The sequence below is a fragment of the Procambarus clarkii genome, chromosome 65 (genome assembly GCF_040958095.1).
Source record: "Procambarus clarkii isolate CNS0578487 chromosome 65, FALCON_Pclarkii_2.0, whole genome shotgun sequence".
NCBI lineage: Eukaryota > Metazoa > Arthropoda > Malacostraca > Decapoda > Cambaridae > Procambarus > Procambarus clarkii.
In genome coordinates this window covers 20922124-20994212 of record NC_091214.1, presented here as the reverse complement: position 1 = coordinate 20994212, position 72089 = coordinate 20922124, and the positions used below count along the sequence as shown (strand labels likewise).

The window sequence follows — 72089 nt, the reverse complement described above, 5'->3', positions numbered from 1 at the left end:
GTATTGTGGTGGTGAGAATAGCGTTACGGTGTATTGTGGTGGTATAGGTGGTGGTATTGGTATAAATGATGGTGTGCGGAGGTTGTATGGTGCTGTTGAATGATGAGGTATTGTGTAATGCTGTGTGGTGCTGTGTGGTGTTTAGTAGTGTGGTATTGTATGGTGCTGTGTGGTGATAATTTAGGTTAGATAAAATGCAAGTATCACAGGCAGTTTGAGAGACCATGGGGACTATGTGAGAAGATTATATCAGGCTGCGGAACACATAGACAGTTATCAAAAGAAAAAACATTATAAGTGTAGTCGTGCCCAACCAACATTCCTAAAACCTGGAGCGAGCGGGAAATTTTGACCACTCTAACATACATAAATACATACATACTTACATACATAAGCGCACGAAAAGAAATCCACTTATGTATACAGTTTACATTTTAATGGGTTTTAATTTTTTCTTTACTCTGTAAGGAAAATGCCTTTTTGCTTGCCGAAAAAGCATATGTATATTATATAAACCCACCGAGGCTTTGCAATCACAGCTCTGATGCTTTGTTGCACGCGAGGTGGAGGTGCTGTGTTCTGTTTAACAGGTTACCCACAGCGTGCCTGCCTGCCTGCCACAAGGAGCAATGCAAAAAGGCACTTTTTTGCATATTATCGACTTTATCATTAACAATGGGGCCCCCAAGAACAGGTCAGGGGAGGGGGGCGTTTGTCTGCTGGGCCTGAGTCTGATGCTCATGTAGAAACTGGAAGCCTCGTAGTACTTGTGAGAATCGTGTGTAAAGAGAGAGAGTGCACCTGTATTGGAAGCCTAGTAGTAATTGTGGAAGCCAAGTAGTACTTTTGTGGAAGCTTAGTAGTGTTTGAATGAGGGTGAAGGAAAGACCCAATATATGTGTAAATATATTAAAAAACAAATTTTCGGATGTAACCAACATCCATTCCCAAGGTACCGTATACAGTTCTCAAATTCTATTCAGTATCTTGAGCAAGGATGTAGGCTACCACTGAAAAATTTGGTTTTTAACTTTCACATATATTCGATTCTTCCCTTCACCTCTACTATGAACATTATCAACACGCTAGAAAATATGCAATAGTTCAATCAATGAGAAAGCAACCTAGACTGTTGGCCCGACAGCTCGTTCCTAGAGCACCACTCTCCTGTCTGACGAGTCCTCCCCGGCCGTGGAGCTGTGGCTGTCATTGCCAATTTAAAGCTGGAGATTCAGAGGGAGATATTCGACCCAGCAGTAGCGTGAGGCTAGCGGTATTATCCACGCTCCGTTACGTAACGTGTTACTGTGGCCTTTAGGACAAAAACACACACACACCGCAATTAGGCTTTTAATATTTGTTTCATATGCTTTAATGTTTTAGTGTCATACTATATAAATTTTGGTTCATCAGTTTAATGAGCAAAACTTTGTTGCTAAGATTTTACATTTAAAATAGAGGACGACTGTAGGGATCGGGGGCCAGATTCACGAAAGCACTTACGAACGTGTACATCTTTCCTCAATCTTTGACGGCTTTGGTTACATTTATTAAACAGTTTACAAGCATGAAAACTTGCCAATCAACTGTTGTTATTGTTATAAACAGCCTCCTGGTGCTTCGGAGCTCATTAACTGTTAAATAATTGGAAACAAAGCCGTCAAAGATTGAGAAAAGATGTACACGTTCGTAAGTGCTTTCGTGAATCTGGCACCTGGAGACCAGCACGAGCTTCCCAACATTTCTTGTGGCACGTGTAACTAACGATCCGAACAGGCCCTTGATGTGACGGATTACGACCCCTGGCGCACATTTGTGTGTTGACGAGGGACTGGTGTAGGGAGTGGATCAATACACACACCCATAGGTCGATGAGACTAACGCTAGGGCAATATTTCCATCAAAGGATTCCACTCGACCAAGCCCGTTGACGGCCAGTGGACGGCCAGTGGACGGCCAGTGGACGTTACCAACTGACGCCAGCGATCAATAAATATCAAAGTAACAGTGGTGAAGAGTATAAGATTAATTTTTTGTATATGTAGAGATGGGATTTAGAGGGAGAGGCTGAAGGGTGTGGGGAGATTAATCTCACCACCTTGCAAAGCTGAAGGTGGTGAGATTACGAGTTTGAAATGGTGAGGTGAATGATGGTGCGATGAGATGAGACGAAACGGAGAGTGGATAAGATTAGTTAGAAAATTCTACAGCCTACCTATTCCCTGTTGGACACAAACCTTACACCTGTATACTCTCCGCGGCAAGGTTCTACACCCACACATAACGTGATGGTGGGCATGTTAAGCGAGGTCAGAGAAGGGTCAAGAGTGCACCTATAGTATCGGTGTGTGGCCGCCAGGTGGTCACCTGACCCCTGGCTCCTTCACTTGGTGGTCAATACTGCAGTAACCCTTAGACGTAGATCACCGAGGGCTGTCACACATATTTCACCATTTCATGCAAAATAATTCAGCCAAAAATCTAAATATTTTGTGTTAAATCTAGGTATTAAACAATCTAATGACACCACACTAGGCTGATATCAAATAAATACCACCAATAAGCGACTCAAAGCGTGTTTTTAAAGGCCCATGTCAGACTAAGTACGATGAATTATTATGGAATTTTTGTGTTATGAGTGTAATTATCTACTACAGTCCATAATCTGAGACAGCAAAACACGCGGTAGCCCCGGAAGTGGTGAGAGGAGACTGGGGGGAGAGGCCCACCCTCGCTGGTCTTAAAGCTGACCTCTCCTCCCGTCTCCATGTCTAAACCACCCACTAAATACTGTTTCAAGCGCGGGTTGGACAAGTATATGAGTGGGATTGGGTGGTTATAGATAGGAGCTGCCTCGTATGGGCCAATAGGCCTTCTGCAGTTACCTTTGTTCTTATGTTCTTATACCCTCCACTCAACAAAAATACACATACGTGTCACTCAGAGCGGTAAGATAGCCTGTAATGCTTGTACTACAAGTCAACACGATTAATGAATTAATCATTAATAAATGCTTCATTAATTAATGAAGCAGAGATGTATTACAACCAGCAAAACAGAGGACAGCAACGAGAGGATAGACTGGGTAAGAAATGAACTTCGAACAGGACGATGGAGACTCGAATTGGACAAGATACAAGGCAATAACAAAGAATAATGGGAATTAGTACAATAGAAAAAAAATAGTTGAAACAAAACATGAAGCCGTACAGAGGCAGAGGGAGGAAGGAAGGGATTAAGGAAGACATGTACTCACATGTCGCCTAATACATATTGATTTCTTCTTTGTGTAGCCTATTATTACCTGGGTTAGTAGTTTGATACTTGCTCTCGGATACATATATTGCGTACACCGCTGTGTAGCAAGGCTTGCTTCTATTGTTACGTCTCATATCATTAGTACTATTATTTTACAATTATTATTATTTAGAAAATCAGTAGGAGCCGTAAGGATGATTCGAACCCGCTCTCACTTCGTTCTCCCAAGCTAGCGCCCTAGACCACCACGCCACATGGTAAAAGCAATGCGACCTGGGATTCCACTGAACCCTCTAGGATTCCTCAGGCTTGGGTAGCTCAGTGGAATCCCAGGTCGCGTTGCTTTTACCATGTAGCTACAGTGCTCGCTTGGGAGTACCAAGTGAGCGGATTCGAATCCTCCTCATTTCATCAATGATGCAATCACGTTAATGTGATTTCACTGTATTATTATTATTACTATTATTATTATTATTATGTGCTTATTGTGATAATATTACGAAGTTATGATACAATAATTGTTACTAATGGTGGTGGATCTACAAGTCAATCTTTTCATGCTGCCGCTATTTGTCGAACTACATATACGTTCTCACACACACACACACACATACACACGTTCGCGTGCGTGTTGCAGCTGAACAAGTTGAGTACAATGTGTCACGTGTGTCCACTTCCCTGCACCTAATTATAACCCTGCTCCTGTTCGCCGGTCCGTCAGTGCCTGCTGCTTCAATCTGAAACTTGGCTCCCGGGCACCTTAGGCTTAACACGACTGGCTTCGTATAGTCCGGCCTAAGACATAAGACAGACATTGCAGTCAAATTAGCGTGTAACAAGTTTGAAGTTGAATTAGATCTAGGTATCCCCTATCTCTGCTGTCAAAACTGTATTGGTCCAAACATTCAGATCTGATAGGAAAGAACTTACTGACTCCCAACGACCTGAAAGTACTAGTATAAAAAGCTATGATTTGTTCAGATCTGAAACCTACATCTATGGACAGTACAAAACGTCCACTAGACTGTGCGACACAGTGGTTGCAAGGATCAGGTTGGGTTACCGTTACCTGTGGCAGGTGGCTGCAGGTGACGGGTCTCCCAATCCTGAACACTCCAGTTGCAAACTCTGTGAGCAGGAACTACGGCATGATCTCCCGCACTACATCACTGAATGCCCAGTTATTAGACCTTTCAGACCAGTTGGCATGAGGTACCTGGAGCTTTGCAATTACTTTATTCACTCTCGTATTCTTGAAGATATCCTCACAGTATACCCAAAATTTGCCAGTGCAGGCTATTAAACACATGGCTCTGTATGACTAACCATCCTGCGAGATGGGGACTTGTATTACCACTGCTACCTTATTCAATCTTGTGGTGTTGATATCCTCAAAATGCATCCGGAGTCTGCCAGTGCAGACCGCTTATCACATGCCTCTGTATGACTAACCATCCTGTGTGATGGGGATTTTTTAGCATCACCTAGTTAGCTTTTTTGACACACTGTACTCCACCTCATATAGTCTAGGGTAGCTGCACTAATGCAGATGTACCTAATATGTTAATAAAAAAAAATCCGGCCTAAGTATGCTAATTAAAAAAATAAACGTCTGGGATCTAAAGTTTGGCAATGCATGCTACGGATCGCATGCTCCAGTATGCCTAACCTACAAGATGGGGATAGTTCGGCATCACATAGCCTAGCGCTGACACAAATATGTAGCCCTTCGCACACTATGTCTAAGGATGGTTGTATAAATGTGGCTATACCTTCGTTAATGTGGGAAAGGAAAGCTTGGGTCTGGACTTGAGGTGACTCTCAGGCTCACCGTCTTTCTTTCTGATCGACCAGGTTGTTGGTCCTTACAAGAGAAATGACTCCGCCGTCATTTAATGCCTTTAGATAACTTAAGATGCGTTGCTCACTTCCATCTCACCACCTAAGAGGCATACATACCTTCGAACGTACACTGAAGTCACAGTTTTCCTTGACTCGCGGCATACTATCAACAAAACAAATATAATTAATATTAAATGGTGTTTAGTTGTGTGATTGAAAGTGCAATGAGCAAAGAACTGTTTTTTTGTAGTAATGGCATAGGAGGACTAACCGCGCTGGCAGCTGTCATCAATTGATTTGATATTTGTGTTTTGAATATTATAGCAGTCTCTGGCAGTCGTGAACCTTGCTGTGTGGTTGCAGACGTTGTTCTCTGCAACCACACAGCAACGTTCAAGAACAAGAACATTAAACACGGTTCAAGTACAGCTTTATATAATAGTTTATGCATATAACCCCCATATTGCGTTTTCTAATGGGGCGATGCTATCCACCTCTGCGGGGTACGATAATATTACTAAGGACGGGGCATATGTGAGCGACAGTTTGACCTCATTCCTGCCAGTCGTCTTACAGCTTAGAGTCAGACGCCAAGGTAAGAAATGCTTTCTTCGAATCATTTAGTGAAATCGTTTCCTTGTTTATAAGGACCGGAGACCTAGCAGGTTGGGACGAGACGTCTCGACAAGCGTGGCTCACAAAATACAACATAACTCTTGACGAATATATTAAACTGAACTTGATCAAAATAAAATTACTAAATTAATAATGACCGTATATAGAACTATTGCTAAGACAGATGCACCACAATGGCAGTTCAGGCCAGCAAGCTGAGGGAGCGGAGTTATCAGTAGCTTCCCAGGCTTCGTTCTTACGTTAAAACTCTCCATGCAACACATCCTCTTACTAATTACGTCCGCTTTTCGATCGTATGCGCACTAAGGCTAAAAATCGTCGTACTAAAAAATGGAAGCGGCTCACGAAAGTGACGTACTGTTCCGTTTTCTGTTTTGGCTTCTGTGTACACATTAGTTAGATGACCTAACCTAACACACGAACTAGACTGTGTTGGGTTGGTGACTCATGTATGTTTACACTCATCACAAATAATCGTTCAGTACCACGTGCTCATGCATGTTTACACACATCACAAACAATCATTCAGATATGTATGTACATACCAATTAAACGGACTACACTATGTAACGGTAAGAAAGACGGTGGAATAGGAATACTGAATGTGTACCACAAGTCATTGGCTATCTTATGTGTTACCTTTAGAAAGGAGATAATGCAAGGGAATAGTGTAAATGCGCTAGGACATTATTTTTGTAAAATACGTGTTAGCAACTTGATACATATGCCAGAGTATACTGACCTTGCCTTTATTTCACCTCACTTTTATTCCTGTGCAATTGATGTTCTCAGATGGATTGGTAATATTGAAGGTTTTTTTTTAATGATAAAGAGTAAACAAGTGTATAATGTTATACTACCACATATAGTTCCTAGAGTAGAGGAGGCATATCCACAATTTAACTGGCCAGTAATATGGACAAACCTTCATGTTAAATTTATTGCCCCAAAACAACGTGAATTATTGTATCGCTATATTCATGCCGCACCCTACTAATGATAGGTTGTTGATGTTGGGCATTAAGGACACCAATGTACTGAAATTAAGAATAATATGCATATATTTTATTTCTGTAAGCAGAAAGTTGTTCTTGTAAACTGGATTACAGACACTCTTAAAACTTTATGTGGACCAAGCATTAGAGTGGAGTTAATGAGGTTTTTAATGTTTCATATTGACATAAAATGCAAGAAAATTAAAAATACAATAATTATGCTACTTTCTGATTACATTTGGTGTGTGGATAGGCAGCCAGGAGGGTTACTCAGTAGACAAAATATTGAAATTCTTGCGAGACAGGATCAAGTTTGGGGTTGACGGCTCATGCTCGGTAATGATATGGAAAATTGGTTTACTGAGAGTTATATAGTATATAAATGCAGTATTTTCCTTTGTAAATCGATGTAAATATGATTTTTATATTGTATATTATTTAATAAAAAATAAAATAAAAGTACCACGTGCTCAAGTATGTTTACACTCATCATAACCATTCGACATATTACTCATCATTCTGTGTGATAAACATATTTCCTTCTGTACACAGGCAATATTACACGAAACGTACACACAAATATTTTTATAACGTACAAATACATAGACATTAGTAATAATAGGCTACACACAGCCATTAGTAATAATAGATAGGCTACACACATGACATTAGTAATAATAGAAGGCTATACACAGACAGTTAATAATAGATAGGCTACACACAGACATTAGTAATAATAGAGGCTATACACAGACAGTTAGTAATAATAGAAGCTACACACACATACATTAGTAATAACTAGAGAGCTACACACAGACATTAGTAATAATAGAAGCTACACACACATACGTTAGTAATAACAGAGAGGCTACACACAGACATTCGGACAAATCATCAAAAGTTTACAAATCTTGGTGCAAAATTCTTTCTCTTCTCTCTCTCTCTTTCCCCAAAATATAACCAATCATTCCGTGGTTTGTTTCGGTAAATGCTTGAAACTCTGGCCAGCTAATGTGAGTTTGATGGTATTTATTGGTCAGCCTCGTGGGAATAAATTTCAGAAACATGGCAATCAGTTTGTGTGGGCAAGCTTTGAAGCTTGGGTTCTGGAGACTCGGCATGCTGCTAAAGCTAGGTCTGTAGGATTATTATGCAGCCAATCGCCGCTAGTAGCTTAAACAGCCTAGTCACTCTAGAGGTTGTAAACAAACGGATATTGCTGTGATACTGTTGTGAATTGTGTCTCTCTCTGGGGTGTGGGGAAGGTCGGGTTGATGGTGTGGCACGCGAGGCAGTGGACACGTGAGAGTCCCGGAACACATGAAACTTTCGCCTGCTAACACTGTCCCCAAAATGAGTTGCGTGTCACTAATGTTCTTCAGTAATACTTCTGCCTTGCTCAATTTGGCTTCCCGAGCCAGAAAATGCATATGTATTCAATTCTATGTAGCACGTCTAGCATGCGTTTAGCACCTGGTATGTATAGAACGCCTGGCAAAAGGAGAGTATGTAGAATACATAAAATACATGTCATACATAGAACGCTATACATACGGAGACATCTGGTATACATAGAATGCCTGACATACGTACACGTCAGGCATACATAGACATCTGGAAATACATAGAATGCTTGGCATACCATTGCCGCTAAAATCAACTCGGAAAGAATTCATGCTTAACATGACCTAAAAAAAAGTGAATAACACGTAATATGAACCAGAAACATTGCAGCAGACATGATGAAAGAAGTTAATAACTAAAAGGCTTTACAAGTTCTCACATTGGTGAACCAGGCAATTACAAGCACCCAGTCGAAATGAAGACCTCAGACTGGCACGGCTCAGAGCTCCATCCTATAACTGGCTAGAGTTGATGATCCAGTAACAATAATCCTGTCGTGTATAGCGCTCTATAGTGGCCGGGTGAGAGTTGAACACCTGTTGCACACGAGGGTTCAGTATCTACTGTGTGAACACCTGTTGCATCCTGCACACCGTACCCGGTATAGCCAAACCCTTAAGTGCCAAATGTTACCTACAGAGGTACATGTACGTGAGCATTTGCTAGTGTATATGGGAGCACTCAAGCCCTGGAAACTCCCTCCAAGACTAACCGACTTACCGGGGGGTCGAACTCAAGCGTTTCCCGCTCTTAGGTCGCGGCGCACGGGTGGCCTGCAGGGTGCGTAATCTCCTCCAGTATATCACGGTCCACAGGTACGACGTGCGTCTGGGGTGACCCAGGACACTAGTTCGATCCCGTCATCCTGCCCCAAAGATTTTGTCTTACATATTTCACATCATTGTGAAGCGTTATTGTTGCTTAACATGTATTAAAAAGGTATCATATGACCCATTTCCCTTAACCAGCGGTGTGTTTTGGTCAACTTTTGCCCTTGGACGCCCTCTCGAGGCCGAGGTAAACACAGGCGTCGTTACTTGAGCTTAAACGCCAAGGGGGAACTATTTCCAGGTCTGAAATGGTAACCAGATGGAAAACAATCTGCTCACAGCTGTCCCGCGGAGCCACAAACTGCGGCCAAGAGCACATTCTCAACTAATTCACCCTTGAATTGCCTCTTTTTATTTCCCAGAGATGGCCTCACAGGACGAGAAATCTTCCGAAATGTGCAGAATAGCAGCGGAGGCCAAGTCTCCGGCACACAGGATTGTGGCGGGAACTGTCACACTGGCCCCCCCACGTCAAGTGCTGTGGTAGGGAGTGAGGCTTGAACTGTCGTAATAAAGCCGTTGTATGTTTCATGAAAGGATACAAACGTCATACATTCGCTATACATAAAAAAGATCAGACATTGGCGTATCACTAGGCACTCATACTTTACTTTTTTTCACTCAAGAAAAAAGAAGCTGAGAATGAGTGCGTGGTGGTGCAGAGCGGAACAACTTGTCAGTCGAGGAAGCTGAGGCACTTCCAGCTGGATATTAATGTGTTAGTCACAAAGAGATGACTTGTTGGCAAGTGTTTTAAACTCTGGTGAAATCAGATCTAATTGGAATTGAAATTGAAATAAGTTTATTGAGGTAAAATACACACAAAGGGATGAGGTAGCTCAAGCTATTCTCACCCCGTTCAGTTCATCGTGTTAATACATACATAGACACACACATCACAAGCAATAAACGTATTACCGAACATTCTGAGAGATAAACATATACATTTCCTATCAGATCTATGTTGCGGCGTGTTCACTGATCGTGATCGGAGCTTGCTCGTCACTCACCTTATGTAAACTGCCAAAGGCTCTGCAATTTTCTATAACTTTAGGTTTTATTTACAATTATGGTAGTTAACCCTCAAATTTTACCTATTTTCTTGATTTTCAGATTTAAATTATGTTATAATTCATATAGTATATATAAATTTATAATTCATATAGTATATATTAATTTATAATTCATATAATTCATAGAAGGGGTACCACCTCTGGTGCAAGTGTAGGGACCCATAGCCTCGGAGAAAAAATAAAGAGTACTCAGAGAAGACCTTGTGGCATATATATTTGATATTTTATATATGAAATTTTAGCATGTGGCACGATATTTTCTATACTTTGGAGGCATAAACAATTATAAAATAACACTAACCACCCAGGAAAAAAAAATTGTACACTCTGCTATCACTAAGGCTACACTCCTAATTATTAATAAAACTGACACTGCACTTCTAAATTACAACTGCCATTAATTTTACTCTCGCTACTAGTAGTAGTGTTCTACTAATAGTACCAACAACAGTAGAATTATTACCGCCTCTCAACTGTCAATCAACTAGTGTACAGATTCCTGAGCCTACTGGGCTGTCTGTGTGTGCCTGTGTGTTTGTGTTTGTGTTTGTGTGTGTGTGTGTGTGTGTGTGTGTGTGTGTGTGTGTGTGAGAGAGAGAGAGAGAGAGAGAGAGAGAGAGAGAGAGAGAGAGAGAGAGAGAGAGAGAGAGAGAGAGAGAGAGAGAGAGAGAGAGAGAGAGAGAGAGAGAGAGAGAGAGAGACCGACCGACCGACCGACCGACCGACCACACCTCACACCCGCCTAGTAGGAGCCACGCCCACCCGTGTCACATGCCCATTATAGCCTATCCTGCCACGCCCACCACAGACCGTTGGGCCACACGTAGTCAGTTCAGCGTGGCGGAATCCTTGCTAATCAGGTGATTGATTACCAATGCTAAACACGGATGCTTTGAATATTCGCATCCCTTGTTTTTGTGCCCGGAGCTCCGTGTTATTTAAAAACTAGTTTCCTTTATTTCCATTTTATCTTTCACTGTTACCGCTCCGTATGGAGAGGCTTCACCTGAGTATGAAAGGCTAGACATGCGTAAGCAAGTCTTAACGTGCGTATGCAAGGCTTAAGATACGCATGTAAAGTCTGCTTAACGTGTATGTGTGTGTATATAAGCTCGGTGAGCGATGTCTCACCAATCTCAATTGGAGTCTCAACATTCAGAGTAGTCATTACTTGGGGTAGACAGGTGAAGCAGCGTCCACTCGCCTCATCTTCAGACCATTTAAGAGGATTGTTGCAGAAACGTGTTGGTCATATGTGGTGGGCGAGGCTGAGGTGGGTGGAGTGAGTAACTGGTCGGGTCGTCCCAGGTGGCCACACTGACTCACTCCTCTTTGTCTGTCTTTGGTCACGCTACTCTCCACTCTTCGCCTATTCATCATTACAAACATTGCTCAATTGCTCATTGCTCAATGCTCAGCATTGGCGTCGGGATCAAACATGCAGCTATAGTCTCAAGTTATATATATATATGTTGATCGTGTGGGTGTATATCGTCAATTAAGGGCTGGTGGTTCGTGTGTAGATCGGGGCTTGTTAGGGTAGTGTGGGATGCCCGGTGGTTTATCGATGGGGCGTGATTAAGAGGGATGGGGATGAGTAAAGTATTTACCAATTAAGTGTCCACGGGTGAGTGAGGTCTTCGGCAGTGACGAACCTCAGCGCCATCTATGTTCCGTGTACGGAGTTGAGTAAGGTTTACCCCGCCCGTTAATAATGTTTTGAATTATTGTAGTCCTGTGTCGTGGGAGGCCAGAGGTGATACAGAAAGTACCAGTGAATGGTAACAGAGGGCAGAGAGACAGTGATATGGTCGACCGATGAACGCCACTGCTGAAGCAGGCTAACAGAGGTGCAAGTACAACCTGTCCTACAAAGAACGTCGCATTTCGATCGAATGCATTACATAAGGCCAAAAATTGCCGTAAGGAAATGTTAGCGGCTCGCGAAAGTGTCATTCTCTCCCGTTTTCTGTTTTGGGTCCTCTGATAAGTTAGGGGAAAACGCTTTAAATTGGCCGTTTTCTTAACGTTGGGAAATCTTAGGAGGATGGCCTGGCTAGTAAGCACTGGAAGACTCCACCATAGGAGCGTGGGTTTTATTCCTATATAATGGAAATATTGTCAATTTTCGCCCCCCACCACCCTGACTAGGCCGCCCCCACCACCCTGACCAAGCCGCCCCCACCACCCTGACCAAGCCGCCCCCACCACCCTGACCAAGCCGCCCCCACCACCCTGACCAAGCCGCCCACCACCACCCTGACCAAGCCGCCCCCACCACCCTGACCAAGCCGCCCCCACCACCCTGACCAAGCCGCCCACCACCACCCTGACCAAGCCGCCCACCACCACCCTGACCAAGCCGCCCCCACCACTCTGACCAAGCCGCCCCCACCACCCTGACCAAGCCGCCCACCACCACCCTGACCAAGCCGCCCCCACCACCCTGACCAAGCCGCCCCCACCACCCTGACCAAGCCGCCCACCACCACCCTGACCAAGCCGCCCACCACCACCCTGACCAAGCCGCCCCCACCACTCTGACCAAGCCGCCCCCACCACCCTGACCAAGCCGCCCCCACCACCCTGACCAAGTTAAAACTGACCCCGGAGACCTGACCTCTCACCAGCTACTGACCGGATGATACCCAACCTGTGTAGCTTGTGCTCTACCACTGTTGAAGGTCGTGACTCCTACTAATATGGATCAAACTTAAATATGACGTCCAGATGATCATGAGAACATGTTAACTTATTTTAGAATTCCGGTATAGACTTAAGTAGGGTTATTTGATAACTCAAAATAGCTTTTATAGTTCTTGTAAATATTGGGTAAAATTAAATATAAAAATCCGAACGGACGGAATAATAATGGAGGAGGAGCTGTATTTATGTAGACTAAAAGGCAACATTTATATTGAGAAAATTGATATGCAAATTTGCCTAATCGAGAGAACTCTGTATGGTGATTCTAAAGTTAAGTCACGGTAAATGTTAGTGTGTCAACACCGACTGATTGATGATTGATGAAGATTAAGCCACCCAAGAGGTGGCATGGGCATGAATAGCCCGTAAGTCAACCCCGGCATCAACACTGTTTCTACCACTTACGGGCTATTCATGCCCGTGCCACCTCTTGGGTGGCTTAACCCTCATCAATCATCAATCAACACTGTTTATGGGACCGCTCCTGTGCCAGGTAAGTCCACTACGGGCTCACCATAGCCCGCGCTACTTGCCCCGCTCCTGTGCCAGGTAAGTCCACTACGGGCTCACCATAGCCCGCGCTACTTGCCCCGCTCCTGTGCCAGGTAAGTCCACTACGGGCTCACCATAGCCCGTGCTACTTGCGCCGCTCCTGTGCCAGGTAAGCCCACTACGGGCTCACCATAGCCCGCCCTACTTGCCCCGCTCCTGTGCCAGGTAAGTTACGGGCTCACCATAGCCCGAGCTACTTGCCCCGCTCCTGTGCCAGGTAAGTTACGGGCTCACCATAGCCCGAGCTACTTGCCCCGCTCCTGTGCCAGGTAAGTTACGGGCTCACCATAGCCCGCGCTACTTGCCCCGCTCCTGTGCCAGGTAAGTTACGGGCTCACCATAGCCCGTGCTACTTGGAACTTGTTCTTCAAGTAGCCACCGTCTTGAACAAGTCTTCAGTAACTTGTGTTACTGAAGACGTGTCTCAGTGTAAGTTTATTAGTGTCTTCGGAGATGGACACTAATAAAGATGTAAGATGGATAATAAAGATGGAGATGTTTTAGCTAGAATATTGCATTCAAAATTAGGATATTGAGAGTGGTTTCTGGAGAGATATTGATAAACTGAATTGGTCTAATTAATTAATTAATATTTGGTCTAATTAACGAGCATAAGACGAATAGAGATGCAACTGTTTCGAGCAACCTATAAAACAAGTCTGAAACCATTTGGCTAACAACCGTTATGAACTACTTTTGTAAACAATTGTTATGAATCACTTGGTAAACAATCGTTAGGAACCATTTTGTAAACTGTTATGAATTGGAAAGTAATTATTACGGACCTCGTAGCAAACAAATGCTTGAAAGTGCTACTTAATGCCTCGAATCATCTAGCAAACAAATGATTAGATTACTCTACCAAACAACTGCTAGGAGTACCCTAGCAGCCTACCAAACAACTGCTAGGAACACCCTAGCAGCCTACCAAACAACTGCTAGGAACACCCTAGCAGTCTACCAAACAACTGCTAGGAGTACCCTAGCAGTCTACCAAACAACTGCTAGGAACACCCTAGCAGCCTACCAAACAACTGCTAGGAACACCCTAGCAGTCTACCAAACAACTGCTAGGAGTACCCTAGCAGTCTACCAAACAACTGCTAGGAACACCCTAGCACCCTACCAAACAACTGCTAGGAACACCCTAGCAGTCTACCAAACAACTGCTAGGAGTACCCTAGCAGTCTACCAAACAACTGCTAGGAACACCCTAGCACCCTACCAAACAACTGCTAGGAACACCCTAGCAGTCTACCAAACAACTGCTAGGAGTACCCTAGCAGTCTACCAAACAACTGCTAGGAACACCCTAGCAGCCTACCAAACAACTGCTAGGAACACCCTAGCAGCCTACCAAACAACTGCTAGGAGTACCCTAGCAGCCTACCAAACAACTGCTAGGAACACCCTAGCAGCCTACCAAACAACTGCTAGGAGTACCCTAGCAGCCTACCAAACAACTGCTAGGAGTACCCTAGCAGCCTACCAAACAACTGCTAGGAACACCCTAGCAGTCTACCAAACAACTGCTAGGAACACCCTAGCAGTCTACCAAACAACTGCTAGGAACACCCTAGCAGTCTACCAAACAACTGCTAGGAACACCCTAGCAGTCTACCAAACAACTGCTAGGAGTACCCTAGCAGCCTACCAAACAACTGCTAGGAACACCCTAGCAGTCTACCAAACAACTGCTAGGAACACCCTAGCAGTCTACCAAACAACTGCTAGGAACACCCTAGCAGCCTACCAAACAACTGCTAGGAACACCCTAGCAGCCTACCAAACAACTGCTAGGAGTACCCTAGCAGCCTACCAAACAACTGCTAGGAACACCCTAGCAGCCTACCAAACAACTGCTAGGAGTACCCTAGCAGCCTACCAAACAACTGCTAGGAACACCCTAGCAGCCTACCAAACAACTGCTAGGAGTACCCTAGCAGCCTACCAAACAACTGCTAGGAACACCCTAGCAGTCTACCAAACAACTGCTAGGAACACCCTAGCAGTCTACCAAACAACTGCTAGGAACACCCTAGCAGTCTACCAAATAACTGCTAGGAGTACCCTAGCAGCCTACCAAACAACTGCTAGGAACACCCTAGCAGCCTACCAAACAACTGCTAGGAACACCCTAGCAGCCTACCAAACAATTGCTAGGAGTACCCTAGCAGCCTACCAAACAACTGCTAGGAACACCCTAGCAGCCTACCAAACAACTGCTAGGAGTACCCTAGCAGTCTACCAAACAACTGCTAGGAACACCCTAGCAGTCTACCAAACAACTGCTAGGAGTACCCTAGCAGCCTACCAAACAACTGCTAGGAACACCCTAGCAGCCTACCAAACAACTGCTAGGAACACCCTAGCAGCCTACCAAACAACTGCTAGGAGTACCCTAGCAGCCTACCAAACAACTGCTAGGAACACCCTAGCAGCCTACCAAACAACTGCTAGGAGTACCCTAGCAGCCTACCAAACAACTGCTAGGAGTACCCTAGCAGCCTACCAAACAACTGCTAGGAACACCCTAGCAGTCTACCAAACAACTGCTAGGAACACCCTAGCAGTCTACCAAACAACTGCTAGGAGTACCCTAGCAGCCTACCAAACAACTGCTAGGAACACCCTAGCAGCCTACCAAACAACTGCTAGGAACACCCTAGCAGCCTACCAAACAACTGCTAGGAACACCCTAGCAGCCTACCAAACAACTGCTAGGAGTACCCTAGCAGCCTACCAAACAACTGCTAGGAACACCCTAGCAGCCTACCAAACAACTGCTAGGAGTACCCTAGCAGCCTACCAAACAACTGCTAGGAACACCCTAGCAGTCTACCAAACAACTGCTAGGAACACCCTAGCAGTCTACCAAACAACTGCTAGGAGTACCCTAGCAGCCTACCAAACAACTGCTAGGAACACCCTAGCAGTCTACCAAACAACTGCTAGGAACACCCTAGCAGTCTACCAAACAACTGCTAGGAGTACCCTAGCAGCCTACCAAACAACTGCTAGGAACACCCTAGCAGCCTACCAAACAACTGCTAGGAGTACCCTAGCAGCCTACCAAACAACTGCTAGGAACACCCTAGCAGTCTACCAAACAACTGCTAGGAACACCCTAGCAGTCTACCAAACAACTGCTAGGAGTACCCTAGCAGCCTACCAAACAACTGCTAGGAACACCCTAGCAGTCTACCAAACAACTGCTAGGAACACCCTAGCAGTCTACCAAACAACTGCTAGGAGTACCCTAGCAGCCTACCAAACAACTGCTAGGAGTACCCTAGCAGTCTACCAAACAACTGCTAGGAGTACCCTAGCAGCCTACCAAACAACTGCTAGGAACACCCTAGCAGCCTACCAAACAACTGCTAGGAACACCCTAGCAGCCTACCAAACAACTGCTAGGAACACCCTAGCTGCCAACCAAACAACTGCTAGGAGTACCCTAGCAGTCTACCAAACAACTGCTAGGAACACCCTAGCAGCCTACCAAACAACTGCTAGGAACACCCTAGCAGCCTACCAAACAACTGCTAGGAACACCCTAGCAGCCTACCAAACAACTGCTAGGAACACCCTAGCAGTCTACCAAACAACTGCTAGGAACACCCTAGCAGCCTACCAAACAACTGCTAGGAGTACCCTAGCAGCCTACCAAACAACTGCTAGGAACACCCTAGCAGCCTACCAAACAACTGCTAGGAACACCCTAGCAGCCTACCAAACAACTGCTAGGAACACCCTAGCAGCCTACCAAACAACTGCTAGGAACACCCTAGCAGCCTACCAAACAACTGCTAGGAACACCCTAGCAGCCTACCAAACAACTGCTAGGAGTACCCTAGCAGCCTACCAAACAACTGCTAGGAACACCCTAGCAGCCTACCAAACAACTGCTAGGAACACCCTAGCAGCCTACCAAACAACTGCTAGGAACACCCTAGCAGCCTACCAAACAACTGCTAGGAACACCCTAGCAGTCTAGTGGATAATGCATCTCCATTATAAACCTAACAAGCACATATACACGATAAATGGCGACAAGTTCAGTGGTGCCAAGCACATGTCTTAGAGTAGATTGCTTGATAAATAGTTCCTTGGGAGCCATAACAACCGAGGCAAAGGTGCCGTCTTGACACATTAAACGCCTAACCCTTTGGGCAAGGTTTGCACACCTCGGCTCGACTCCCAAGCAAGAAGAGCCACACTATAAAAGACAACTGGAATCCTCTTCGTCTATCTTCTATCCTTTTCCCAGAAGGTGAGCTTCACAATTTAGACTCTGGAATGCCCTCCGGGATCCAGGAACCTGCATTCCCTCCAGCCAACAAGATTCAATGTTGACCAGACCACACACTAGAATGTGAAGGGACGCGACGTTTCGGTCCGTCCTGGACCATTCTCACAATCGACATGAGAATGGTCCAGGACGGACCGAAACGTCGTCGTCCCTTCACCTTCTAGTGTGTGGTCTGGTCAACATACTTTAGCCACGTTATCGTGACTCGTCGCCTGCAACAAGATTCAATTAACGAAATAGTACACTAAGCCACTAGTTACAGCACTTTCTTAAAAGTAGGAGTAGAAATACCTCCAAGTTACACCCCCTTTTGGGATGTATTTTCTGATCTCAATAAGCTTGACCAACAAGGAGTACTGTACACAAATCTAAAGTTTCTAATAGTGGTTAATATATGTGAATTTCATTGGCGATATATCTAATATACCAGGTAGACATGGCTTGGAGCAGGATGGTGGGCTGACCTGGCATGCTGGCTAGTTAAATGATCCTTACAATATATTATAGGCAGTCGAGGAAAATGATATATTAAGAGTGCTGCCAAATAAAGAGACATCAGTATATGACACAGAAATGCAGCAGGTCAGGGGAGAAGTGACCGCATGGAAATTAGATTTAGTATAACATGGAGAAGTTGAGTGAGAGAAACGTGTGTCAGAGTCCAGATTCTGGCTAGACTGATTACAGAGGATTAAGACGGGACTTGATGACTGGCAGCCTTGAACACAGAAGATGGATGGTCCTCGCAACATTCCTGATTTCAGCACCAGTTGCTCCAACGGTATGCAGGCGATCGACTTGAGAATGGTCCAGGACGGACCGAAACGTCGTCGTCCCTTCACATTCTAGTGTGTGTGGTCTGGTCCAACGGTACATTACATCGCAGATGAATTGTTCACACCTTTACGATGTTCCTAACGCGAAAAATAAAGATGAAGGAAACTGCAGAAAAAAATGTGAAGAAGCTCCGATTTATACCCAACCAAACTCATTTACATATGAGGTAACCTTCGCTTGAAACAACCCAGTGATCAAGTGTTCTCGTTTCTCTTCCTCCGGGCTCTATGCATCACTCTCATTTTCTTGACTCGCAAATTTTTATTTTGTAGTCTTTGTCTCGTCTTGGTTAATCTTTACATTTCATCAACTGTGTCTGTTCTCAAGCTAAAATAAATTTCTTTCATCTCAAACCTATTTGCAACACTGGTACCACTGTGCTCTGCCTTCCCTTCATATCTGAACTTTACAAAATCTCACTAATACCCTTCGTCCTCTTGACATAAAGCTCACCTTTCGATAAACTATCACACTTCGTGGTAATCTGGTTCACACTGCTCCTCCTGCTTCTAATGCTGCTGGTGTCTACTCTATTTCCAGTTCGTCTTGTCCTCTCCAATACTTTGGTGTAACTGGCCGTACACTGAATGACAGACTTGAGGAACACAAAAGAAGTTGACCAGACCACACACTAGAAGGTGAAGGGACGACGACGTTTCGGTCCGTCCTGGACCATTCTCAAGTCGATTGCAATACAATCGACTTGAGAATGGTCCATGGACGGACCGAAACGTCGTCGTCGTCCCTTCACCTTCTACTTGTGTGGTCTGGTCAACATACTTTAGCCACGTTATTGTGACTCATCGCCTGCACAAAAGAAGTGTTAAGTCTGTAGACACAATCAATGCTCTCTTCTGTCATATTAGGGACTCTTAATCATCCTGTAGATTTGTACTCTAAAATAATCTGTCCTGCCTCTACACAGACGCCGTCTTGTTGTCTCAGCTCCGAGACACAACCTACCCAACATGAACCTGAGTCCTGGCTTTGTTGGTGTTGACTCTTCCCTTTCACAGAACATACTCAATTGATCCAACCTTTCTAACAAACTGGATCTGATTTAGCTTTGGCCTCCTCTAGGTTCCTTTTCCTGTCTCTTTCCTTGATATTTTCTCTTTGCTATGTGGCTTCTTGCCGGTATATTTTTGCTTTCTATTTATTTAACTGTATATATTATATATTTATATGAATGAACATGAAACTATAGTTTTTTGAGTACTGAAGCTGAGTACGAATTCGAGACTATTGACAATCGTCACAATAGTGAAAATAGTACTGTCTAAACAGTGTACTAACTTAACTCTTCTACATTCCTACTTCCTACTTCTCTACCTCTTTCCTTCTCCCATTTTCTCTCGTTCTAAAACCTTCTCTTTCTCCTAACCACTCTCCCTCCCTTCCTTCCACCTCCCTCTCTCACCAATAAAAGTTTTCTCGTTTTTCTCCCAATTCTGCTTCGTTACAACAGGGGGGGGGAAGAGTTGCAATATAAGAAGAGAGCCTTTGCACATACACCTTGAAGCTGATAATAGTAACGAGGCTTTAAAAAAGACAGTATATATATATGAATGAAAACTCACACCCCAGAAGTGACTCGAACCCATACTCCCAGGAGCAACGCAACTGGTAACTACAGGGCGCCTTAATCCACTTGACCATCATGACCAGTTTTCATTCGCATATAGTCCTGGGGACCATTCAGGCTTGTTCGCAGTATATATATATATAAGAATTATCAGATTATGCCATCAACCACTGTCAGTAGTTCCTGTTGCCTCGTATATAAATAGATAATTGCTGGGAGTTGCTCTAAGTCATCCGTTGGGGCGTGTGTCTGCGCGTAGAGTAGAACTTCAGCTCTTGGCTCACATCTTTCCAGTCACCGGTCATCTAATGCAATATAAAACATAAATTTCACATATCTGGGCGAGTCTGTGTGCTCACCTAATTGCTCACCTAATTGTGCTTGCCGGGGTTGAGCTTTGGCTCTTTGGTCCCGCCTCTCATCCGTCAATCAACTGGTGTACAGATTCCTGAGCCTACTGGGCTCTACCATATCTACATTTGAAACTGTGTATGGAGTCAGCCTCCACCACATCACTTCCTAGTGCATTCCATTTACTAACTACTCTGACACTGAAAAAGTTCTTTCTAATGTCTCTGTGGCTCATTTGGGCACTCAGCTTCCACCTGTGTCCCCTTGTGTGTGTGTGTGTGTGTGTGTGTGTGTGTGTGTGTGTGTGTGTGTGTGTGTGTGTGTGTGTGTGTGTGTGTGTGTGTGTGTGTAGTTAACTACTCTGGCAACTACCAATCATTCCCCAGGCAGCAGCCTTTAGAAACTGACTCCCAGGTACCAATTTACTGCTTAGTACCTATTTCTTGTTTCAGTTTTCCTTCCTGGTTCAATATGTTCATGTACATGTTTCATACATATGTACTGATGTGGGTTACGTTCCTGCTGCCCACCGTTCAGGGCGCCGGTGGTAAGGAGCGGCTCCCTGAACGTTGCCTGTCAACACGTATTGACAGCAACGTTGTCTGCTGTCAACACGTTTGACAGCAATGTTGTCTGCTGTCAACACGTTATCCTGGAGAGAAGCGCAGATATGCATTCCCACACGGTCTGTGGCTCACCGTGCATTAACATAATCGCCTGCTCATGCACGCACACACACACACTCACGCACGCACACACATTATATATATTATGACTGGGAGCTACATAAATAACAGTGGACAACGCTCGGGAGTCGTAGTCCGAATGACCCGGGTTCGATTCCAGGCGGAGAAGGAACAAATAGGCAGAGTTTCTTTGCCCCTCTGATGCTCCTGTTCACCTAGCAGTAAATAGGTACCTGGGACTTAGACAGCTGCTTAGGGCTGCTTCCTGGGGTGTGTGTGAGCATATGTAAGAGAAATATATGTAGTAGACATAATAGAAGAAAAACAAATTGGTTAGAAAGATGGGATCCAAGAGCTAATAGCTCGATTCTACAGATACAAATAGTCAAACACACAGGAAGACTTCCTTCACAACTACAGTAGTCGAACCCTTACTGGAAGGGTCCATCTTGAACGGCGTTTTTGAACCGTTTTGCCTTTGTGGAACCATTGAAATAATTTGACGTCTTAAGAAATCCTGCTCAAAATATTATCTCATATATATATATATATATATATATATATATATATATATATATATATATATATATATATATATATATTTAAAACCTAGAAGGGGTACCACCTCTGGTGCAAGTGTAGGGACCCATAGCCTCGGAGAAGAAAATAAAGAGTACTCAGAGAAGACCTTGTGGATCCTCACTGAACACTTTGATATTTTCTTCTCCTACCACCCCTATTCTTTTGGTATGTGTGTATATTTATCTAACTTTATTTGAAAATGTCATTACACAAAAAAGTTACAATATTGATTACATGCAGGGTACAAGGCTGCTTGTCACAAGTTGTACAGCTCTTCCAGCTCCTCAGATGGCGGGCAGGAACCATGGATGTAGTGAGCATTTCCTCTCTGGATTGCCATATATATACATATATATTATATATACATATATATATATATATATATATATATATATATATATATATATATATATATATATATATATATATATATATATATATATATATATATATATATATATATATATATATATATATATATATATATATATATATATATATATATATATATAGGGGGGTACCACCACTGGTGCAATTATAGGGACCCACAGCCTCAGAGAAGGGAACACAGAGCATTCAGAGAAAAACTTGCCATTTAACTCTGAATACGTATTAGTGTTCCCTTCTCCATATATTTATTAATAAAAAAAAATAGTAACTTCTAGCAGTAATCGTGCTGGAGGGTTCGACCCGGGATCTTGGCGCTAGAGGCGAGGTTGCACCACTGCCCCAGGTACCCCTTTAACCCTTAAGGGGGTTCCTTACTCCTCCCTCACAAAAGGGGAAAAAACAGAATTCACTCAGCCTTTGCCAGTGTTATTCTTGTTTCAATATAAGACTGGGATTGCTTTTATGCAAAGTCAGAATATTCATAAAACATAAGAGAACATGGGATATAAGTCTCCCGCCTCGACGTCGCGTAGTTCACTGAATCGTCCAATCCGTTGAAATCGGAACGTAGTAGTAGTGAACATTAATGCATCGTAACATTGACGTTTTCTATGCGTCGGTCTTATGTTAGGTGGGTTGGTTAGGTGCACACGTTTCTGGTTAGGCTAAACCGTTGCATTTTGAACGGTGAAACAGATCAAGAAAACGGGACACGGTGGCTATACTTATTAGATACAAAATAACAGGCAGCCATGTTAACTAATTTATGTTAATCCGGTGGGTCTTGAATTTTTCAAATGTCATTTTATTTTTCAAATGTCATTCATCCCTGAGTCAGTACAATACTGACTCCCGGGTTGGATAATTATTGGACTCCAGAGTCATTTGGTCATTCAGGTTAAGCGCCATTAGGTAAAGCCAGTAACTGGATGGGTGACAGCACCATCAACATTGTACTAGGCTTTGGGATGGGGGGGGGGGGGAGACTCGATGAGTGTAACAGGTTTCTGGTCCTGACAACGTTCACTCCCAACTGGGCGCAACGTTCACTCCCAACTGGGCGCAACGTTCACTCCCGACTGGGCGCAACGTTCACTCCCAACTGGGCGCAACGTTCACTTCCGACTGGGCGCAACGTTCACTCCCAACTGGGCGCAACGTTCACTCCCGACTGGGCGCAACGTTCACTCCCAACTGGGCGCAACGTTCACTTCCGACTGGGCGCAACGTTCACTCCCAACTGGGCGCAACGTTCACTCCCGACTGGGCGCAACGTTCACTCCCAACTGGGCGCAACGTTCACTTCCGACTGGGCGCAACGTTCACTCCCGACTGGGCACAACGTTCACTCCCGACTAGGCGCAACGTTCACTCCCGACTGGGCGCAACATCCACTTCCTTACCTCGTTCGATTGATTGATTGATAAAGATTAAGCCACCCAAGAGGTGGCACGGGCATGAATAGCCCGTAATTACCTCGTTCACTGTCTTTCCAGCTATCCTAGAATGTTGAGGAAGTGGTAAGAGAGAATAAGCAGGTGTGTGGAGGGAGAGGTGGAGAGAGAGAAGAAGCAAGTGTTGTAGCCATCAGTAAATGGTATACTCATGGTATACCATGGTATACTCATGGTATACCATGGTATACTCCAGCTGAGTGGGACCCAAAGGGAGCAACACCGGTGATGCCATAAGCACCGTGATCAATGCAACTGTGGGTGATGGCATTTGTTGCAACCTACTCTCGCACAAGACAGCACATATATGACTTATTACTTATAGTCGATATTTGGCATATTAATAAGTATATTATATATAAGTATATATTATATAAGTATATATAAGTATATATTATATATAAGCATAATATTGTGGTATATTTCAAGTTATATTTTGTTTTCAATGTACAAACTCTTCCTGAAGATTAGCTATACAACAATTTTAATACTTGGAATTTATTTTTCAGTTTTATTAAACAATAGAGATTTTATACAAAATTTTGACAATATCCTGAGTTACTTTACAATTTATTTAAATATTTTAATTTTGTTTTATTATTTTTATAAAACTGTAATATCAATATTAGTATTGGTTAAGTACTAATTGTAATTAAGAAGCAATAAGATGCTTATCTTAACATACTAAGAAGGTTAGGTTAGCTCGGTGTTTTCTCTTCAGCTTTTCAGGGTAAACTCAAATATTCACAATTAGTATGTTACATATGCACTTATTAATAAGTCAAATATTTGACTATAAGCAAGTGCGAGAACGGGAATACCAATACATTAAAAAAAATCAACAATTTCTTTTTTTTTAACCACCCCATCCTCGCCTCACTCATGTTTTAACTCACACTTGCTATGTATGAGGGTGCGACACTCACCATGAGCCTGTGACGCACCCTGTAAGTGTGACGTTCCGTTTAATAGTGTAACGCTCCCTTTTGACGTCACAACTAGGCTTGGGCTCTTGCTTTTGACGTCACAACTGGGCTCGGGCTCTTGCTTTTGACGTCACAACTGGGCTCGGGCTCTTGGTTTTGACGTCACTCCTAGGCTCGGGCTCTTGCTTTTGACGTCACAACTGGGCTCGGACTCTTGCTTTTGACGTCACCCCTAGGGAGAGAGGCATCACTTGTGACGTAGGGGGAGTGTGGACAGAGAAGGTCTGAAGACAACGAGGTAAACATTGGGTCCAGCCGCTAAATCAATAGCGGGCTTCATGAGGGGGCGGGGTATTTAGGGCCGAGGTCCTGCACGCCAGCGCCAGTGGCTGTCTCCCTCCCGGGGACGACGGACGGACGGACGCCCTGGCCACGCTCGTCTCCCTGACCTGTGGTGAGGCCCATATGTTCCAGTCATCTCTGATCCGGTGTCACTGCTAGGTGAATTACACTGTGTCAATTTCCGGAACACACACACTACTGGGTGGCTTAATCTTCGTCAATCAATCAATTTGAAATCAGTCCAGCTCTGTCTTTGAGGATGTTAACAGGAGTTAAGGAAACGCATCTCTTAGCGTCAAGCCAAATAAAAACTGAAGATGAACTTTGGAGATTTAATTTTTCAACTTCCTTCTCAAGTGTAGAAAAAAATGTAAGGAAAACAGAGAAGATTCGTGCTAGAATCATTAATCTCACTCTTTCGGTCACATTCAACAAATATATATATATATATATATATATATATATATATATATATATATATATATATATATATATATATATATATATATATATATATATCGCCTTATTCTTCACACTTTACGCCTTACTCTTCTCTCCTTTACGCCTTATTCATGAGCTATTTGTCTACACCTGACCCACCTATTGGTATAAATCCAATATGCCCTGTATTGTCCCATCACTTGAGAATGAACCGTGTAGGTTCGAAACGTTGTGTAATTTTATAATAAGTGTAATACATTCTACAGTTATTTATTTATATTTCTTCACCACGAACGAAGATGACTTGGAGAACTCCTCTTCCAATTAAACCAAGATGCAAGAGCACTAGTCAGAGGGATAGAAGCCCTAAACACGAAAATAATCAATACAGAATATGTAGAATATGTAGTCATATTCAATAAAACACATATTATATATATATATATATATATATATAAAGTATAGTGATAACAGAAGCAGTTTTATGGGCCAGTTAATTGGAAACAAGTCACTTGATCTTGGGGACTTATGCATGTGTTATAATATCCTTCATTTATTACCCTTTATCCACATACCTTGCGTTGGTTTCGTGGTAATATCTAAAACAATAGACATTAAAAAAATCTAATTTTTTTTTTCAAAATAAATCTGACATTAAAAAAATCAGATTTATTTTGAAAATACTATAATTGCCCCCTTAAACATTTATTCACTATTAGAAATGAGAACTGGATCCAGTCGAAACAAACCAAGGATAACATTTACCGATATAGGGACACTGATGAAATTAGACTAACTTAATTTTTACTCAACCCGCTGGAACGATCGTCATAGTGCCACTGTAACTCAAGCGACAGTGCCACAGTAACACGACAGGCACAGTGGATAGTAACCCCCCCCCACCCGTCTTCCTTTCCAATAATACTGTCTCAGAGACAGGCTTCCCTTTACCTTTTAGAAGATTGGTCTGATGACCTTCTCCTGTGCCAGGTCTTGGTCCTTCTATTATTATGACACTGGAGGGAGGGAGGAAGAGAGAGAGAGAGAGAGAGAGAGAGAGAGAGAGAGAGAGAGAGAGAGAGAGAGAGAGAGAGAGAGAGAGAGAGAGAGAGAGAGAGAGAGAGAGAGAGAGGGAGGGAGAGGGAGAGAGAGGGAGAGAGGGAGAGAGGGAGAGAGAGAGAGAGAGAGAGAGAGAGAGAGAGAGAGAGAGAGAGAGAGAGAGAGAGAGAGAGAGAGAGAGAGAGAGAGAGAGAGAGAAATTACAGACAGAGAGAGAGAGAAAAGGGAGATAGTTGGAGTAGGTAAAAGTAGGAGGTCTGAAACTCCATTTTTTTTTCCAGACATGGCAAGAGCACCATGCAAGACGACTCCTCTCAAGTATTGACCCGTCTCGGATGGAAGTGCCGGCACTTCAAAGCCTCCAGCGCCGCGAGAAAGGTGTCAACGACCTTACTATTATGTACAAGATCAATGTTCTGAAGGATCCTTCTCACTTGGTCTTTGTGTACAATCAGAAGACGGCATCTACAACACAAGACGCTCAATGTCTTGCGGCCTCGATCTGGCTGCATCATTCTCAAAGACATCACTTATTCAGGGATCATTCATTCCTCCACTCGCATTCGGAACCTTTTTTTCTTAACATGTAGCTTTTTATTTTAAGAAATTAAGTCAACTGACCACATAAAAGGCGCTGACTTCAACGTCACGCTGTACCTAATATAACAGTAATGGGATATTAAATAAAGTTAATAATAGAAAATGTAATGTCTGGCTTTGTTTCGACTCAGGAAGGAAGGAAAGAAGCTGCACCAAGAACAAAACAAGATGGAATACAGGTAACTCAGTCTCGCGTGTCAGAATGTGAAGAACTCGAGTGAGTCACCTGTTATCAGGGCGTTAGCGCTACCGAAGTTTGCATAACAGGTGACAGTCTGTGTGTAGGCGCGCACACGCAGGGCCACACCCACACGCCCCTCCTACACCTCAAATACACACACACACACACATGATCCTTGTGAATGAAATGTTATTGCTCAGGTGACAAGAGGTCTCTGGGAGCAACGTTGGTGGGTGAAGAGAGCTTTGGGTATTCTCGGCGCCATCTCTATTAACTAACTTAATTCTGACGAGAGAGACCATTAGGCTACTGGGTCGTGAGAGAGTTTTTGTGTCTACTTGTCTCTCGACTGCTCTTTACCAACTACAAGCTCGTAGAACATCATACTTTTCTCCCTCGCGTTGCTATTGTCATTGGCGTTATCTTGAGATGGTTTCGGGGCTTAGCGTCCCCGCGGCCCGGTCCTCGACCAGGCCGCCTTTATGTTACATATCCCCAGGAAGCAGCCAGTAGCAGCTGTCTAACTCACAGGTACCTATTTACTGCTAGATAACAGGGGCATCAGAGTGAAAGAAACTCTGCCCATTTGTTTCCGCTTCCACCGGGTATCGAACCCGGAACCTCAGGACGACGAATCCGAAGCGCTGTCCACTCAGCTGTCAGGCGTCCTCAAGTTTCTCCCAAAATCCTATTCCAAATTAATAATACTTCTCAAAAAATAATTTAAGTTCAAGATTTAGTTTCTAGATTATCTCCAATTGTCTACAGTTTTATAACCCATCATCACAACTAATACGTCTCAGTTTGTACATACAGGGCCTCAACGTACGAAATACAGGATACTATAAAAAGTAGCGGCTCTCTCTCTCTCTCTCTCACACACACACACACACACACATTACGGGCTATTCATGCCCGTGCCACCTCTTGGGTGGCTTAATCTTTATCATCTCACACACACACACTTTCTATGCGTAGCTTGGTTATGAAATGGGATGCCTTAGGTTCGTTCATTTTAGTACCCCCATATGTTGTTGCAAATCAAGAGAACGGGCTGTAGCAACACACACATATTTCCCTATCTTGGGAAGACAATCGGGTAACCTAGTTCACCAACTGCTGAATATCAACGTCGATTGGTTGAGAGTCAATAGGCTATTATCCTACATTCGGATAAGATGCTCTACCCATTTCAAGCTCGTCCAACGCGAACGCCATCCGCCCAACCCGTCCTCTTAAAAATAACGTCACTTTTGGCTCGTATGCGCGATATGGCTAAATTTGGACGTAATTTGAAATGAAATCGACTCACAAAAGTGACGTTCTGTTCCGCCAGTGGCGAAGACAAGCTCCCAAACTGGGACACTCGCTCGTCGGTCATCGCCCAATGGGTATCTTGTCCTGCATCTAGTCTAAGTCTTAAGTCTGGATCCTAACCACTTGAGATAATAATGGGCAAAGGTCTCTCTTCCCCCCTCACTTCACCAGTCCTCGGCACCCACACCACGTCTGTCACGTCCTGTGTTAGGCTTTTGCTTTTTAATTTTATAGTAAACTTTAAAGCTAGTTTTTACAATATTAAATTGTTCTTTCATATTTTGATATCAATATAAAGTTGTATTGCCCCCTCCCCAAATATTTAGTGAGAAAAAAAAGACATTCTATACGATTTCGAAACAAATCAGTTAACGAAATAAATTTCCGAATAAAGACTAACAAAAATAATTGCAGACAAAAATAGAAACTCCCCCCAGGCCTACACTATGAAAACAAACTTGATTACTTTGACTCAACACAAGAAGAATCAAAAGCATAACATGTAAGATTCGATACTATCACCTGAGAGAAGTCATGGCTAGCCTCGCATATACAGCCTAGCCCAGCGCGGAGGCAGCAGTAGCAAGCCCTACAGGCGCGGCAGGTTCACCCCCTCTGTTATTGTTCATTATGTATGATGTATGAGTCAAGAGGAGAGTGGTGTTCTTACTACCCTTTCCAGGGCGGGGGGGAAGAAGTCTCCACACCCTTCTTCCATCTCCAGTGTTTGTTGCCTCAGACATTCGGATTAGGTAACGTAGGGTTTAACTTTATTAATAAAATACCAATGTCGAAAACCATCATATCCTAATTATTTCTGACCGACAGGAATAAAGGAGTGATTATATGTCTCTGAACAAAATACTCGATTGAGAGAACTAGTGAAAACGAAACGAAATTCTCCAGTTTCTCCATTCTCAAATTCTCCAGTCAGGAGAATGAACGCGGGCTTCAAGGGTTCTCTCGTGATCATTACCAGTGGTTCAGTCTGTGAAGATTGTCCTCACTGAGGGTCGACAGTCATTGCATTAGCGAGCACAAGAGGTACACAACCGCTTCAGACTCGATAAAGATGCGACAGTCAAAAGCACCTTACCCTCTGCATGCCAGGAAAGCCACTTCTCCCCCATTCCCCCCAAATGAGCTTTACGAGCCGTGTGTTGCATTTAGGGGATCTAAGTTGCTTTAATTAGGGGTTGTGGGCGTGGTGGAGAGGGGAGGCGCCGCCCACCACCTTCCTTGAAAACACAAAACATTTTGACCCTTAACTTCATACCGAGTCAGACCTGCTATCAGAAAATCAATACCGCCACGCGGAAATTAATATAAAATATTCACGCTCTGAACAAATGCAACTGCACTTTTAGTGAATGTTTCGTTAGTGTTTTACATCGTCTGCATATATATATATAACTGAAAACTCCACACCCCAGACGGATTCGAACCCAGATAGGCAGGAGCGCTATGCACCTTGGCGTACCTGCTACCTTAACCATTAAATGTACCTTAAATATATATGACATGTTAAATGTTTAACTGCGTTTCGCTAAAAATGTTTAATGATGCAATTTTCAGCATACTGTTTAGTGTACGTATACATTGATTACTGGTTATGAGTGTCTTCTGGAAGCATAGATTATGACCACATTTATAATTGAATTATCAACGCTTTAGTGTTAGTAGTGAGACCATGCAACATGGGTAGACAATTCTTCAAATAATTAATATTTCGAGCCAACCAACTAATGAATTAGAGTAATGGATGTCTAGTTCAAGCCAACCTGAGAGCATTGTGGCCAGCAATGTAATTTACCTGTCAACTTGTGCATGTGTGAACGCGTGTGCATATATGTGTAATTACCAAAGTAATTACTCAAATGTAGTTACAGAATGAGAGCTACGCTCGTGGTGTCCCGTCTTCCCAGCACTCTATCATATGAGGCTTTGAAACTACTGACGGTTTTGACCTCCACCATTTTCTCAAGTCGTGAACAGTTTCTTTAATATTTCAGCGTCCATGTATTTCAAATTGATTCTGAAGTTGGAAAGGACAGCATAGGCACCTCGCACGATGTCCTTTATGTGGGCCTCGGGTGACAGTTTACTATCCAAAACTATTCCTAGACCTAATTCGTTGTCCGAGTTCTATCCTTAAAGCCTTTCACATAATTTGTAGGTTGTGTTTCTCCTATTCTATTTTCTCATATTCCACATTTTATAACATGGCATTTATTCACGTTGAATTTCGTCTGCCAAGCGTTGGTACCATACACTACTAATTTTGTCCAAATCATCTTGAAGGGCATTGCAATCGTCTAAGTGTCTTATCATTCCTAGTAGATCAGCATCATCAGCAAACATATTAATATAATTTTTGTATTCTCCATGATAGATCATTTATATGGACAATGAACATTATTGGTGCTAGAACTGAACCTTGTGATACTCTATTACTAACATTCCATTGCCTCTGATTACTGCCCTCATTCTTCTGTCAGAAAATGTCTTTTCCATGTCAGAAGTCTTCCTGTCACCCCTCCAGAATGTTCCAGTTTCCAGAACATCTTGTGTGGGACAGTCAAAAGTAGTTTTTAGATTCAGATAAATGCAGTGTGTGTACTCACCAATTTGTGAGTACACATGCTGCATTTATCTGGATCTAAAAAAATAAAAGAGGCTTTTGACAGAGTCCCACACAAGAGGTTGTTCTGGAAGCTGGAACATCCAGTGCAAACACGTTTGACTAACTGTTGGGCTTAAAGGTCACCGAAATATTGGAGGTCACCACCAAACACTGATCAGAGTAATACTCTCAAATATTACTTTCGGAGTAATATTAGTTAATATTCAAAGCAGCAAATGACTGGATTATGGTCTTTAAGAACGTTTCACAAACTAAATACATTAGACGAGACACAATAAGCAGTCTTCTTGTATAGCTAATATTTGTTAATTATTTCACTCATTTTCTTTCTGTATTTCTGTTCATTTCTTTCACATTATTATTTATTTTCATCTCATTACTTAGTCCCTGTCTTTCTTTGCATTTGTTTTTCTCTTTTTGCATATGTTTTTCCACAGCTCAACATTGCACTCTTTTTTTTTTTACATCTATCTACACTTCTCTCTACACATCTCATTATATAAATTTATCTTTGAATCTCTCTCTCCTTATATCCCTCTCTATGTCTCACTCTCCATCTCTTCATATTGCCCCTAACAGTAGGCTTCACTTGGTAAATATGTGTGTTCGTTAGAGGCAAGCCCCACCCCCTACCTTGGACCAGCATAATCACGACAACCCACCAGCTGTCTCTCATTAAACTGGGCCATGCGCTCCGCAACTCAAGGAGACCTGCACCTTAATACCTACCTGTATTCTTGGCCTTCTTAATTACCTGTATATCCTCTGCTGCGGGAGGGGGGGGAGTCGGGAGGGGTACATATATACGCTGCACTCACTACTGCAGTGCACAGTTACAGCCCCGCTCCTGTGCCAGGTAAGTCCACTACGGGCTCACCATAGCCCGTGCTACTTGGAACTTTTTGTTCCCAGTAATTGAATGTTAAACAACAAACTACTGCAGTGTATAGTCTTATTACCCTTAAGATCGCAACCACCACAGGGTGTTGTGTGTGTGTTGTGTGTTTTTGTGGTTGATGGCGTCTACCTGGAGTGAGGTCTGACTCTGGGCCCCAGTCTCATAGCACTTGAATAAGACGCCACTTTAATCTCCCGGGGTTCTAGCGTTCTCTTGTGTATACTTCCTCTTGAGTTTATGGATTGGCGTGGCTTCTATACAATCTGCTTCTAGCGCGTTCAAAATGTTTAGCATCTGAAGTCATGTCACTGGAAAGGCGAAGAGTTAGGGGTGACATGATAGAGGTTTACAAGTGGGTGAATGGACATAACAAAGGGGATATTAATAGGGTATTAAAAGTATCAACACAAGACAGAACACGAAACAATGGGTATATATTGGATAAGTTTAGATTTAGGAAAGACTTGGGTAAATACTGGTTCAGTAACAGGGTTGTTGATTTGTGGAACCAATTGCCGCGTAACATTGTGGAGGTGGGGTCCCTCGATTGTTTCAAGCATGGGTTGGACATGTATATGAGTGGGATTGGGTGGTTATAAATAGGAGCTGCCTCGTATGGGCCAATAGGCCTTCTGCAGTTGCCTTTGTTCTTATGTGTTTAGCACCTGACATGCCTGCTTAACACCACGAATTTAACTTTAGATATTGTATTACCTAGGAGTGTAACGAGCCACAGACTTTAGATATTGTATTACCTAGGAGTGTAACTAGTCACAGGCACTAGATATTGTATTACCTAGGAGTGTAACGAGCCACAGGACTTTAGATATTGTATTACCTAGGAGTGTAACTAGTCACAGGCACTTAGATATTGTATTACCTAGGAGTGTAACGAGCCACAGGCTTTAGATATTGTATTACCTAGGAGTGTAACGAGCCACAGGCTTTAGATATTGTATTACCTAGGAGTGTATCTAGTCACAGGCACTAGATATTGTATTATCTAGGACTGTAACTAGTCACAGGCTTTAGATATTGTATTACCAAGAAATGTAGTCACAGGCATCATATATTGTATTACCTAGGAGTTTAACTAGTCACAGGCATCAGTTACTTCACCTCGTGTCTATATACTCCTGGTAGCAACACCCCATTCGTGTTACCTTCATGTACAAAATATAAAAATAATGGCAAGGAAAATACAAATACTTCCTCCTTTTAACACGACCTTGAAGGTTTTTTTTTTTACTTTCGAGTAATTACAAGAGGTAAGTAAGTTTAATTACCCGAGGCACTGAGTGTGGTGGTGGTGGTGGAGGAGAGTGTGGTGGTGATGGTGACGGTTTATGGTGGTGGGGGTCTGTGGTGGTGACGGTCTGTGGTGGTGACGGTTTGTTGTGGTGGGGGTCTGTGGTGGTGGGGGTCTGTGGTGGTGACGGTTTGTTGTGGTGGGGGTCTGTGGTGGTAGGGGTCTGTGGTGGTGGGGGTCTGTGGTGGTAGGGGTCTGTGGTGGTGGGGGTCTGTGGTGGTAGGGGTCTGTGGTGGTGGGGGTCTGTGGTGGTAGGGGTCTGTGGTGGTGGGGGGTCAGTAAACTGGAAATGGGGAGTGTAAGTGGATGCAGGAAGCATAGGTGTCAAGCGTGTGAGGGACCCCCAGAGTCCTGTTAATTAACAGGGAAGCTGTCTGCAGTCTCCTCACTACCAGGATTGACACCACCACTTCTTTGTTAGTAGTATTCACCAACAAACTTTACTGCGGAGGGTTATTTCAGAATTTTACAGAAACATTTACTTCAACAGCTCCATAATATGCTCTGATTGGCTTGCTTTGTTGGGAGCGCATCCCATAAGAAGCTCTGATTGACTCGCTCGATTGGGTACGCAGCCCATAAGTCGATTGGCTCCATTCATTGTGAACGCACCCTTTAACAAGCTCTGATTGGCCCAATTCATTGGGAACCCAACAATCTTAGATTCTGGCTCCTGGTATGCCAGATACCATATAGTTTGTTCTATTCCAGATGTCAACAACAGTGACTTAACAAGAACATTAGGAAGAACATTAATGAATTCATTACAAAATCGATCAATTATATGTTCTCAGCTGTTCATTCCAAAAAGTTACCAGGATGAACTGCGTTGACCCCAACATCTCGAGCGATCTCATAATGGGTGATGCTGCAGAAGATGAATGTCAGGGGACGAGCTTATCTTAGATGTATCTTGGAGAGTCGAGGTCTTACAAGGGTCACAAGTCATACTGCACACAAGACGGCTCGCATACCGATTTTAACGATAAAAACAAGGATTTTTAAGGATCAAAGAATCATCTTAAGGATTTTAACGGTAAAATCAAGGATTTTTAAGGATCAAGGAATCATCTTAAGGATTATAACGGTAAAAACAAGGATTTTTAAGGATCAAGGAATCATCTTAAGGATTTTAACGGTAAAAACAAGGATTTTTAAGGATCAAGGAATCATCTTAAGGATTTTTAAGGAACAAGGAATCATCTTAAGGATTTTAACGGTAAAAACAAACCTAGCCTAACACAGCCTTAGCCCCCAGGCTAAGTTACATCGTAATCTAAAGATAGTCACGGTTCTATCAGAAAAACTAGCTTTGGACGAGCCGATTTGACCCCTACGCATTGATGTCCTACAACGCAATGGTCTCATACACGGTTGATGCACAGGGACGCCCCTTGTCACGGAGCATGACTCCCTGGCAGACCCAGCAACAAGTCACGGAGCACCACCTGGGCTACGGCTCTGGCAGACCCAGCAACAAGTAACAGAACACAGCCTGAGGTTGCGATCAATCACGCCATGGAACACCGCCTCTTAACTAGTCACGGAACATTACCAGGATCATTCACACTTAGAGGAGAACTTATCAGTGTGAAAGACACATCAAGGCAGAGATGGTATAACAACTTGAAGAACAAATCCTGAGCGACCAATCGACGACTTTATAATGCCATTTGTTAACTGTGAGGCTGATAACGACCCGTCGCCACCGTGGATATCTAAATTGCAATTTAGATATCCAATCGCCACCTAATTAGAGTTATCAAGTAATATTCATGCTCCCCCCCCCCTCACTGCATCATTCAAATAATAATTACTCTAGCACAATGTAACCTTTAAAATCAATGGCTGACTTACCTAAGAGACCTGAGAGGAAGGGCAGAGAGGCAGAGTACAGTGGGGGTGGTCGGGAGCGCGAGGACACACACCCTCACCCCAGCACGGCACCAGCCACACTGACTCAATTGATCAGTAGCGACACCCGCCTCCACTACCACGCTAATCCTCCTATTTTAACCCCCTTATTCTTCATCATAATCCAATACCATCGTGTTAATTGATGATGCTAGTATGTAAACCTGTTTGCTCTACCTGGAGACATAGTGTTAGTTTACAATAGTAGGTGTGAGGGGGCTTGTGAGGCGAGTTTATGAGGGGTGGTGGAGGCGGGTTGTTCCCCTCTCTGAACACGGCCACCACGCCCCTCTTCCCCTCTCACACTACCTCCCTTGTCTTTTTCATTTCACTAGTTTACCATCTATTTGTACACAAGAACGGCTATTAAAATGCTGTATATACAGTATGTTAGCAGCTTTGCACATTCAATTCAGTAAGGTATATTTTTACCCTTATTGATGAAGGTTGCAATTGTTGTTCCATCAGTAATTGTTTTCAAATAATGTAACTCGATGATTTTTTTCTCCATAAGCTGGGGTGAGCTGGCAACAAATCCCAGACAACTGCGTAGGTGGCAACACAGCGGTTTGTTGCCATATAGCGATCATCATGAAGTACGTGATGCAACCTGTCCTTAGACCACTCCATTCCATCCAGCGGTCGACCCCCAAAGACGTATTCATAAATATAATGCTGTTCATTCAAAACAGGAATTTACTCAAATTCTCAAAAAATAAATTAATATTATTTTATATTACCATATTGTACATATTTAGGCACTGGTTAGGTTAGGTGTTTAGGTCCTATTTGCGATTATTTGCGTCCTCGACTCAAGTCCATTACATCCAGCGGTCGACCCCACCGATGCATTCATAAATATTTACATGTTGTTCATTCAAAACGGGAATTTTCTCAAATATAAATTAATATTATAATATATTAGCATATTGTACATATATATCCATAGGGTAGGTTAGGCTAGGTGTTTAGGTTCTGTTGGCGATTATTTGTATTTGTAGTACGTGGGTGAAGCATTTACTAGCGTTGTGGTTCAACAAAATTCGTCAGTGAAGCACTTGTTCCGGAAGTGTTCGAACATCATCAGTTGTGAGTCGTGTGTAAACCGTTTTTCATTCAGATACAGGGGGTTTGGCGGGTGCATGGAATGGACTTTGGGTCTTTGTTTAGAGGACGGGTTTCGTAATGGTACCTGAACGAACCAATTGGTGCGAATTCAGCCCGTCCTCCAAACAAAGATCCAAAAGTGATTCCATGCACCCGCCAAACCCCCTGTTTATGAATGAAAAGCGGTTTACACACGACTCACAACTGCTGACGTTCGAACATATCCGGAACAAGTGCTTCACTGACGAATTTTGTTCGAATCACAACGCTGTAAATGCTTCACCCACGTACTACAAATACAAATACTCACCAACAGAACCTAAACACCTAACCTAACCTATCCTATGCCTATATATACACAATATCCCAATATTTAATAATATTAATTTATACTTGAGAAAATTCCCGTTTTGAATGAACAGAATGTTAAAATTAATGAATGCGTCTGTGGGGTTGACCGCTGGATGTAATGGACTTGAGTCGAGGACGGGTTGGCGAATTGCTGGTTTTGGCAGCTCGTCCGCGTGACCACTACCCACTTGTTCCTAAATTAGGTTTTTTTATGGTTGAAGATTGTTAATTAAGTAGACGAAAGTGGCTCAGATTAAGATCACTTTGATAGATATAGAAAATGAAAGGAGAGACGAAGTTTGCTGTCTTGAAAGCCTAATTAGTAATTTGTGAAGCCAAATTGGATATCCCTTGGGAAGCAATGAGTGTTAAATTCAAATTCAAAATTCAAATTCAAATCGGTGTCGGCACGATGCTAACTCGTATCACCTGGTTACAGATCACGCTACAATATATGCCCTTGTTTAGACGACGTATGTGACTTGTTAAGGTACTGACACCACTTGAAAAGTATTTAGAAATAGGAATGATTAAACTTACCTGAATGGAATGGGTATGAGAAATTAGGTAGATGATGGCATGAGGCAGGGAGTGGACGGTAATTTGAGAGTGGTGGACAGGAGGAACAGGGGGAAGAGAGTGTATGATCCCTCTTAATACGGAACAGGAAGTCTGTTAGGCTTAACGAGACCTGATTAAATTTCAGAGACAGCGGTTTGCTCCCTTACTAAAAATCTTTTCTTTTGGAGCTGTCTGTGAAGTACAGTGGTAGAGCTTTTTACCTCACGCACGTTGGGTCGAGAGTTCGAGTCTCCTAGTGCCCACAGAGTTAATTAAAATTTTAATAAGTTTGAGAATATCTCGTAGTGCAATTTTAAATTTTAGAAAATAATCTAGCTTTGGCTGAGCGTCGGTTGTCAGCGTTGTGTTGGGGCATATTGAAGGTTCAGGGATGGGGGGGGGGGAGGAAGAAAGAGGGAGGGAATTATCAGGTGAATAATTATCAGGTGAATAGCGTGATGCATCAAATGAACAAATTGTGTAAAATCCTGGTTTGTGTCTCAGAGAGGCTGCAGGATCCAAGTTCAGTAGAACTTCTGGTTGCAATTCTTTTACCATGTCGTAGCTCAGTCGATTAAGGCAGCGTCTGGGATGCTCTCGGACGTAGGTTCGAACCCTCGTCATGGCCCTTGTGGATTTGTTCATTGCCATAAGTTACGTCATGTAACTGATATTGGCAAAGAAATGGGTAGCTGTCTAAGTCTGTAGTTACTAGAGAAGGGCTCAATATTTTACCTACACCTGACCAAATCTGTGCAGGTGGTAACGAAGTTGAATTGTTAAGTCGTTTCCAGAGATCAAGAAGGTTATTACACAGAAGGAAAAATTAAAAGCAACCAAATCCCCATGGTCTTGCCAGAGGTGCATTAGAATGTACGTCAAGAAACTGTCCTACTAAAGTCCCCCTTATCCTAACCTACCAGAGGACCCAAAACAGAAAACGGGACAGTATGTCAATTTCGCCAGCCGCTTCCATTTTCTAATACAACATTTCCTGGCCTTAGGTAGAGTATACGTCAAAATGCGACAGTGTATTAACAAGACGGTTGCAGTGAGCCCAGCATATCAGTGAAAGTCTGATTGTGAAAGGGATCTGGAGTCATGTTTAGTAAGAATTTAAAACAAAAAAATCACGACTCAAGCCTACACAATCGACTTGAGAATGGTCCAGGACGGACCGAAATGTCGTCGTCCCTTCACCTTCTAGTATGTAGTTTGGTGAACATATTTCAGCCACGTTATTGTGACTCCTCGTCTGCATTCTATGCGGGGTGGTTGATTTATGGAAGAAATTATCTAGTAACAATTGACGTGGGATCTCTTGACTGAATCATTGTTTCAAGCGTAGGTTACACATACATAATTTTGTTTATAATGAAAATGAGTTTGGTTAGAGATAAACAGGAATGAAAATGAGTTTGGTTAGAGAGAAAATGAGTTTGGTTAGAGATAAACAGGAATGAAAATGAGTTTGGATAGAGATAAACAGGAATGAAAATGAGTTTGGTTAGAGATAAACAGGAATGAAAGTGAGTTTGGTTAGAGATAAACAGGAATGAAAATGAGTTTGGTTAGAGATAAACAGGAATGAAAATGAGTTTGGTTAGAGATAAACAGGAATGAAAATGAGTTTGGATAGAGATAAACAGGAATGAAAATGAGTTTGGTTAGAGATAAACAGGAATGAAAGTGAGTTTGGTTAGAGATAAACAGGAATGAAAATGAGTTTGGTTAGAGATAAACAGGAATGAAAGTGAGTTTGGTTAGAGATAAACAGGAATGAAAATGAGTTTGGTTAGAGATAAACAGGAATGAAAATGAGTTTGGTTAGAGATAAACAGGAATGAAAATGAGTTTGGTTAGAGATAAACAGGAACTGCCTCGTATGGGGGGCCAATAAGCCTTCTGGGGTTTCCATAATGCTTATAATCTTTCCAGGAGAGGCGCAATATCAAACGTTGGCGCCTCACGTGGAGTGTCTACGAGGGTCACTCCATAGACGGTGAGTAGAGTCGCATATCTGACGTCACCCGAGTAGAGTAAGCAGTGTTGCCCTCACGCTCAAGCCACAATTCTGCTACAGTTTCCTCGCTCGACCCATCAACCATATTTCGAGTGAAAAGTGAAATTTCGGAAATTTTTAATTGCACGTAAGTAATAAGTATATACGGAGTTAAGTGCATTTACTGCCTAACTCTATGCCATCGACATTATGCTAAGTATTTGCTATATACTTCAAACTTCAAAAGTTAGCACATTTGAGTTATAACACTTTCTGCGGGATAACTATCACATACCATTATTTGCAAATTAATAATTCTTCATTTAAATACGATACCGTCGCACGGCAGGAACGCCAAGATATCTATATATTATCTTGTTTTCCAAAGACTTTATGAATGCAAAAAAATCTTTGTTTATTTCTCTTGTGACAACACCGAGGCGGAGTGCGCATGCGCGAGCCTCGCCAGCTGAGTGTTGAGCGTCTGGCGGAATAACCTGATTGTGGAGCGTCCAGGTTTCTGCAAATATTTGACCCCTTTTGACGCCATGTAACATTGCCACGGGCCTCCAGTGTGGGTAGATAACGTCACGATAGACGTAGGTATGTTGTGAGTGGGTTAAGTTTGATTTGTAGTGTAGGTAGCGGTCAGAAATAGGGTGTAATGTAGGGAAGACTGCAATTTGCTCGTCAGTTTTGAAATAGTTGGTGTGGTACAGCGCTTAATTAGTATCAAATAACGTATTTGATTACGTTTTTGGCTAGTCTGTGGCCCGACGAATGTTTGTGAAGAGATAAGTTAACAGTGTGCATTAGACAGCGAGAGAAAATATCTCAGGATTAGCGTGGCTTTGGTGCCAGAGTTGGACCCAATTTTTTTCGGATGGAAGCTATGTCCGTCGTGCCGTAATTTAGCCATATTATGCCCTCCACGAAGCACTCATTGGCTAAGTGAGTGGAGTATGGAATATCACTTGCCAGCTTGGATGCTTGAAGAGCTTCAGATGACTTTGTAGGAATTCTACGTGGAGTCTACTCCTGGTGCCGGAGGCTGGCGTCCCTGTGGTTCATATTACAACCTAGTAGGTTAACACACTCGTTTCTGACATGATTTCTATCATTTCAAACTTGGTTTCTGTCTCAATTGACCTTGTGCGGAGTTAGGGAGTGACTGGCTGGCGTGAAGGTGATGTGAAGGCTTTTTTCTGGTTAGTGAATGAAATGAACTTTGTGTTCATTCTACCTGTGTGTGTGTGTGTCATTCATTATTTGAATTGCTTGCTGTGTAATTCTTGGAGCCTTTGCAAAGGCGTTTGTATAGATCAGCAGTGACACCTTGGTTGGGAGTGGTGCTTCGTGTTTTCTTACCCTAGTCACTGCTGCAAGCGCTTAAAAGGTGTCAGTTACTGTGAGTGTTTTTCTGCAGTAGAGCGATAAACAAAAAATAGTTCCCGTGTTCTCCAAGATCGTCATAGATTGTGTTTACACGCGCATTGTGTAAAGTGGGAGAAAAAGGAGAGTCGCTAGACAAGAGATTTTAATGACCTTACTGTTCTGTTTGTTTACAGTGCATACTTGGTTTCACTCTCCAGTTAGTATACATGACAAACCGGTGTGTGTTAATTACGACGGCAGGCATGAAATGCTCGGATTGTTTTGTACGTAAATGTACTTGCTTTGTAGACGTGTATTTGGTAATTACTTTGCCACACTGGGTTGGAGTAGGTTTGACAGCTCCTATGTGAACCATCTTCCATATTATTTGACCTGTGTAGCAGCAGTGGCCACACTCAGTCCTGACCTAGCCTAGTCATTAGATAGGAGTAGGAGATGAAGCGACTGTGATATCTTCCACCCAACTTTTCTGTGTAGTCATAAGATTTTTTAGTTTACACAAACCTTCAGAAACCAGCAGTCTAATAGTGGGAAATTGAAAATGTTCTGATATTTCTAATGACACTGCTGTCGATTACTAGGCAAGTTTGGCTTTGATTGAGCCCTGGTCCCACGATTGTGTGGACGTAGATCGCTGTGCTATAGGTAACAGTATCCCTAAAGAAATACTGTACACTATACCTTAGTTGTGTAGAGAATATTAATTCTCAAGTACACAAGATATATACAGTATTGTAATTATCAGTTAATGTGTATACAGTGATGGGGAAATACTAGAGGAGCTGCTACAAAGTTTAAGATAATTTCAAGAGAAGAGGATGCATGACAGGATCTAAAAAAAAACTATTGATAACTAAGGGTGCAGAAAGTGTAAGACACATCTCAATGACAGGTAAGTACCATTTGTTGCATAGGATTTCCTAGAAAATGATTAAAAAGGGTCTCTTGGCACTTCTTGTTCCTGGTTAATGTCTTCACTGTTATCTTGCAATGATTTCAGGGCTCGACGTCCCTGCATCTCGATCCCTGACCAAGCCTCCTATTGTTCAGTAATCTTTTTTTTCATGTTACAGCTGTAATACTGTATTATATAGAGTGCAATCTACAAAATCGAAACCTTGAAATAGTGTAAACTTTAAAATCTTGACAATTTGTTTACCTAAACAATATTTGAAAGTTTGGAACAGGAAATCAAACTTTCAAAACCTGTTCGTAAGATCCATACCCACCCGGAATGTAATACTAGATGACCATATTTAAAAAAAAAATACTTTCTTTGTAGTGACTGTACTAGTCTATAAACAGTACGAAATAGTTTTACTTCGCGGGTGGCCCAGTACTACTGACAGTGGATTCCTCAAGAACAAGCAGTCTAAAGCAATGTAACAACTTGTTAGGCTGGCTATTTGAGTTTTTTTTTTTTTGGGGGTTCCTTTTTTCTTTATTTTTTTAGTAAAGGAATATTAGCAATAAAGCCTGACGAAACAGACAGGAGGAGGTGGTAGTATTTTAGTATGGGCAAAGAAGTTAAATTGAAGTACAATATTGATCTATACAGGCAGAAGTTTAATGACCCTAACTGTTTAATGAACCAAAACTCTTTATCATAAGTTTCTATTACTACATGTGTATATTAAGTTGTATACTTGTCTAGCAAAGATATTGTATTACTTTTATTTTTGGCCATATACTTACAGTATTGTGTGTGTAATATTAATTATGTCGGCCTTTTTCCCATTTTGCTCGTTTATGGAGTATTTAATATTTTATGCAACCTTTATAATTATTCCTTAATTCTCAGGTTTGTAAAAAGTATGAGTGGACGCAGTGGAATGCTTGGTTCTAGTGGTTCATCACTAGGCGGTTCAGGTTCGTCGTGTGATCCCAGTAACCAGCCAATGGATTTGGCTCAGAAAACATCTACCAGATCTCTCGAGTCTGTAAGTATATTTCTTAGCCATATTAATTAAAAATTGTAGCTGTTAGTATTCGCTATAGTACTGTATTTTACATTTAGACCTAAGTATATTTCAGGTGCAGTTTCTTTTCAACTTTACACTTAGGTTGTTCTGCCATTTCTGTTCACAACTTATCCTTACAAAAATGAAGTTGTAATTTTATTGTTATCATAGAAGTACAGTGTTAGAAAGTTATATGTAAAAAAATAAGAACAAGTAAAACGGTTATTGTTACATACTGTAATGTCAGTGTGATGTTTACTGTACAGATTCTTTTACTGTCAATTGCTTATACTGTAGCAGTGTTTGTACCCTGTGACACTTCCTTGCACATTATTGCACAAGGATTATTGTATAGTTTGCTAGTACAGTATATTATATGGAAGCGATGCATTATAGTAACGAGGCTGAAGATATGAATCTCGTTCTTTCTTATTTATTTGCATGTCCCCTCCTCTCTTATTACACGAGTCTAGTCCGAGCAGTACTAAAACTGGATTTTAACTTGCATAGTAAGTTATCAAGCTATTTAATAGCACAATTTAACTTGTAATTTTTTCCATGTTTAATCTTGGATGATGATGAATGCTTTCTTGATTGCGGTTTGAAATTTATAATATATTGTACTTGAGTAAGAGCTTCCTGCTCTGTACTTAATGTTTTCTACACTCGGCTTGTTGATTCAACTGTTCCACGGAATTAGATCAGTATTGATGTAAATATCTGTAAAAATGTTAGATACTGACAGAAATGAGTGTGGCATTTGGAACGATGCAAGTCTTCCATATTTGAGGCTGTTGTGTATGACTTGAGTTCTTGAGCCACAAAGAAAAACTGTTTGAAAATATGTTTATAATACTGTATATATATATTTTTCTTTAGCACCCTCATTTTACTGACATACTATATTGCTCAATGGTAGTCATTGAACAGCCAGTTAGTTCATGGTGTGTGTGATAATTATCTCTTGTATATATATTACTAATATTTTGTAGCATTTATTTTTATTAATATTTTGACAAAGCTGTTTCATTATTTCAGGGTGGCATTGTGAAGAGTGGTGGTACTACATTAGTCCATTATACAACCGGTGGAGTAGCCCAGATATTAACTACAAGTGGAGGAACTGCCCACTGTTGTTACTGCAAAGCCTGGTTAGTTGTCTTAACAAATATATATAAGGACATCCATCTTTACTGTATCAAAGGGTCTCCCATTGTCAGGAAGTAGGTAGGCTGTTACGCTTCATCAAGGTCCCCATAGATCAGTTACTAACCCTTGGATGTAATCCACGACAGTTGCCTAACTTTTAGGTGTCTGTTTACTGCTAGATGAACATAGGTATCAGGTGAATGAAAATGAACCCGAACATCTGTCCCTGCCCTGGAAATGAACCCAAACATCTGCCCTGCCCTGGAAATGAACCCAAACATCTGCCCTGCCCTGGAAATGAACCCAAACATCTGCCCTGCCCTGGAAATGAACCCAAACATCTGCCCTGCCCTGGAAATGAACCCAAACATCTGCCCTGCCCTGGAAATGAACCCAAACATCTGCCCTGCCCTGGAAATGAACCCAAACATCTGCCCTGCCCTGGAAATGAACCCAAACATCTGCCCTGCCCTGGAAATGAACCCAAACATCTGCCCTGCCCTGGAAATGAACCCAAACATCTGCCCTGCCCTGGAAATGAACCCAAACATCTGTCCCTGCCCTGGAAATGAACCCAAACATCTGTCCTGCCCTGGAAATGAACCCAAACATCTGTCCTGCCATGGAAATTAACACAAACCAGCGTCCTGCCATGAAAATTGAACCCTGGCTCTTTTGGTTTTAAACTACAGGTACACTGATCACTGTTACATTCAGTCTATACGATGCCCTTAAATATTCTTACTAGGCTTCGCAGAAAGGTGAAGCGGACTACTGTCAATTTTTGTTGTGCTAGATTTTTTGGGTAAATAGAAAATTGCACTTGGTATTTATAGAAATCCTTGTGCGTTTACAGGATTTCATCAGACAATATGCTGATTTAACGTAGAAAAAAGTCAGAATGAGGAAGGGTAACCATGGCATGGCTGCCATTGAGCAAACATTGTTGGCTGTGTTTAGTTGCTGCACATGTGAACTAAATATTTTAATGCCGTGTATAACTAATATTGTATTATTAATTTTGACATAGTTGGACAAATTTCACAATGGGGTGTGACGGGTTGTGGTATCGCAGCTATACTGAACCAAGATGGTATGGATCTCCCTCACACAATTAAAAAAAAATGCTGCTATTGGCCTTGCAGTGTGTAAGTCGCAGGTGGAAACAAATTAAAATCATCAAATAAATAATTAAAACAATTTACTGAAATATTAATGAACAAAAATGACACATGACAATACTTGGCTATTATTATATAGCATATCAAATATGTAAATGAAAGTTTAACTCTAATGCAAAGCACAAAGATATACTGGTGTACTAAAGACAGCTACCATACCACCACGGCATCAGACACACGGCGTTGGCTGAAATCAGACGACGGTTGAGACACGCCAAGGTGTTCCAAGAGCACTAAGAGAGAGACTGGCTCTCCAGGGAGGCGGTGCCCTTTATATAGTCCGGCGGTGATGACTCATCCAGTGTCAATGCAAGGTGGACATCTGGTCAACTAGCAAACTGCTCGTTTGTGGCTGGCGGTGCCTTTGTGTTGAGCTGCACCACTGTCAGTTGAAGGCGGCTAACTGCTTGTTTGTGGGGACAAACTACCGGTTATCAGAGGCGCCCAGCTTGCCTCTTGAGTCGTACCAGGTCTTGCCAGGCCCAGGTGGGTATGGAGAGGTAGCAGGACTCTTCTGGGCTGGTGTAGATGTAGACTTCCAGTGCAGAGCAATTGAAGGTGAAGGGAAAAGGCAGTTCCACTGCTATGCAGAGGATTCACGTGACACTAATATTGTATTATTAATTTTGACATAATTGGACAAATTTCACAATGAGAAAGGTCTTCATACTTAAAAATAACCCCTATGGACGTATCTGCAAAAAACTTGAATTCACAAAAGTTGACTTGACAAACGTGTGTGGTTAAATAGTACAATTAATTATTCAACAGAATGGTTAAATACACACTAGAAATAACTTCTAAGTCTTTAAAATGGATTCCCACCACAATTGTTATTAGCTACTACATAGTTCATGCCTTTATGTAATCACTGTACAGTACAATGTATAGTTTTATCCTCTCCTCCTTCCTAATGTGTTTTGCTTTTCAAATGATAATATATGAGTGCCTGCTTGCATCAGCTTGAGACTAGTGTTCATAAAATGAAAGTTCCTATTAAAATTGGGCCATCGAAGTCCACATTGACGAGTTTTAGAAATATTGTTCCAGTAAATCTTAACTTTTTCTAGGCCTTTTATTGAACATACTGTATATGTATTAAATTAAGCCAAATATTTCATGTTAGGCTAAAGAATGCTTATTTAGGCCTAGGATAGGTTACGTTAAGCAGTTTTACTTTTTATTATGCCCTTTAGAATTCCAGTAGTACAAAATATGAACGTACTCGCGGAACAAAAGTCCATATTTGGTCCAATCCTTCCACAGTATAGGTACTACAATTTTTGGAAGCTTTGTTGATTTCTTGATACATGTATAACTCCATATGATACATATCATCATGATGCAGTACCTGTAATTTTACCAGATGTGCTTTTTGGTCTGTTGATACACACCAAGCTCAAAATCCCTATTGGTGTGACTTTCTGTTCATGTGTGTGTGTATGTACTATATTTACATTTGTGTATATGTATACAGGTATTATATGGTGCTATGAGTTGTATCTAAATTTTATTTTCAAAGATGTTCATGCAAGAACTTACAGAATATCTTTAAATGTTCCATTTTCTGTACTTCCAGTGGGTAGAACGGAAAGTATGGGTGTTGGAGGGCAAACAGTAACTTTAGTGTCCCGAACTTCTGGTTCACCAGCAGCTCTCAACCTAGCTTCTCCTGGGCCTGGTGGTGGAAGTGGCCCGTCTGTGCGTACAGTCGCCCATCCCGCATGCTCTACGGCTAATAACTCTATAGTCACCACTTCCGCTCATCTAGCATATCATATTCCAAGAGGAGCAGCAGCTGTTGCAAATATGGCAGCACCTCGGTCACAGACGGTTGCCACTCCCATTGTTAGAACAACAGGACAACCTCTGAACCACCCAAGTTCAAATATTCCTGGACCGTAAGTAATATTTCATTAAGTGCAGTACTGTGAAGGAAAAAATATTTTTAGTAATGTAAATACTGTGTGCAGATAATGAGGCTGAAAAGAAATTAACCCAACCCTTACATATTAAAATAAATAAGTTATGTTTTGGTCCATCCTGGACCTTTATCAACTTGTAACGGCTACCACTTCATAAGGGGCACAAGACGGACTGAAATGTCATTATATGCACTTGCATTTCTTTTCATATAGGAAAATTGGCTCATTATGGTAATGTCTACTTATGGTTGTGTTTCGAATTTTCTTGGTATTTTCCATTGCCTAGTTACATAGTTCTTGTGCCTTGTTGCCTTGTATAGGTAGGAATTGATTAACAGGATTTCCAAATTTCTTAATTTTAAAATTACCTTTCTCAGGCATGTGATCCTATTTGCTGACTTTGTAAATTATCCTTGTCTGTGTCTTCTACCCGCATTTTTTTTTTTTTTTGTAAATTGTTTTAACACGTCTTCCATATTGTTTTCAGTACTTTATATAACAATTAATCCATGTACCAAAATGTTCATATGGAATAGTTTTGACTTCTTGTCTACCTGTGGACACTGGAGAGATAAGCTTTATTGCAGTGGCTGTAGTTCTTACAGTTGTTAGTTTGATTAAATTTGTTGTATTTTAAATAAAATTCTGACTACTAGCAAACAATTTTTTAGTCTTTCTACACATTTGTTATGTATTTTTTGGTGGCAGGCGGAGCGGTGTGCTGGGCCAGCGCTGTGGTGCCTGTGTCTACAAGTGCTGGATGTTTTCGTGGAGCACCGTCCCCGGCTCACACGGGCAAAATAAGCCCAGCCATTCATCAAAACGTCACTGGGACTAGTCTAAGGTCAGTTAAACTGAATAGCTACGATTGTCTTTATATTAAAAAAAAATTCCAAGTACCTGTACTGTACAGTACAGTATTTCGATTTTTTAAGTACATGACTAGTCTAAGGTTAGTTAAGCTAAATAGCGAGGATTGGTTTTTATATTTAAATATATCCAAGTACTGTACAGTATTTAGATTTTTTAAGTACATGAGGCATTCATAATGTGTAGTAAAGTTACTGAAGTGCAGATTTAGGTATGTTGTTTAGCTTGAAGTATTGAATGGCATTGTTAATAAGGTTATGATGCTGAACCTAATAATTATTATTATTATTTACAAGAACAAAGGCAAGTGTATTTTATAAATTTAAGTTACGAGAATTTAAATTGACTGTTAAATAGAATATTGTAGGCATTTAAAATATGCAAATATTTTTGCTCTTTAATGGTATCCTTATTCTTGTCTGTGACAATGTTAACTAGGTTCTAGAATGTAAGATCTGAAGCAGTTTATATTTACACCCCTAAGGTAAAAATATTTTTTGTTTAAACCTTCATGGTGTAAGATTTGTATGCTGAGCATCTTTTACAGTGTTACCTGGATACTTATCTTTTATGGTCACTCCTGTAGAGGGGAGTTCCTAGGAGGAGCACTGTGTTTGGTGCAGATGATAAGTCACGATAACATGGCTGAAGATATGATGACCAAATTAAACATCAGAAGATGGAGAAACGACGACGTTTCTGTCCGTCCTGGACCACTTATAAAGTCCTTACACACGACTTGATAATGGTCCACAATGGACTAAAATGTTGTCGTTTGGTCATCACTGTGTTTGATATAGGTAAAATAAGTGCACAAAAAATATGTGTTTCTAAGTGGTTTGTTATTTACTGTAAGGAGTGGTTGAGCAAATGGGTCAAACAAAAGTAACATACTTTTCTAAATTGCCCAAATTAAACAGGAATGAAATAATTATTCACAGTCTTGGAGTTGCACGAGGATCTATGCCTATGACACGACCGGGACAGCCATCAGGATCCATAACGACTTACCATGCTGGTGGAAGGGCCACTGGAGTGCCTAGTGGACCCATCAGGACAGCTGGAAGCAACACAATGAGAGGGATGGTTACTGTTGATGGGCCGAGGGGAACGGGCCCAAAAGCCGTTCACATAACACAACCTATAGTTCAACCTCAGGTGAGACTGCAATTGAATACATTTCTTCTAGATTTATTTAATTTGCTAACTATAATCTGCATAGTGCAGCTTACAAGATTATGTAATCACAACAGGGATGTGTCCTGTATTTGATAGGAAGGTATTTAAATGAATTAGCTCTGTTTATAGTTATCTTCAAATGTACTTATGCATAAAGAGATTATCTTCTGATTATTCAATGAGCTGAATAAATTAGCCAGTGTTTAGCCTAAGGTGGAGGGGGGAGGAAGTACATAATGGACGCATACAAATGTGAGAAAATGTATAACAGTAATTGTATTAATAGGGTGCTAATATAGCAACATAAGTGGTTGTTTTAATAGTGTGCTAATATACCAACATACAATAAAGCCACTATCATGTATGCAAATTTGGTAAGATTAATTTCAGAAAAGAAAGAATGGGGTAAATACTAGTTTGGAAATAGTGTTTCGTTGGTTTATGGAAGAGGATGCTGTATAAAATAAGACGTGGGGGTTGTGGAATTGTTTCAGTTTGTAAGAGTGCCATGAGATTTGGAATTTGCTTACCTATCAGTGACTATGGGGGGAGTGAGATCTAGATCTTTATGCTTCGTTTTCTAGCCGTTTATACCTGGCACACTAATATCAACATTTTCGTCATATTTCCTTTTAAAGTTGTCGATGGAGTTGGCTTCAACAACCTCTTCCTTCAATATATTCCACTTTCTTAATACCTGTACTGGAACAAGAACTTCTTGTTTCTTTTCAACTAGATTGCATATTCTGCTTCCACCAAAATTCCCTTATTCTACCTCTCACACATTTTCCTCTATTCATATGGTTTTAATGAAATGGTTCAACTCGGTATTCACTCGGCACTTTAGAATATTTAATATTTTAAGAGATGGGCATGATTTGTATATTTATAGTTTTTGAGACAAATGCCTGACTTAGTGGGCTTTCTCGATTGGAAAATATTTAGAAGAGTATTTTGTTTTTGCTAGTTTAGGTTGGAGGATTTTTATTATTATTTGGACTGAAATATATTATTATATAAAACTGAAATATTTATTTGCGGTATAGAAATATGGAACATCAATGAGTGCCGTTATGAGTGGAGGAGGTCGTGGCGTCACACAAGTACCTGGAGCAACATCGTGTTCTACTGGTACCATCTACACAGGGAACCCCCTTGTTACCACCATGGCTGGTCCGAACATCAACTCCCAGGGCACTATGAGAACTCAGGCCCCATCAGCTATTGCTGTTAGAATTACTACAGCACCCAGTCCAAGTTGTCCTTCGTCGTCAGCGGTAAGATCAGTGATTTCAATTTGTGGAAGAGGGAAGGTACAGTGCCGTGGGTCGAAATAGATGGAATATCTGTTGTCCTGCTAAAGAAAGGGGTGAAAATTAGAAATATATTTGAGGAATAAAGTGATAATTACATGTAAAAGTGTGTACAAATATTGAGGCATATCTGGTTAATAATGTTGAGTCGTGTAGGTGTATGTTGCACATTGCTGGTGGAGGAGTGAGAGGAAGGGCTTGGTGGGAAAACATGGCAGTAACAACACTTGATAATTATCATGTTTTGTTTTGTTTGCTAAGTTGGGTAATGTGAAAATATTAGTGCAGCAAAAACAAAACAAAAAAAAAAAATCTGAGAATGAATGGAGAGAAGAAAATTTAAATGAATATTTTTGGAATGTAGGAAGCATTTATGGAGATGAACATCTTAAATATAAATGTGGAATGTGGTTAAAGCAAAAAAGACCCGGTTAGGCGGAAGACAACGTGGAGAGGTGCAGCTGGAGGGTTGCATGGAATGTTCACTGTATGTCTGGCTGACAAATTGGAATAAGAATGTATGGTGTTTTGATGTACACTTAATATTTTGTTTAGAGATTTTAACATTGTGAGCTTTGTATCTGAAGTGGGTGTTTAAAGTTTAATTTTTCCTATTAAAATATGTTTGAGAGATGTACTGTAGTAGTTTAATTGGATATTTGTCACCTCCACCTTAATGTGATTGATCTGTATGTAGTCATAACCATATTACTATTATATTATTCCCACATTATTGTGGTTTTGATTCTTGTATATGCAGGTAACGTCGCAGGCTGGTACACACATTGGAGCCATGTCAATGACTACTTCCTCGGGTGCTGCTCCTGGTGCCATTTTGACCCATCATCCTACTATGCAGCGAACACATCAGGATCATCATGTCCCACTCAAAACACCTATTGGTTAGTATTTATTAGTTAATTGTGCTATATATTTAGGTAATGGTAGCTAAGGATTTTGTGGTACTGGTGCCACAGTTTTTGCTGGAGGAGTTATTGGACATGAAGGGATAAATGAGGGTGAAGAATGAAAGTTATTGATAGATTTCTTCCATCTTTTGCCATGTTGGTTTTGGTATGATGGAAAACATTTTAAAAAGCTGATGTCACATGATGACAGAATCAGGCAGTAACATGCATGAGGAAAGTGTGGACAGATTCAGAGTAGGAAAACTTCTTAAAAATGAGGTATGGTCAGTATAGTAAATGGGGGAAACTCTCAAAGATTGACATAAAGGTAGAAATGTTTGAAGGTGATGAAAAAGTTATAAAATGTCTGTGCAAAATGTGAGTGTCCTTATGAAGAGGGAGAAGTCAGGATAACTATATCATTAATATTAAATACTTAGTGTACAGTATATCTGTTTTTACTTAAATAATTCCAGGAAGTATTTATTTTTTTACCATAATCTTGATCTGTATTTTCAGTGCGAACACCTGTAGCTGCCCACCATACGAATAAATCGGGTGTTCAGGCTCAATCCCTATCATTTACCGATGGCCCCAAGGTGATCACACAACCTGCTCAAGGTCCACCTCTGGCTTTAGCTCAGATCTCTGGGCTGGCCAGCGTCAATACCCACAAGACACAGGTCAACACGCACACAGTTCAACAACATTCTGCAAGTGTTCAGCACAGAGGTTTGTAATTAAGTTTTGATTAATATTTTTGCGGTTAATTTATGTAGTATGTATGCAGGCGATAAGTCGCAATAACGTGGCTGAAGAATGTTGACCAGACCACACACTAGAAGGTGAAGTGACAACGACGTTTCAGTCCGTCCTGGATCATTCTCAAGTTGATGAAACCTACCAGGTTTCCAACTGAATCGACTTGAGAATGGTCCAGGACAGACTGAAACGTCGTCGTCCCTTCACCTTCTAGTGTGTGGCCTGGTCAACATGTAGTATGTATGATTAGATGTCATATTCTGGAAGAATGTAATAGATAAAATTATGATTAATACATCTTCCTTTTGTCACATGTACAGTGTTTGATCCCACTCCAGTGTTTTTTGGAAAGAAAATAAATATCTAAGAGCCAATTCAGTTTTGGTTGCCGCATTTGCAGCTTGTTTGGAGACTAAACTATGAACTCACTTGAACAAACTTTGGGGCAAAAGTTGATTTGTTGCATGGGGGATTTTGTTTGATTTGTCAAGCCCATGGCAACCCCAAGGTCAATTATTTTGGTAATACTGTTTTGTAAGGGCAGTAATATATGATGCAATAATAGGTTCACTCTGGTAGTTGTGTGTTATATTTTGTAAATAATAGTTTGAAAATATAATTTATGAAAATCATAATTGAATTTTATAAAGATTTAATGCCATGTACAGTAGTTAACAATTAGATTGGGTTGGCTGTTAACGTGGACACATCCTGGCTGGCTGGTTCGTCGGTGGCTTAGGCGAACAATCTTCACAAACATCTGTTTGTTTGATCCACTGAACAATTTGCACTGAACACGGAACTGTTCGGCCCATACAAGATTTCGATAGAGCGAGGTTTGTTAGAGCAAGGGGCTACTGTATTTAGTTGTCTTTTCTTTTGAGGTTCCCTTGTAAATAACCCAAAGGTAATTCTCTAAGAAAAAAATTATATACAGTACAGTATTAGGTTCTACTGAAGCTGGAAACCTCTATCTATAAGGGATCATAATTATTTTAATTATATTTTGTAAAGTTTTGAAGTATAGTGCTGTATTTTGATGACAACTTGTATTCATCCAGCAGGTGGAGGAGTTGTAGGTGGTGGCGTGGGTCGTGTCATGGGCGGGTCAGCAATCCCAGTGGCTAAAGTGCTTCCCCAACAAGCCACTACAACTACCCAGGGACCAATATCTGTAGCCACTGCACCTAGACAGTCTCACGGGCAAGTGCGGGCACAGTCTCCTGGACAGGCAACTGATGGCCAACCAGCTCACACTAGTGTGTTTTTGCATCGTGCACATGCTGGTAGGTTTCACTTGGTCACTTTGTTGCATTTCATGTATTAATTTTTTCCAGGTCTTGTGATATGATGGTCTTCAGGAATTTTTGCAATGGTACTACACCAGAATTTTTAAGATTTTATGGGGTGTGAAGACATGAAATGCACAACAAAAAACACTATTAATAGCAAATGATTTGCTTTGAGAGAAATGTAGATTCATACTCCATGTACATGGCATAACAAGTTACAACTATTTTATTTCCTTGTCTGTTCCTTCACTATTCAAACATTTCTTACTACAATAACATGACTATCAAAGACAGTGAGCCCTCGGATCAAATATCACCATGAATACTGAAGGAAGTTATTGAAACCACGCAGAAAAGAGACTGTGGGTGGAATTTTAGGCTACCAGAAGGCCTTTGTTACATAGTTGTTCTCTACAAGAGATTGATTTAGGAAAGGAAAAATAAGCTGGACCTGGATTCATCAAGCAGTTATGCAAGTACTTATGACCCTGTACATCTTTTCTCAAAATTTTGCCTCCTTTGTTTACTTATATTTAACAGTTCATGAGCTCTAAAGCACTAGGAGGCTGTTTATAACAATAATATTTGACTGGAAAGTTTGGATGCTAGTAAACTGTTGAATAAATGTAAACCAAAGATTGAGAAGATATACAGCTTTGTAAGGGAATGCGTGTTGGAATCCTGGTCCTAGAATAATCGGAAAACATCATGACTAGATGTAATGTGCTGCTCATGAGCTGTCAGAAGCTGAGCAAGGATTGTCTGCTTTATTCTTAATGGAGACTGTGTGAAGCATTAACCTCTGTTAAGGCCTGCACAATTTCTGAAGTTCAACCAAGAAAGTGAACAGCATTATTAGATGCCACTATCTCTTTGTGTATTGTATGTGATTATTTTACATATTACATAAAGATGATGATAAATAATTTATTAGTGTCTTAACCTATAATTCCTGATACCTGTGCATATGATGACACCTTCAGTAGTTTACTACTTTTAAGTTTAAAATCTTGGATAATAGATTGTATCTTTATTTCTCGCATTGTTTTCATAATTCACAATATTGCTATTTTTCCCTTGTTACCAATTCATTGAGCTTAAAAGAATGCATTATACAATTCTCTATATGTTACAGGGGTTACAGTAACCAGTGGTGTAACGGTGGGCCAGGGAGAGAGAGTTGTGACAACAATGCCACAGTACAGTATCACACCGCCATATTACTATGACCAAGGACAGAATACCTATCAAGTAAGTACTCGTGTTCTATTTAACCTGCATGAAAATGTCTTCTTATTTGTAGCAGTCATCAAATCAAATTGAATAAAATATAGATAGACCAGATAGGTGAGGGGGGGGGGGATAAAGTGGGGATAGAAGAATAGATTGGGGGAAGAGTGTTTTAGGGGAAGATAATGTACCAGCACTTGACGCAGTTTCACGGTAATATATTAGACTGGTCTGGGCATAAGAGGCAGCATCTTCATAGCCGTTATCATTGCCTAGCATATATGTGCCTTGAACGTAAGTTACATTAGTCTCTTTGGCACCAATCAGATCAATGTGAAGTGGGAAAAAAATTGTGATTGGCAACATTCAGAACTGAGGAAGATGAGTGTAGGATTACTTGTAACTATGACTTTATAAATTAGATAATGTTTGTGGATACCTCCATGTACACTTAAAACAAAAATAGATATTTCAGTCAGTTTTATTACATTTGATCTTGGATATCATTTACTGTATATTAGGGTTGGAATGGGAGAGAGTAAAGAGTGCAGGATAGACAGGATAGACAAAGTATACTTTCTCAGTAATTTATTCCACATCTTTGACACTCATATGTCTCGGGATATATATATATAATATGAATGATAAAGAGTAATTAGTTTCCCTATAACTTTACCACTTTGTCTTATTAGACTGCAAAAATATGGCGTATTTCATTACTTGTATATACATTACATGTATGCTTTTCCCTCTCTTCTCTTCCCTTTTCCATAGTTCACTGCCTCTTTGTCTCCCGCCATTCCTCAGTCTCCTCCTCGTTTCTCTATCATTTACTCTTCCCTCCCTCTCACCACTTTCCCCAATCCCCCATCTCTGCTATACAGTATAGCCTTCCTGGCTTGGCACTTTCTTTTGTTAATTACTTAGTTCCTTCCCTCTCCCTTCTTTAAAGGTACAGAATTTAATTCTATGCTAGCAAGTAGTGTGTACAGTGCAAGCTTTCTTGAAGAAGGTTATATGATTTTTTGTTATAACAGGTTAGTGGAACAACCCTTGTACCTCATGCCTTGAGTTCAACCCACTATGTTCCTGCCAATATGCAAGGTGGAAGTTTGCGAGTAACAGCTGGTCCCTCCAACACCAATGTTGTTGGTGGGAGTGGAATAAATGGACCGGGACAAATTGGAGAGGGCCCATCTGCTCAAGGGACTGTTCCTATGCCATCGATGAAGCCAAATTCATCTCCTAGACCATCCATTCTAAGAAAGAGGCCTGAAAATGATGGGTAAGTAAAGTTTTAATAAGTGTACTCGTACATGATGCTAACCTTCAAACATTATCATGATTCCACACTGGAACACTTGGCTGTGCTGTCTTGCCATTATTTCTATATTACCCATTTATTTATCTATATTCTATATTACCCATTTTACTATAAGCTGTTTTCATAACATGGTTTACTTTTTCCTTTTGTTTGTGCATATGCAGTGTTCAATTACCCTTTACTTTCCATACATTTATATTGGCTGTTGCCATCCTCGTTCTTTTATGTGCATTCATGCTTCTCATTTAATATGGCAGCCACATTCCATATGAACACCAACTTAAAGACTGAACTTGATGTAGGATATGCTGCCAAATAGGGGGACAGATTTCTAAGAAACTGCTTCTATTTTCCTTCTTTACACAATTTAATTTTTTGTTATACTATGAATTTTATTAGTGTTTTGGCTGTACTCTTTTATACATGTGCACTTGCTAAAGTTTCAGCTATGTTTCAACTTTCTCATTAGGGCTGTCATCTGTTTATATCATGTTTGTGTTGTGTGCATCAGTTTGACATGAGCTATTGCAGTTATTAAACTTAATTGTGAATGGAGCACAAAGCTTCATAAATGATTTTGTTTAGATTGCTGTATCTAATGAAAAATGCTCTTTAGTTTTAGTGCCTTATTTTTATTTATTTATTTATTTTTTTGTTCACAGAATTCCTCTGAAAGCAACGAAAAACCTGACTGCCGCGCTCTCTCTTCCCATGCCCTCTCCGCCATCACCAAAACGACCAGATTCACGGGGTAATGGCAATGCGTCCTCAGGCTCTACAACTATTTCTGCTAATTCTTCACCTGGTGAGCATATACTTGTACATGAGGGACATAGTGGAGACACTACAATCTCTTGATTTAGTGGTAAAGCTTGTTGTACAGGCTGAATGTAATTTTTTCTAGTACAAAGTAACTATTAATGTCAGCAACAAGCTCAAAACATTATGGGGACATTAAGTTTTATACTACTTTAATCCTCAAAGTGCTGCTAAGTGATTGTTTTGATCATCTAGTGTAATGCAGTCATATAGTGATTTATGTTTTGTCAGTATTGTATTTGAATGTTGTTGATGTCTACATTGTTTCAGTAGCTCAGTAGTGTCTCCCATCAATTACAGCAGGGCACAAAATAATTTGCAAGTCTGATGGAACAGCTCCTAGTCTCCCATTGTATGACGATTGTGCCTTATCTAGGTCAACATAAAGATCTTCACTGTATATTATTATTTTGCTGTTCTATTTAATTTTGCAAACATTCCTTTTGAATAAGGAAAAAAAAAGTGTTTTTGGTCCTGGCTTCCATCACATTGTCCTATTGACGAATGTCAGGAAATTTTGCTCATTGCTGAGGCCAAAATGAGAAAATACATAATTTTTGTTGTATATTCCATATATTTTTTAATACAGATCTACCATGTCAGGAGGAAAAAGTAAAATAATTATTAATTTATTTAGCTCGGTCGGGAGGCCAATTTTAACGATAGTTGCACTTTGAGGCTTGATGGCCTGTTCCCATCTTGCAAGTCCCCTTTGATATTGTGCTCATTAGAACTTGCCATCGATGCTATGGTCCCTCTTGTGCCTCCTTGGTCTTCCCTCTGAGGTCTTATTCCCTCTTATTACTCCTCTTCTGCATGCAAGTTGCCTAATGTAGAGTCTTAAGCTATTTTCAACCTTTGCAAGAATATAAGGCTTGGTCTAAAATGTGTGAAGCAGTTACGTACTGAATTGTCGTATGTTTTCTAGTTTGAATGCCACATACATCACATGTTTAAAATCTCTTAGGCATGCATAAATAAGTGGGAAGGTGTGGGTAAAAATAGAGAAACAAAATTTTTAGAAAGATAAAAAAAATTACCATTGTAATATGTGATGTAAAAAAAAAAGTATGATTGAAGTAGTGGTGTGATTATAACCAAACAAAAGTTATGCTGTTATATCCTTCGTGATACTAATGACTCATTATACATGCTAGATAGTTAATGTTCAATACCTAAGGCAAATTCTTGCCGGCTCCTACTGCTTTATTTATGTATAATTCCTCATGGCAGGGGTGGGGAACCAATTTGGGAACGTGTGGTTAAATTGGTGATAATTTTGTAAAAAGTTGTAAATTGCCACTGGAGAAAAAATGCTTGAAAGTATTCCTAAAGAACTCTGTTTAGGCGACCAATTAACTGTGTATGCATGCCATCAAAATAGTGACGAGTATTACGAACCAATTGGCATGTGTGCTCATTGGTTTCCCACTCTCGCCTTAAGGTATATTTTTAACACTTTGTAGTACATCATCCATGATAGTTTCCACCCATCGTTCATCACTATCATTTCTCCACTCTGCTTTGATCTTCAACACCTGAACCCATGTTAATTTCTTTGTAGATCTGTTGATGTCTGTGAGGACATTTCGATATGACCAACATATGACATATTAAGTTTCACCTGAGGTAAATGTGGATTGTCATATGATCTTTTGCAATAGAGAAATTTGAGAATTGGGCTTTGGTTTTAATCTTAATCTCTGAACTACCAAAGCTTGACATTTCTGGCATTTATTACTAAATAAGATAATGGCATATTATACATTATCCATTAATTAGAAGAATTTTTAAGCATATGACAGCATTGTGCTTGGAAATGTTTATAGACAATATTGTATTAAGTTTGAGACTTGCACTGCTGTTCAGCCACAAGCTAATCATTCTCTTCATTTTTACTTAATTTTTAATGATAACTTTTAATTTTTGAAGATTTAAAAAAAAAAGGCAAACTTATAAAGACTTGTAGCAGATTTTAAAATCATTTCAACACCATTTGCCTCAGTTGGCTTAATTGCACACAATATGAAAAGAAATTTGCCAATTATATATTCTATGCCATTATTGCAAAAAAAGGTTAAAGATGCACTAAGTTTTAAAGCTGCAATTTCTTCTTGTTTGAAATGAGAGAAATTTATATAATTTTCTGAAAATGGAACCAAACTGTGTTTATGGTGAGATTAAATATGTGGCCTTCTGGTCAGATTTTGACAAGAACTAACATTGTTTAGACAAGTAGTAAGGCATAGCAGTCCCACCATGGCCAGAACCACCATTAATAATGCTCATGAATTTAGACGAAGGGTGAAGCAAGGTGCTGAAGTTTCTAGATGGAATCATGTTGGATACTGGTTTCTGCAATGTACATTTGTGTTTATTGGAAATGTTGGTACCTAAAGTTTTCCAAATACCAAGGTGCTAGATAAGAGTAAACTGCATATAGTATACTAATGTGTGTGTGTGTTTATGTGTGTGTACTCACCTAGTTGTGTTTGTGGGGGTTGAGCTCTGGCTCTTTGGTCCCGCCTCTCAACTGTCAATCAACTGGTGTACAGATTCCTGAGCCTACTGGGCTCTGGAATCTGTACACCAGTTGTGTGTGTGTTTGTGTATGTGTGTGTGTGTGTGTTTATGTGGGATACTAACCATCATTGTTCTTGTGCTCTTAAGACTCTTCCTTATCAGGACTTCAAATAGAAGAGATGGATGGGAACACTGCCTCGGGGGGTGGTACTGACACACGCACTCCTCCAGGCATCAAGCAAGAACCACCAGAGGATGCTACTCTTGTGCTACCAAGGCTGCCATTACACTCCATCTCGACTACGGATTGTTCTGGCAGCGTGACGGCCACCAGTATCACCACTACACTCTCCGTACCCCAGCCACCTCTTTCAGTCACTGGTCTACACGGGGCTGCTCAGATGCTAGCTGATGGGCTTTCGCCTAGGAAAAAACCAAGGAAACAACAGCTGTAAGTTATAGTCTATGACAAGTGTTAAGCTATCTCTTTTATAACCTACAAGTCTTCTTGCCTAGGCATGCTAAGATGGTTCTTATATGCCCTTCATGCAACCAAAGTTTTGGATAGCTGTCGAGACTATTTATCATTTTATAGTCGTGTTTTTCTTTGGTATCTCAAAGATGCTAGTACTTACCAACTGAATTACCTGTGTTGAGGATTCTTGAGGTTATCTTGAGGTTACCACTTCAAGAAAGAAAAAATAGCTCGAAAGAAAATGCTGGCATTTTTTCCAATCTCTTCTCCTCAAACTCACATTGTTAAATAATTGCCATTAGTTTTATAGTATTGATATCAACAAAAGCTAATTATTTTTGTGAATTTTTCTTTTTTTCATAAAATCTTATTTTTGCAGCATGGGTAATGAACTCCAGGAAGCTCGCTCCAGTGAGGACGATATGGATCATCCACCTTTGAAGAAAAACAAGCGGGATTTGACAGATGATAATCATGGTGTGTAAAACATTTGTGTTTGACTTGGTAGTGTTTTAGTTAAAGTAGGCTCCACGGATTTTTTTTCCTGCTTCATTTGTGGGGAGAAGGTATAATATTTAGGTACTGTATATCTTACGAGACATCAGCATTTGTTAATTTACAGGGACTGCAGTATGTGTAGAATGCTTTTATCTGCCAGCTTGAAACTTTATTTATATATATATATACACACATCATGGCACAAGGAAGACTCCTGTTATTGGGCCATGTATCTCAAAGAGGAGCAGGGTTGGGGGGGGGGGGACTGCCAGTAAAATTTGTTATGTTTAAAGTCTTCATCAAACATGCACTAATGCCAGCGGGTAATTTCACAAGTCTTTATTGCAAATAATACCCAAAGAGGTTTTACAATAAGTGCAAGTTTGAAATTTGTCAAGAGAACAATTAACCATTTGGCTGTGACACTTGTTGTACAGCTTAACTCCACAAAGGGCAAGAGAAAAGCAGCCCAAAAAGCAAATTCTGAAATCATTTGCATTTATTACTTATCTAATAAGAGAGATCTTTCCAACGTTTAAAAGTAGCATTGAAATTTTATCACACCTAACTGTCGGTAATTCATATTCTTAATTTAATATTAATTGGAATAAACCAGTTTGAAAAGAAATATTTTAAAATAACGATAATCACTGTTAGTTAGGCAAATCGGGCCTTGCATACTAGGCCAAGTTCTTAGTGCAGTTCTGGTTAATGTGTACGACATATATTTATTTATATTTTAAGTGAATGCCATCTTTTTGCATTCCCATGCTCACCATTAATTACTCTGTAAATAATATACAATTTGTAACACCGTAAGGTGTTTGGAGGCGCCTCTCAAATTCTTGTCTCTGACTCATGAACTATATATATTTTTAAATAAAACTAAACCAAACACCTTACGGTGTTACACATTTTCAGACTTGGAAGGCAGTGACGAGGAAGGTGGCGGTGGTTGGTCTGAGCCGGGCGGAGGGAGTAGTGGCGGCAGCTGCGGTGGCGGCGGCGGCAACGGGGCTAACACCATCAGTGCCACTGTAGTTCTCACCAACCGACCCACCATGTCGCTCTTGAGCAGCTTTCGTCAAACATGGAAGCCCAGGCATAACCACTTTGTGAGGCACACGGACGTTAAACCAAAAGATGAGAAGAGAATGACAGTTAATGAAATTGCTAATCAGAAGATGGCTCTTCAGAGAGTTAATGGGTGGAAGGTAAGAAATGATGTAGTTGTGTTAAAGGGATATAATAGAAATGTGTGCAAGATAGTTTGTGGAGTAATTTCTGTAGAATGACAATGATTTGGTGAAAGTTTCCCTAAACATTATACTGTACATATTCCCTACTACCTGAGGGGGCTGTAATATCTTTTTTTAAATGTACTTGCCAAAAAATTATTATTAGTTATAATTATAATGTGCGTTATACCACATGAAGACCTAGATACTGTATATTAAAAGCTTGGTAAAAGAAGAGATTACTCAAGTTCAATTGCAACAATTGTTGAGCTGTGAAGTTTAAGAGGCATTAAAGATTGTGCACGATAAGAGGAAGGATATTTCAAAAATTAGAAAATGAGAGGCAGTGGATGATCTCCACTAACCAGAAGTGGAATAACTTTATCCAATGTTAATTAAGGTCAATTCCAGTGGATGATCTCCACTGGAAGTAGACATCTAGGGGCCAGTTTCTAGGGACAACGGAATGAAGTAGAATGAGCTCGTCTAGGTATTGAAACGTATGGGACTATAAAAGCACTCGTGTACAGTGGGTAAGGATGGGGGTTCATGGGCTGAATCTTGCTGCCTAACTAGGTACAGTATACATGTGGCCACCCTGTCATGTGTTCAAACCATCTGTCCATACCGTGTCCATAATACATTTTGTATTTTGTGAACAAAAAAAGCTATATTCGTGTGAATAAAGGCAGCATCTGGGATGATCTCGGACATAGGTTCAAATCCTCGTCACGGCCCTTGTGGCTTTGTTTATTCATGTGAAACTCCTGACTTAAATATTTTTCCTGTACTCATTTTAGCAATTTATGTACATTTTTATGACATTATATTATTTTGTAGTTTGATTCACAGCTGCTTAATATTTTTAATTCTGTCTTGGCAGATTGTTCACTTATCAGGTCAAGTAGACGATTTAGTGGAACTGGAATCTGAAGTTGTTGATCGCCTTCATATGCTCCTTAGCTCATTAGAAAAGAGAACGCATCCCCGGAAACCATACAAGGTAATATTACAATGCCTACTATTCTCCCCAGGCATTTGGCCTTCAGCTGCCTTATTATTTCTCCATATTCCTTTTAATTATGGATTCTCAATAGGAAGAATATCTTTGGGTTTTGCAGTCTTGTTTTTACAGGTTGCAACACTCGGTGAAAACTTACAGTATTGTACAAATTATATTTTTTTGGGGGGTCAATGGTACCAAATGGTGCATCCATATGTTTGATTCAATTGCAAGACATCATAAGTAAGCATAGCTAATTTTCCCTCATGGTGTGTGGGATAAACTTTAATGTGGCTTTTCATGCCTGGATGCATGCTGTGTTGCATACAGGCATTATCTCAACTCCCCCATTAACACTCCTCAATTTGGTGACCAAGTACTAACCTGAAGTGAAATAACTTAATCCAATGTTAATTAAGGTCAATTCCTTAATTAAGGAATTGACCTGTTGATGAGGAACATTAAAACCCCTCAGAGAATTTAACTGATAGGAAAGAGGAATACAAAATCCATCATTTTGAAGATAACACCTCAAACCAAATTAGTGCAAAATATATTGTTACAACATGCCACACGCATGCCATAGAACATGATCATGATGTGTAAATTAAAAAAGAAAACATGCTGCTGCTGCTGTCAACATACACACTGATTTTTTCTGTTTTATAAATGCTTAAAACATTTTTTCAGTCCCAAAACTTTAATGAATTTTTCTCCATTAATTATTTTTGAAATGTGTTTTTCCTTGATTCAAATTAGATTGATATTTTTCAGGACTTTGAGAAGGACGTTAACAGATTGTCTGAGCTCGTAAAAGCTAATATTCAGCGATCCAAAATAATTAAGGACCAGATGTCTGAAGCAAGATCGCAGATGACCAAATTATTTGACCATAAGAGCAAAATTGTGGACATCATGACTAAGTACAGCAGTAAGCGAAGTGTGCGGAAGAAAGAAAAAAGTTGAATTTGTATGGTTATCCACAGATGAACATTACTGCATTGTTTGATATGAAGTATTATTAAAGTATTTTTGTTAATCTTTGAGCATTCATCCATGTTAAAAAGTGTACAACTTGTCCAGATTGAACCAAATTTATTTATTTATATTTAATAAGACTGATACTGAAATAATATATTTTTGATGCAGCCAGTTCCCATTTGTTTATCACTGTATAATACCCGTGACAGATGTGTCAAAATGAAACGGTATAAAATACTGTACAACAAAGCACGATATTGAGCAGAAGTTAAGTCTTTCCTAAATGCCTTTGTTTTTCCTAGGTATCTTTACTGGATTAAAGCTTTCGGCTATAAACACTGGTGAATAACAAGCATTTAATTTGTTATAAGCAGTAATGTATTTGTATAGATACTCCTTAATTACGTTAATCTGTAAATTGGAAGACTTTAAACCAGCCATTGACGTTGTATCCTCATTGAGAAGTGTGTGAAAATAACTTGCAAATCTTGAATGAGAATTTGCACGTAGAGGTACGCAAAACAAGCTTTAAGAGAGTTGCATCTTTATGTGGATGCACAAGCAGTTGGCAGAGTGGTGTAATTGGGAACAGGTACTAACGTAAAATAATTATTTGTAGTAGTGATTTAACGATTATCACTTTGCATCAAATATCTTGTTTTAAACGTGTTGGCTTTTTTGTTAGTGCATCGTTAAATAGGTTAAGTGGCCAAAGGCTACCTCTTCCAACTCGAGTACAATTTTGTTTGTATATTGTACATAAAGAAATTTATTGTTTGCAATGCAAACCTATAGTTTGAAGCTTGCATATCAGTGGGTATATTGTATTTTATGGTCTTTACATGAGCTTTTTCAGTCACCTTAATTAACCTGTATGATTTTAATGGAATAGTCTTCCTAGTAAGACTGAATTGTTTTTCATTTGTAATGTACAGTTTTTGGAAGAGTTTGCATGTGCAATAATTATGCATAATTTAGTTTGCCCGTAAGAGTAAAAGAATTGGCAAGAACTAATTAAAAAAGAGCACAAGAGAAAGCGCAGCTAATACAGTACTGGAAATAGGCAAGAAAACATGGCAGAAGACGTCTAATATCTAATGACATTAGTTGAACACTGATAATGAACTACGCATATAGTTGGTCGTATTAAGGGTTAATAGAAAGGTAGAATTTGCTCTCCTTGCCCTCCACAGGAGACTGGAAACTTTCTAGGAAAGGACAGGAGAGCAGCACCTAATCTAACCTATTTAACGACGCTTAATATTTGTGAAGGTAAACAAAGTAGAACACAAAAGGCATCTTAAGACCGGGTAGTCCCCATGACCCTGCACATTAGTATACGGTTCTGTGTTCCAGCAAGATGTGCAGAGCTTAGTGCTCCTGGTTCAAAACTTTCTGTATGTATTAGGGGTCTGAAGGTCACCAACCATGGCCAGATCTGAGGAGGGGGGGGGGGTTAATTAATATTTCCCACTAATGTGTACTTCATTTGTAAAATATGAACCTTCAAAAGGGCTTGTTTTCAGAATGTATGTGTACATGTACATATTTGTGTGTGTGTGTGTGCGTGCGCATTAACATGAATGTGTATTTATAGTAGTATGTATATGTTTTAGTATACATGGTTATATATACATGTGTATGTATTAATACATAAATGTATGTTTACATATGTATATATAAGTGAATACATTTTCACGCTTGAAATGGTATATAAACATTGATGCATGTATGTGCACACACCCTTTTTGTATATATTTCTTCAGGCTTTTATATAACTACTGTAAATCACCTCAGACCTTCCATACTTAAAAAGGCAAACTTAAAGATAAATATAAATTTGTATATAAAATGGCTGTAAAATCACAAAAAATTGTACAAATAAATAATAGCAATATAATAAATTCTTACAATCCTTGAATGTGTTTTGAGTACTAAATCCACAATGATGAAATATTTAAAATAGACTATGCTTGTTATTGCAGGAAAATTTGAATTAACATGTACCTTAGTTAGCTTGTTGTAAGATGGTGAGAAACTGCTCTGGCTAGATTACATATACACGCACATAACTTGAGCTCCTATTTGTCCAAAACTGCATTTGTCCTATTTACTCTGCACTACCTTTTAGAATGTCCTGATTTTCAAGATCATTCATTTTGTTTTCCTAATGTCCCTCGATAGATTTCTTGGCGAATCGGATACCTTTGACGTCGCTCGTCTTGTGTCCTTTTTGTTCTTGTATTAGTATCCCGAGTGATATTTAGCACCTTTTGAACATCCTGTGACAGATATAAGTCTTCTTAACTCTACCCCTTATGATAATTACTTACTTAGCTTGTATAATTAAACATTTTTCAGTTTACTGGCCAGATTGTAACCAGCGTAAAATGTTTATACGCAAGTTGAGACATGGCAAGCCTGTTCCTTATACCCTGATGTAATGTTTTCCTTCCATCTTTCTCCACACCACCTTTTCTATCCCCTTCACCCCCCCCCCCCATCTCCTCCTCCTTTCTTTACTAACATCTTCAAAAACCTTGAGGGCAAGATTTATCACAATACTTATAATTATTAGAGGAACTTAATTTGAATTTAGATAGATTGTTAGTAGACTTTGGTCTTCTGGTATTGCAGATTATAAGGCTGCCCAGTAGATGCTCGGAAATTTGTTACACACACACGGGTTTTATTGTGGTACATTTAGCAGATGATTCTGCTTATACAGTACTAGGTTTTTGTCAAAAGTGGTCACTAATTCATGGGCATTTGCTTTATTTACCTAAAAAATCATATTAAAAGTTGTGCAACTTAATCACCTCAGTAATGCTTAATGCATCCTAGATATCTGATTGCCTAACCTAACTATGTATCATTACATCCACTCTTGAGAGAGAGAGCGAGCTGTCTGGGGCTGATGATGATTTGCTTAAGTGTCATTTCTCATCTTAATTGGTTTCCAGTGAATCTTGTTGTGTTCTAAAATAGATTTCCTGTCACCAAGTGAAGCTTGTTGGTGCAAAATGACTACTGGCTTCTATGAGGAGCTTCTCAATGGCAGATTAGCTTTCTATGTGCCAGACATCCAAATGTGGTGGAAAATTTCCCTTTCAATGATGGCAGAATATGCCAACAGCATTCTAATAGTTGCTAGTTAATATGTAGAATCAGACAGTGTCCATAAATGATCATAATAGTATTTCTTATTCAATCATAATAGAAACAATATTTTTACTTGTGGTTGTCTGTTAATTATATTAGGAAATTCATTCCTAATCAGTTTCTAATTACAGGTAGTTGCATGACTTCATGCACACAAATAACAATTAGTGTCTGTTATTTATGTGTATGAAGACTGTGTTCACCACTTTTTAGCACATGCCATTTGTTCACTACACTGATACTGAACAAAAATATTTGTCTCTGGCTTGTTTGGGTACTTACTTAACACCTATGTACCCTTGTACCCTTACACCTATGTACCCTTGTACCCTTACACCTATGTACCCTTGTACCCTTACACCTATGTACCCTTGTACCCTTACACCTATGTACCCTTGTACCCTTACACCTATGTACCCTTGTACCCTTACACCTATGTACCCTTGTACCCTTACACCTATGTACCCTTGTACCCTTACACCTATGTACCCTTGTACCCTTACACCTATGTACCCTTGTACCCTTACACCTATGTACCCTTGTACCCTTACACCTATGTACCCTTGTACCCTTACACCTATGTACCCTTGTACCCTTACACCTATGTACCCTTGTACCCTTACACCTATGTACCCTTGTACCCTTACACCTATGTACCCTTGTACCCTTACACCTATGTACCCTTGTACCCTTACACCTATGTACCCTTGTACCCTTGTACCCTTACACCTATGTACCCTTGTACCCTTACACCTATGTACCCTTGTACTACCTATTCCAAATATAATAACTTGTCCATGTCTGTCCTATCAATTCCCATGAGGTTTTTGTATGTGGTAATGACATACGTCTTCCCTAACTTTTTCTCTTCCAGTGACGAGAGGTTAAATTTCTTTGTGGGTTCCCTATGGCTTGTCTATAACTTTATTTTTTTTAAGTGATGTATAAACTCTTTAGAAAACGAGACAGGTGGATATTGAAACACAATAACAATCAACAACATATATATATATATATTTATTCTAAATATAAATTACAAGATAGCATGTAACAAGTAATTTTAGATTAATCCACAGCCGGAAGCAGAACACTGCAGTAAACAGGTTTAGTTTAGGTATTATACACTGTACATCCATCCTTTTGCCATCGACTCATCGCCTTTATTTGATGATCATAAGATTGAATCATTTGACGATGAGTTAGATGACCCCCGCATTCTGGAGAATATTGCACTTGCTGGCAATGAACTTTGTGATCTCGTTGTGAGGTGTGTGAGTGTGGTGAAGAGCACCACACACGGTGCGGTAGAAGCCCGCCCTGTCCCGCCACGGTGACCCGCCATGTCCTCCTGTCCCCTCTCCCTGCGCCACCAGCCGGATGTCCGCGTCCAAACTTCCATGTTTGTGGGCTGGAGGATATGGATAGCCGGGTTTACGGGATGGATACCGATCACGAGGTGGATGTCGTAACACTGGCGTGCCCTGAGAACGCTGAGTGTTGACAGGTTGAAGAGGATGAAGATAGTTGCTGGCATACGGTCTACCGTTGGGTCCAACCACGGTTGATCCCGGCCGACCGTAGAATGGATTGTAGTAAGAGGTATGGTAGTTTCCGGTGAATGGTCTCGCGTCTACATCTGCTGAGTGTTCTTCGTGCTGTAAGATGATGTTGTACTCTGTATCATGTCCATATTGCGAATTAGAATCTTCTAATTCTTCTTTTGCATCTGATAGTTTTGAAGACATTGCTGAGGCATGTATACCATCAGGGAGGAGTGGAGACATGTCCCCAGGGCTGTAAGCTGTATCCCCGGTACGTGTGTGGTCTTCCTCACTCTCCCCTCTATCTGTCTTGCCAGGATCATTAACTGACTCCACGTTGATCTTATTGATGCTCTCCAAAATATCTTTGGGGATGGGAATGTGTTCGTTTAATTGTATTTCTTGAATGGAAATGTTCAGAAGCTTATCTTTGTTTCTGATTATGAATTGTTCAAGCTTTCTAAATATTTTTCTCGTCGAATTATCAGCTGGGTCATGTAAAGCTCGGAAAAAGTTTTCTGATCCGGGATTATTCAGCGTACCAGTCTTTATGTAGTTTATATAATTAACAAATTCATGCGCATTGTCTTGAGACAGAATGATGTGATCAACATTTCTCCTTCGGCGCCCTAAAAAGGGAATGGCAACGGCAGATGTGGCCCCGATTGCAAGGGCGGCAGCTACAACCAACGAACAGAGAGTGGTGGCTAGGCAGCCGGAGGCGCTGGTGGTGGGGGCGGAGCTGAGAACGAGGTCCGAGGACGGGGGTGCTGGAGGCAGGGGGACCCTAGGAGAACTTGCTGAAGTCTCCGCGGGGCTTTGGGGGCTATCAAAAGCTGGTACATAAGCAGCATCACCGAAATAGTTTGGCATATTTTCAAGACTTCCCTCTGGTGTTAATGAGTCATTTAGAGGATACTCTTCCTCATAAAAGTTCGATTGATCACTGTCTTCAAAATATTGATAATACTGTTGAAGAAGCTGTATGGGACTATAGGATGGATCTGTTGGGAAAGATAATGGTGTAGGGCTTGGAGAACTGGACTGAGTCTCGGAATATAACGGTCGAGAGCCGAAGGTAGATGGGAAAAGAGAATCAGAGGGCACTGGAGAACTAGTCAACAAGGAAAAGTAGTCTTGCTCGTTAGGATCTGCAGTAATAGATTGTTGCATCACATGAGGTAGCTGGTTGATAGTTTTAGGCGGTTGTAATGACGGGCTTGCGTCTGCCACATCATCTGATGCATAATTCCACATCTTGATGCCCTCGAAAGCTGAAGAACTCTGTGGCATATGCGAGACAGCAGGGTACTGGGACCGGGTTTGATTCTTGGTCGATACAAACTTTTGACTGTTGCTGCTGCTAGTATTAAAAGAGCCCCTAACTTTAAAAGGATATTGTTGTCGTACGTCAACTTCCCCGCCACCATTAATGGAATCCGATGTGATGGTCATGTTTTCTGAAGGAACGCGGTAAGAGTTGAAGTTTCCAAGACTGACTGGAACACCACGTAGTCCAGGGTTTCCGATCCCTCCAATAGGGCTGATATTGGTTTTATTTTTCTTCTCTTCGGTGACAAAATTTAGAGGCTTACCCCGAAAATGAAGGGCCATACTTCTGTTTACACTCTCGACTGGTACTTGCGAATTTTCAGGTACAAATTGCAAATGATGATTCCAAATGCTTGTAACTGGCACGAATCCTGGAACTCGAATTTTCTCTTGATTTGTTGACGCGAATTCAGACTGCCCTTGTTCATGCAGCGAGTCGCTGAATTGCAGTGGCTTCCCCATTCTTTTATTAGCATTATCGTGGTGTTGGAAGCTGTAATCAGCGAGATTTTCCTGTCGTGGTGATGGAGACGTGGCGGTGAAGACACGAGAGAAGCCAGGGGCCACTTCTTTCGATGCCGACTCTGGACTCTCTTGTTGTGAGATAAAGAAAGGGATGACTTGGGATGCTGTGACCAAGGTTGACGGAGTCGAGGGTGAGGCATATCTCCCCACTTGGTGATGACTGTGTTCGTTCACCCTATACGGGAAGTGTGTGAAGGAGTCCATGCCGGCATGACTTCGCTGCAGCGTTCTTGAAGACTCCTCGGCACTCTTCGAGCAGCACTCTGTCGTAATCGAAGGAACATTGTTAGCTTGTGTTTACTACAGATTTACTATTTGATATATATGTTACCTTTGCCAGCCTGTTTCTTAACAATGTGGTGGACCAAATACAGCCATTCATCACCCTCCTAAACTTACGTATAATGAGAATGAGTGAGATGTTTTCCCAACATCTAATGCTACGCCATTATTTACCGAGCTGAAGCATACTTACACTGCGACGCTAACACTATTATTGGCTCTCACATCGTCTCCGCAAAAACACTTCGCCTTCGTATGATCCACCGTCAACCTCCTGACAATGTCCCCTTTAACACCTTTGTTACGTAGTCATCTCCTCGGCTCTGTGCCTTCTATAACATTATATCTTCTTCGTCAGTCTCTCCCCTTTAGCATCCTTGAGCCTTGAACGGCTTAGGATTCGTTCCTAAAGGTCCGTTCCCCCGCAACACCATACATATCCCAACACGAACCATGAAACCCTTAATGTGTGCACAACTGGCTCAATATCCCAAAACATATAGAGACGCACATATGACCTGTACCATTTCGTGAACCATAAACCATTCGAGACTTCAACATCTGGCTCGCTATTCCTAAATGGATCATGAACACCAAGACACCTGCACAGCTGGTCCAATAATCTCTACAAACCAACATGGAGGCATTAGAGAAGTGAGTGAATATACAGGTTATGACATAGAAAACTCAATAATATCAGGACGTCGTGGCCAATACAGATGAAGGCCATCAGGTCAATTCATGTAAGTTTATTTAATAAATAATATAATGATCTGTGAAGTTGCAAGCATCAACGCAATTCCATACACACTTAAAAATCGGCGGTCCTCTGTATAGGGTGTTGATGGAGCATCGTCTAACGTGGTGATGTCAGCAGGTGAGGCTCTGACTCCGTTAAGAGCAGCTGCCGGTTGCGTGCCGTTAGGCGCAGCTGCCGATGGCATGCCGTTAGGCGCAGCTGCTGGTTGCATGCCGTTAGGCGCAGCTGCTGGTTGCATGCCGTTAGGCGCAGCTGCTGGTTGCATGCCGTTAGGCGCAGCTGCTGGTTGCATGCCGTTAGGCGCAGCTGCTGTTTGCATGCTGTAAAGTGCAGCTGCCGGTTGCGTGATGTTAAGGGCAGCTGCCGATTGCAGGAGAATCATCAACAGCATGCAGTTGATGAATGGTCGCAGCTGGCCTCCTGGAAGCACACCGAGCAGCATCCTGTAACATGTTCGAACACAGGATAGAATCTCAACCTTTTAGTTAGGTGTGTTTTGCTTACAAATTTTGTAGACTATTAACAAGGACGAGAAACAATTCGAAAATGACATAGGTACTAAAGGATATGCATAAAATAGGAACATAAGAATAGAGGATACTGTGAAAGGTCAATTGGCACACCAACACACATGCCAGTCTAACCTAGGCTTGGAATAACCCAACGACCCATCGTCTGTTACCATTCCCGGCAACTTATTTCCAGTAGGACAAGGACGAAGGGACACAAAGGGGGACGTCCCCTTCGAAGTGACGAAGGGACGTCCCTTCGAGGGGGATGCATGGGAGTAAGGTAAGGTAATTATCAAGAGAAAACGCTAAGCCAGTTCGACTATGTAGCACTTGGAAGGGATCAGGATAAGGATTTGAGATGGGACGGGGGAAAGGAATGGTGCCCAACCACTTCGACGGTCGGGAATTGAACGCCGACCTTCAAGAACCGAGACCGTCGCTCTACCATCCAGCCCAAGTGCATGGGGGTGGTATCAGGAAGAGCAGAGCGCAGGGCCAAGACAAAGGAAGGCATGTGGGGGTGGGGGGTAGACCAGGACGAAGGAACACAAAGGGGGAAGAATTACGACGAGATAACGGAAATGGAAGCCAAACACCCAATTCAGCCAAAGTCATTTAACATGAAGATATTGAGTGGAACGCCCTAAGAAAGTAATGGAGACATACTCCATAAACAACTTCATAAGTACATATTCTATAAAACGCATGAGAATTGGGAGGAGACACATTGGTTGATTAATTATTTAGAGCAGATGTCAAGTAGCTGGAGCTCACCTCCGGCAAGCACAATTATGTGAGCACACA

At 41.0% G+C, this 72089-nt stretch overlaps 2 protein-coding genes across 2 annotated transcripts; one reads left to right on the top strand and one right to left on the bottom strand.

The window, feature by feature from the left end:
- The first annotated feature begins 34568 nt into the window (after positions 1-34568).
- On the top strand, positions 34569-65088 carry Sap130 (Sin3A-associated protein 130). The gene is given in 21 exon segments (XM_045763379.2): positions 34569-34690; positions 39743-39748; positions 42342-42480; positions 43540-43632; positions 43634-43652; positions 46411-46732; positions 47465-47489; positions 47491-47600; positions 48568-48784; positions 49852-50082; positions 50879-51020; positions 51546-51758; positions 52850-53074; positions 54216-54331; positions 55348-55595; positions 56297-56439; positions 59139-59427; positions 59831-59928; positions 60871-61163; positions 62071-62190; positions 62965-65088. Coding segments are annotated over 21 exon segments (3363 nt in total). The 3' UTR covers positions 63157-65088.
- A 2294-nt stretch (positions 65089-67382) lies between these two features.
- LOC123771169 (uncharacterized) lies at positions 67383-69988 on the bottom strand. The gene has a single exon (XM_045763621.2). The coding sequence runs from the start codon at positions 69933-69935 to the stop codon at positions 67533-67535; it is 2403 nt and encodes an 800-aa protein (XP_045619577.2). The 5' UTR covers positions 69936-69988; the 3' UTR covers positions 67383-67532.
- Between the last annotated feature and the right edge of the window lie 2101 nt (positions 69989-72089).

Excerpts from the sequence above, each read along its gene's own strand:
- LOC123771169 (XM_045763621.2), bottom strand. The coding sequence starts at position 69,935 with ATGGACTCCTTCACACACTTCCCGTATAGGGTGAACGAACACAGTCAT.